Source organism: Conger conger, chromosome 16 (genome assembly GCF_963514075.1).
Source record: "Conger conger chromosome 16, fConCon1.1, whole genome shotgun sequence".
NCBI classification, from domain to species: Eukaryota; Metazoa; Chordata; class Actinopteri; order Anguilliformes; family Congridae; genus Conger; species Conger conger.
The window spans coordinates 24,940,228-25,010,401 of NC_083775.1; the positions used below are offsets into that span (position 1 = coordinate 24,940,228).

The following is a 70,174-nucleotide window of genomic DNA, read 5'->3' on the forward strand; positions in this document are numbered from 1 at the left end:
TTTCCCCCCTATTTGACAGTGTGCTAGCGACAGCGACAGACGGCTTGCCACTCAAGCCGGCGCCATCTTGCCACGTCAGCTTCCAGTGTTCTGGGTCTTGTTAGGAATACTTCCTGTGAATACTCCAACTTACTGGGAAGTCTGAAGAACAAGTGGTTCACCAAATGCACGTCAGCTTCCCAGTGTTCTGGGTCTCGTTAGGAATACCTGTGAATACTCCAAGTTACTCAGTCTGAAGCACCATCCCGTGATACTCCAGAAAGCAATTTCTCTCAGGAACGAGGCAAAGTGACACATTGCACTTGGAGCAGTAAATGGGTGTCTTCATTTCCTTTGCTTTAGAGCCCGGCATCTGCTTTGCCTTGGTCGCACATACCACACACTTCCTGCGGTCTTGAGTGCCAGTTTTCCCTCGGTACACAGGCATGCAAGTGTTGGTGAGGCTGGGGCGGGGGGCGGCTTCGGCAACTATAGCTTTGGCCTGCTCGACCATTTCCCTCATGAGAACCTCCCTGAATCGTTTATGAGACAAGGGGGTCTGATTTCGAGTGCTGGCCACTGCTTTGTGCAGGATGTAGCTGTTGACAACTGCAATGTCAATGAAGTGGTAAAAAAATGTTTTGTACCACCGCATGGTCTTGCCATGGACAGAATAGTAGTTGATCAGAGCATCTGAGAGATCCACCCCACCCATGTGCATGTTGTAGTCTTTGCATGCATCAGGAACGTGCACAACACCCCTTTGCCATTGTCCATCTGCTCCCTTCAACTTCCTTAGTGTAGTGGCTCCGCTATATGCCTTGTGAAAGCTGCTGCAGACATTCACAATTTTGGTGTCCACCCACCGCACAAAGAGGAGGTTGCCCTTACGGATCCACCTCATGTCTCCCCTCTCAGGGTTCTTTGGGAAGTCGTTGGTGGTGGTTCTTGGAAATCCCTCTCGATTGGCCCGAATAGTGCCACAAGCTGCTATGTGATTTTGAGCAAGCTTGTTGAAAAGTACCGGGCTGGTGTAGAAATTATCAACATAAAGATGGTAGCCTTTTCCAAGGAGGTCAAACCTCATCAGGTCCATGACAGATGTGACGCTGAGGCTGAGGCCGTCCTCCTTCGGTCCCCTCTGTTTGACCTTGCTCTCATCTTTACCTTGATAGACGAAAAAGTTGCAGGTGTAGCCAGTTTTGGAGTCTGCCAGTACAAATAATTTGTAGCCACATTTTGTAGGCTTATCTTTCATATATTGCCTGAATCCAATTCTGGCTTTGCTCGCCACCATCCTCTCGTCAACTGATATGTCCTTGTTCGGTTGGAAAAGAGAGTTACAGGTGTTCACAATCTCGCCATAGAGTGGCTTGATTTTGAAGAGCTTGTCAAACTGGGGTGTTCCTCTCTTTTTTTCGTTCTCTTCATCTTCTGTGACATCAGAAAGATGAAGAGACCAAAAGATGGCCTCAAATCGGTCCCTGGACATGGTGCTCTTGGGGAAGGAAAAGTTGTATGGCCACTCCCTCCTCCAATAGTCGGCCCTTGAGTGCGTACGTGCCAAACCAGAAAATAGGATGATAGACAGAAAAATGTAAAATTTGTCAACTGAGAGGGGAGACCACTTGTAGCGTGCACCTTGTGCCAGTCGTCGTGCAGCATTGCCATTAGTGTTGTTTATAATGGTATGCTGTACACTACTGCTGAAGAACAGCTTGAAGAGGCTGAGAGGAGACCAGTTGACAGTGGTGTCGATCCTGGGGCCAGGCGGGTGTTTTGGCTCAAACTTCAGTGTTGGAGGTTCAACATCTGGCTCTTCCTTGCTGTGCCACCTCTCCTGCTGAGCCTCAAAATCTCCAGCAGCCAGCCTTGGCCGCTTGCTGGCTTGCCCACCACCTGACCCATCTGAACTCGAGGATGAGGATGCGGACGGTGACCGCTCTAGCCTGCGTCTTGGTGAAATGCGTGGTGGGGGGACATACTTTTCATCCTCATCTTTTGCATTATGATCACTGTTGTAAGAAAACAGAGCAATATATGTTGAAAGAAACATATTCAAAGGACTGATAAATCACATACATTTCTAACAGCAGAAAAGCTTATGAATATAACAATGAAGCAGTAATGGATATATTATGTCAACTCTGAGACCAAAACTACACAAATAATGAGCAGACAAACCTTGAAGGTGATGCCTCAGTTGGAGATGTAGATGGCCGGGTGACAGCAGTAATTATTATTATTATTATTAATAATTATTATTTGGGACTAAATACATCATGAAATATGTACATTAGACCAAAAGAGACAAATGCAGTGGAGCAGAGCGGTTCAGACGTTCCTTTGTGCCAGCAGCCATCAGACTCTTATGGCGCATTTCCACCGGTGGAACTTTACCCCGGAACTAAGGTATTTCGCCGGAAGTCGACGCGTTTTCATACCACGTGCCTGGCAAATCTCATCGTTCCGGAGCCGTTATCCAGCCCGAAAAAAGCCCCTGCTCAGGAGGTAGAGCTTTCTGATGGCCAGGAACTAGCGTGGATATGGCTAGCAGCGCAGGTCATTTCTGATTGGGCGAGTTTACGTGCATTGTATTCCAGGCGGAATGCCTGGTACAGAGCTTGTTTTGTTTGTTGTATCACAACACCTTAGTTCCTCAATTTACTGTACGAGCACATAATGCTTACGCCGGTCTGCCCGCTAGCAAGCGATTATGTAGCGATAGCTATTTAACGATAGCTAAAAGACGGGCGTTTTGCAACGATGTAGACGCACGTACAGGTCTAATGGTGTTTCTCAACACATTGTAGTGTGACTGTTGTCTTCGATTTGGACTGTGGCTTTACTTATGTGCAATGTGAAACCATAACAAGTGAATAAATGCAACATTTTTTCAATTCTGAGTCTGTCTCCTTTCGAAATCAGTATTTGCAACTCCTGCTTAACTGCGGTGGGTTTTCATTAGTTTCACACCCACACCCAGTGTAGCATCAGAACAACAGCTTGCTATTAGTTCAGCTCGCTAGCAGACAGACCGGCGTAAGCGTTGCAAAACGTGGAACGTTTTCACTTTTTTTCTTCAGACTAATTTGCGTAAACTCCCTGGGGTCTTTAGCCCCCGGTGGAAATGCAGGCTGAAGGAACCTTTTGTTCATTGCGTACTTGTTCCTGGGAGTTAAATTCCCAGGAACTCCCGGTCGAAAAGAGGCATATATACTTAGGCTTATATTCTTGTATAGTTATATTTATTTATTACAGACTGAATGCATGCAGGTACGTATATATCTCTTCTATCCCATACCGCACAGTCACTGTACATATGGATGTGAATATCCCCAATATCCCTTTTTTATGCTGCTACAAAGACCCCCTTATCTAGTGTGTCTCTTTTTCCAACCTGTCTGTAATCTTTCTACTGCTGAAACGCCTAATTTTCCCCCTGGGGGATCAATAAAGTACCATCTTATTTTATCTATGTAAAAATATTCAATATAATTGAATAGCCCTGACTTCACAATTCAACATAAATAATAAACTTACTCATAAACTTGGTCCAAGGTTTGTGAGGCGATTTCATTCATAGTTGCCGAGTCAGAAGAATCTTCAATTTTGATGTCCGCCTGCGTCATAATCTCCGGTTTAATCTCGGCCATGTCCTTGTCGGCGTTATACACTTTCTTTGCCGTTGTGGCAAGAAACACAGCGTCAAATAAAACTCGCTAAATCACCAAAAACTTTCGAAACGGTCGTGCGCTCCGTCTTATTCCTTTGTGATGTGACCTGGCTTTTTTTTTTTACCCACATGGAGTAGTGTCACGCCTGGATGTGAGGTCAGCTGGGTATTGTAGTCCATATTTATATCATTCGATTCAGTAGCTTCTCCCCTTTCAAAGGACAACAAACATGGCCGCACCGCGGCTGGCTGTTCGACGGTAAAACCATTTCTTTCTACTTGTCCCACATTTGTAAATATCGTGTATTTGCCCCAAAAAGGTTAAAAATCATTTCTAAATGCACTAAAATACACTTTCGATCGTGTTTTGTGAACATTAGGGTCTAAACTTTGAGCAACAGTTCACACTGTTACACCATTGCCCTGTTTTATTATGTTTTCTAGTGGATGATCAAGCCGGTATGTTTTTCGGCCCTCTGGCGGGCCGATCGGGTATAACAGGTTAAAGCAAGAAGTAATGGGTTTTATTTACTGCGATATGTCTTATGAAGTCAATATGAAGTGAGGAATGGTATTATTTTCATAGTTTCCCTGATGAACACTGACTGGCAGTTTGTTGGTATAACTAGAAGGGACACCAGAACCCAGCAGCTGCTTACTTTTGTTCGTCAAATACGAGGAACTGACATGAGCCACAGTCTTTTCCATTCAGTGGTCACAGACTCAATTATGTGCCAATTTGCACCCAGAGCATACACTCAGTGAGCACTTTATTAGGTATTTAGAAAAATATTTTTTAGATGTATTGGTGTTCTGCTGCTGTAGCCTATCCACTTAGAGGTTTGACGTGTTGTGTGTTCAGAGATGCACTTCTGCATACCACTGTTGCATTGTGTGGTTATTTGCATTACTGTCATAGTCCTGTCACCTTCAACCAGTCTGCCCCTTCTCCTCTAACCTCACTCATAAACAAAGCATTTTTGCCCGCAGAACTGCTACTGCTATGTTTTTTGTTTTTCGCACCATTTCTGCAAGCTGAGAGACTGTTGTGCATGACAATTGCAGGAGATCAGCAAGTTTCTGAGATACTCAAACCACCCTGTCTGGCACTTAGATGACATTTCTTTCCCATTCTGACATTTGGTCTGTAAAACAGCTGAACCTCTTGACCACATCTGCATGCTTTTATGCATTTACATTACACTACATTACATTATTGGCATTTTGGCAGACGCTCTTATCCAGAGCGACATACAGTTGATTAGACTAAGCAGGAGACAATCCTCCCCTGGAGCATTGCAGGGTTAAGGGCCTTGCTCAAGGGCCAAACGGCTGAGCAGATCTTATTGTGGCTACACCGGGATTAGAACCACTGACCTTGCGTGTCCCAGTCATTTACCTTAACCACTGGCGGCCCCTGGGTAAATTTAGTTGCTGCCACATGATTGGCTGATTAAATAGTTGCATTAACAATCTGGTGTACAGGTCTACCTAATAAAGTGATCACTGAGTGTATTCACCAATAACCGTTTGTTACAATTTTTTCTTTAAAATCCTTTATTTACCCATAAACTATTCCACAAAAATGCAGTACAGAGGTTGGCAGATTCAAAAAGCTATAAATGTGAGCAGACAAACACACAGGACAAGTGAAATAGATCACCACCAATAGGAATTACCACTTTTCTATGATCTTGCAACAAGTAAATGAGCAATGGTTCTCCAACAGTCAACATAATTATTTTTGGGCTACAAACAATTACATGAGGTATGTTTTAACTTATTGACACCATGTTAGATTTCATGAATATGTGTCTTTCTGGTGTATGTTGCAGGAAAAAAGTATCAAATTCATCATCAGAACCTAATTGGTTGACAAGCTATGCTTTATACAATTATGTGCCATCTATTGAAACACCAAGCTTTTCTACGAGACTAGTGCAGATGTGACAGCAATACAGAACATGCTGCTCTATTCTGATAGGCTGCTTGACCTTTCTGTTTGAATGTAAGGTACCTGGGTCAATGGCAACCTATTCTTGTACTTACCTCTAGGGTCTTTCAGCGAACTTATCCCTGGTTATGGGTATGCACTTTGTTGTACGTCGCTCTGGATAAGAGCGTCTGCCAAATGCCAATAATGTAATGTAATGTAATTCTGTTTGAATAAACATTTCAAGTAACCAACAATAGTTTTATTTAACTACTCACCTAAATAATATACCTCTGGTCTTTGCTTTGTCTGAGTAAATAAATAACAACAGCCGCTTTTGTTTTTCCTTCAACAGACAAAAGGATTATGATTACCTGGTTTTGTTGTGGCTACATGGTTACTGTTGTTATGACTGCTGTTGAACATAATGCTGTAAATAAATCAGCGATGAAGACTTCAGGCAGATGGCTTTAAGCAAGAAGCAAACTATTTAATTAAAACTTAGTTATAAATACAATATGTCTTATCCTTAAAATGGATCGAGCAATTAAGTGTGTTTTCGTTTTTTAAAACAATTTCCCCATTTCACTTATCTGATGAACAGTGACTTGGTACACAGTGTTTTGGTATACGCCAGAACACATCAGCTGATTCATTTCATTAGTCTAATTTGAGGAAAGCAGGAAGGGTTCACGACCTTAGCATTGATAGGTACAAGCATGGTCTTTAGGCATCTTTCCACATAAAAGGCACAGCCTGCTGCATTTTCGGTTTCACGGCACGAGTACTTCACTTCTCCTCGCGGCTGTCCAGAGGCGGGAGCTTGGTGCGCGGTGAGAGGAGCCAGGCCAGGGCCACGGCGGCCGTGCCATCCCCGCTCTCCTGCGAGAAGCACAGGAATGCGGCCCACAGGAAGGCACTGCAGCCCATGACCGCTGTCCTCAGATACAGCGGAACCAGCACAAAATTCAGGAACTGAAAGGCCAAGATGCGACGGACAGAAAGAAAAGGAGATGCACTTGTGTCTACGATTTTTGATAATCTATGTAAGCTATAAACACTGAATTATGGGAACATTGTGTACTCTTCCATTACAGTGTGCAGTATAGCTACTGATAAACTAAATTTCATATATTTAATCAATAAAGTATGAATTGGCAATTGCCCGTTTGAATAGTTTAAATGTCATGAGTCACTTCTTTTGTCGCTTGCTTGTTGGAATGTACATATTTTGGTATGACAGGTCCCTTCTCTGGTGTTAGGCTGTACTACTTGGTAGATATTCCATTTGGCAACAAAGTAGGGCTTTGCAACATTTGGATTGGGGCCTACTTTTTTAGAATTCAAAGAAATATTGATAATATGAGGTCATCAGCTCAAATTATTATTCCTCTGATTGATCTCAACACCTTGTACATATTACATTGTAAAGTATATTGTAAAGTTTTACCTGCATAAATGGCCAGTACATGAGTCCAGTCTGGAACACAAAGACAGAAAATGTACATAAATCAGTTTTTATTTAGCAAATTATTTGACCATTCTTGTGTTCCTGGAACAGGTGTAAGCCTGAAAGAGAGATCCCACTTGTGCGTTAAAGATTATCTGTCACCCAAATTGTCTCGCCAAAGATCCATACAGTATGTATATTAATCATATCAATATCAACCTCCAATTGAATTTCAATTATACATTAAAAAAAAAAAATCCAGTCCCGTGTATTCATCCAACAGAGGAATTAGTCGAAGAGCTGTCGCGTTCTGCCCGTGGTACAAAAGCATTACAATAAAGTAGGTTAATCAGGGGTGAGCTCTTTCCTCTTCACGGCCTGTACTGCGCCAGCGTCTCCTTACCTTGTAAGTGTTGAGGAATTTATCCCTCCAGTCTTCGAGAACATCCTCCTTACCCTCGAGGAAACTAACCCCTGAAAAGGAGAGAGCTGTTATCATTAAAAGTCAGCGGATCTTCAGATGTTCCAGAGCTAACGTTACATAGCCTACGTTACTGTAAAACGCTCTCTGGAACACAATTAATGGAATGAGGTTAATCAATTAAACGTCACGTAGAACTTGAGGTAGACGCTGTTAACCAAATGATTAACTTGTACATTTCATTAGGTAGAAAAACAGCCATGAAGGTGAGATCTGAGTATCTCTGTCGCTCTAAAAGAAACAGCAGAATTAGCCTACCTGTATAGAAGACGGTAGTCGCCAACGGGGATGCGATCGTTTGATCCAAGAACAGTTTTCGCAGGACCATTCTGGCGGATCTTCCGGGGAAACGCCGTTCCAAACCCCGTAACCAGAAGTAATTAAAGTTGCCATGAAAACTGAAGGCCACCACGCCGACATTACGTGTGTGATTCCAGTCAATTTCCTCCCTTTGGGCTATGCACTGGTGCGCAAAGTCCCCGCCAGCAAACAGACATCCGTATAAGGTAACGTTAGTTATCCATGGAAACCGTTTTGCTTGTTTTAAAAAGACTCTTCTCATTATTTTGTCTAAAGCGTAACGTGGAACTAATTTGCAACTATGTAATTAAATATAGTCTCCAGCAAGGTTTCGTCAGAAAACATCATTCCACAAAATGGGTTGCACATGAAGCAAAGTCCTTCAAAATACGAAATCGCTCTGATCACTCTTGAACAGAAGACAGAAAGTCCACAAAGCCCACATTTTAGGTGAGCCTACTTTATTTTAAAGTAACCCAACGCATAACCTCTGCTTGTTAGGTGAGTGAAGTTTCTGGACGTTAAATGGCCTATGTACCATGCAGTGCAGTAATCATTCTTGCATTCCCTTGAGCAGCTAGTGTCCTCCCTGGTTTAGCAGGTGCTACTGTATACAAATCCTAGACGTCAACTAATCTGTGCGCAACTATGTCTGCCGTTTACAACACGCGCAGTTGGGTCCCGTTTGTGCACGGGGATTGAGACAGAAAGTATACGCAGATGTTACTATCCATAATATAACACGCTCCTATTATGAGCAACTGATGAATAAAGCGCTGCGTCCGAACGCTTGATTTAAATTGCTATACCGCCTGTTCTGTGTTGCAGTGAGAAACTAATCCCTGCAACATGGCCACTGGCAAGAGATCAGTGCACGCCACAGAATTTATCCCATCCAAATGTCTTATGCGCTCCGGATAGAAAGACGCGCCGATCCATGATCAGCTAAGCGACCCTAAAGTGACCCCAATCATGTTGCGCCAAAAAAACGGAGCCGATCCTGGGTCAGTGGTTTGCTGCTCTGCCACTGAAGATGGTGTTAAATACCTTCTGGGGTGTGAACTAGAAGGTAAACTGACGGTTTGGTAGGCGCAGAAGAGAAGGCCAATGTCATCGAATTACAATCTCTTTCAAATTAGAGGTCACTTCTGTGCAAGCTGATTGTGTTCTACTATTATATTTGAAAGGCAATTAACCCCGCTTTCAAATGCAAGGTTAACCGTAATGCCCTTTGAGTGTTGTACAGTTGTTCAGCCCCAACTTTATTCGAAGGAAAACGCCACAACTGTTGCACCTGAAATGTTTCGCAAAGCGCATATTTTCCCGTTCTTGTGGACTCTACTGCTACCTACTGACTGCTGGTAATATTAACAGTGATCAACAAAATCAAACATTAATTTAATAAAAAAAATATTTAATCCAAATCACGGTTTCATAATTACTGGCACCCCTGGTTCAGGATAAGAGCCTGTAATGCTTGACATGGTTCAGGAGCACATTTAGAGGGATTTTGCACCATTCCTCCACGCAGATCCTTGTAAGATCCTTCAAATTCTTTGGGTTGCACTTACTGCCCTCTTCAGTTCAGCCCACATGTTCTTGTTGGGATTGTGGTCCAGCGCCTGAGATGGCCACTGCAGTACACACAACTTCGTAAATGTGGCTGTGTTCATGTGAGGGACTGTTCAGAAAATAGCTCCCCTTAATAGTCTGCCAAGACTCCTAAACCTTGACAGTTCCTTTGAGTTGATTGAACAGTTAAATGTGTTACCCTTTCTACCACCTACTTATTCTTGGAAAGATTTAGATAATTCCCATATGTTGGTCGAATTAATTTGATTCTTGCATGAATTTAAATTCACATTGTTTATCACATGATTATGAATGCTTCGTGCAAGAATGCACAAATATTCTTGCTCGTTCTTTTATCATTTCTTTGAGGTTCATGTACGTTTTTCTTTCTACGTACGAATCGTGATTATATACTTTTAATGGAGATTATTGTCTTGAATGATGTCAATTCGTTCTAACGCGCTGATGTTGTTAGAATAAAACCTCAATTCCCATATGGTATAGCTACGTGGGCGTATTTTTAAAGTCAACACAAACTCAATTACTTGACTGCCATTGGCTTGGAGAAGTCACATTGTATTATCAGGAGCAATGGAAATGGAATGCGTTGAGAAATCGTTGAATTAAAAAAAAATCTAATTCCGTCGGTTATGGTGACGTCAGTTAGTCTGATGATCGCATGGAAATGTAGTTTAAGTACATCTACCTTCGAACGTCTAACCTGGATACAGAATTCAAAAGACACCATGTTCCAGAATGCACCATTTAACGTCGCTCCCTTCGGTTGAGGAGAGTCATCAGCACACACGAGGACTTGCGTTGAGTGCTGAGTCGGATCTCTCTCTTTCTCTGTTGCCGCCGTGAGAAACCGGCGCTATTTTATTGGAGAAAAAAAAGGCATTAACACGTTACGAAGAGAAAAGTTTTTTTTTTTAAAGATTTTAAAGAGGTGACAAAAACAACGCGTTAGTGGTGGTTGCACAGCTAGCTAACTGCGTAGTCTTCACCACATTACAGTAAATAGAAAGATCAACGATGGACCCTAGAGACACTGCCCCTGATTCGTGGGAACAGGAGGACGATGGCGAGGCCCCGGCCGACGTGCAACTTCAGACCGCCTTCACCGCCCTAAATGTGGACGCCAAGCCGTTTGTCCCCAATGTTAACGCCGCCGAATTTGTTCCGGCCTTCCTACAGAGAGGGCCTTCGGAAAATCCAGACACCGATGGTATGCTTACGACCACAGTTCAGTTTTACCTCAACGTTAGCTAGCAACGTTAAATAGCACGACTGTCGGCACACGTTTTCAGACATTCAGCTACTGGCTAGTCTGTTAGCGCTAAATCTCATTGGAGACGTAGATAGCGTGAGCTGGCTAACGCTAGCTAGCTACAAGATTATCAGCATATCGATTATTCACTAACTGTCTAGCCAGCTATGACCCTAACCAAGGAACACGGATGATATCTCCCCGTTAGTCTAACGTTAAATACCATCCACATCTGTTTGCCATCTGCAGCTTCCGTGACATCTGTGCTGGGTAACGTTACTCCGTTAGCTTGTGTGCTAACGTAAGCTAACCAGCTGTGCTGTACTACATGTTGGCTAGCCTGGCTAACGTAGATAACGTTCCGTATGTACCTAGCTAACTAAGTTGGTTTACAAAGGATGACAGTATGTAAAGTTGGCCGTGTCTGGTTTAGCTATCGTTAGCTAAGCGCATACATAGACATAATTTAGACGAACTATGAGTTCGTATGAGCAGGTTATTAAAATTATGCACTTTAGCCAGCTAGCTGGCCAACTGTACATTTTTTTTAATGCGCTCGCTCAGTAGCTAGCTAGTGACTGAAGATAACTCCTTGGGCTGGTAAGGTGGGTTAAACTTGCCTTTAATTGGCTACAGGCATGCAGTTAATATACCTAGATAATATAATTTAGTTTACTAGCGTTCGTGGGCAAGCTACCTCTTTAGAGTTAAAATTGTTTTGCATAGATGTCGTTTAACTGAACGACACGAATGTAGCAGGAAACCACACATTAGATTCCTATGTTCTGGATGAACCTGTAACATACCCTTTTTATGAATGGAAATATTTCGCGGGCATAAATGTTATTTTTCCTGCGTTTTTTGCCGCTCTTCGTCACTTAGCTCCATGCATCTAATACATTTACGAGTAAATGTGTTATGGGGGGGAAAAAGCACGTTATAGTGTGCAGTAATCTTTGGGAATGGGCTCTGTCATAAAACATCTTGTTATAAGATGCTTTTGTGCTCCGCAGTTCATTAATCACCTCCAACTAATCTCGTTGCTCGTTTACTCTTAGAACATTGGTCTTTCAGTCTGAATAATTCTGTGTTCGTTCTATCAACAGTTTTGGAAACCTCAGTCCTGTACCAGCACCCAGATGTAGGGTCTCTAGTGTCTAGGATACTGGGGCTCTTCGTTGGCCATATGGAGACCATTGGCACCATGGTCTGGGGAGAACTTCAGATTGAAGCAGGGTTGTGTATTAAAAAATGCTCATAAAATATATTCTGTGCATTTTATCTATTTATGCTGGTGGATATTTACTGAAGAAGTTCAGTGTTAAAGTACCTTGCCCAAGGTTACAGCAGCAGCAACACAACTGAGAATCAAACTCGCAGCCCTGCCCAGGTTTATGATGATTATACTAAACTGCTGCCCAAAAGTAGTAGCTTGGGGGTCTATAGTGAGTGTTTGTTTCTGCGTTGGACAGGGTTCTCTTCCTTGTTACACCAACGTTTCATATTTTTCCTGTTCTTTGAAAAGCACATCTTAATTGGTTAACTGTATTTCAAAATGAGCCAAGCACATCTGAGTGAATCACTGAAAGATTAGGCTGCAAGATTAATATAAGCAGGAATGAGGCATATTGTCAATCAGACACTGTTCTAAATGGTGTTTCTCATGTGATATTTATGAGTATGAACTGCTTTAATGTACAGAAAACAGAATGTTTCAGACATAGGTGTAGCCTATGAAGATCTATTAACAGCACATTTAAAAGGATAACTAGATGGTAATTTTATCAGGATAATTGATCCCTGAAATTAGTAAAATGTCCTTTCATATCTTCACTTCTCTTGATTTATTAAATCAAGCACTTTTATTGGAAAAAATAGGTATTTCTTACAACCAAAGCATTTTTTACAGTTCAGAGCAGTCATGAGTCTTATAAGCTGTACAGTGCATCTTACGGTAAATACGATATTTTGGTCTCTGCATTATACCTCCATTCCGTTCCCCAAAGATACTAACTTTACAACTCGTTAAAGGAATAGCCTAAACCTAATTCGGTGATTTTTTTTGTGATTCACCTGCGAATGCACGAAACATGTTGTGTCCAGTCATTATCTTGCCTTGTGCCAGCATCAGCTTTTAATTGCAGGTATTGTGATGGAGCTTAAACCCGTTTCCATTCTTAGCAACTGACTTGTACTTTTGCAGTGTCGAACAAGAAGTCTAAGTGACTAATTAGTGAGCTGTGCTAGCTAGATATTGATGGAGAGCGACAGACTTGTGAAGGGGAACTCCATTATCTGCATGTGCTGTTTGTGAATGAGGATAGTAGAGCAGCAGTGTGGTTTAATGAAGCTCCCTCATCTGCGAGGTAAAAGCGTTTGGCCATACGCTGCCCCTGCCCTGTTCACACAAGGGCCTCGGCTGTGTTTAAATTCGCCTGGAAGCGTACCGTTTTCACCACAGGCAGTTAAAACCAAACGCTGCTACTCTTATGCTGAGGCTGTAGTTTTCCTCTTTGCGTTACCAAGGTTACAGCATCGCTATTTCTGATTGGAGAAGGAGGGTGGCGATGGGCTTTTTAAAAAGAGGATCTCTCGGTTTCTCTGCTCCTGCGATCCGCTGGCCGTGGTTCGTGAGCGGACGTTTCCTGCCGTTGGCAGGTGCGTGTGGGACCCTGCTCTGCAGTGGGTGGCAGTAACCTTGTGAAGTGCAGTTTCACCTGTCAGCCAGGGCTGTGGTGTCCTCCTGAGAGCCATGTCACGCTGCACTCAGGATAACTGCTATGTCATTGGGAACTGGGTTGTTTGGTGTCCTTGACTTAAAGTTAAAAATGTGAAGTCCTTATCTCCTGTAGTGCTCTAAGTATTGAGGGTTGTGAGAAACTGCAGAGGTGCATCATTTTCTTGCCCTTCCCTGCAATTGTACACTAGATAATTTTGAAAGTTTTTATTTTTTTGCGGCATACAAATTATGACTACTGTAATGGTACCATGCGAGCCAGCCTGGCGTTATCATTAACGGGTGCTGCTCTTTGGTCCGGGCAGACATTTTTGGCTCGGGGCAGCTTATCTCTCGCACAGCGGCGGTGGTTTGGCAGAGAAATGGCGGTAAATGGATGGCTGGCGCCCCCTGTGCGTCGCTGCAGACGTTGGCGGAAATGTAATGGTTTCACACATGGAGCAGAAGTGAAAGACTGTGTGTGTGTGTGTGTGTGTGTGTGTGTGTGTGTGTGTGTGTGTGTGTGTGTGTGTGTGTGTGTGTGTGTGTGTGTGTGTGTGTGTGTGTGTGTGTGTGTGTGTGTGTGTTTGTGTGTGTGTACCCATGTGTGTGTCTGTATGAACCCGTGTGTCTGTCTCTGTGAGAGAGTGAGGCAGGGGAACCCCATTTGTCCAGTGCATTTATTCCACAGTTTTACCTATTTACAACATGGCCGTGCAGGAACCAGCAGCAGGAAAGAGTCCCTTTATCGGGTCCCACAGCTGCTTGCTGGCACCCTGGCCTCCTCTGCACCACAGGGTATACTCAATACCAGCCGCCCCCCTGCTGCTCTCTCTGCATCAACTGCAGCATGCAGGAGACGAGCACTCGCTGCGATGGGGCACATAGTTATGAATATTGATCCGTAACTGAAGTGGCGTATAATGATGTGTTCGTTTTGTAGGTTCTCATACTTTTTCCCTGACTGCTCTGCGGTTGGTTGTGAAGAAATACAAAATGATATTTAATGTCTGCTTTGTTGATGTTGAATTTTGCTTGGCAGCCAAAATGGTAATATGCTGGCTGTTGGCTCGCTGTGCTCTGAGCTTGCTTTACCTGTGCGAAGTGCAGATTTGGGCAGCAACTTTTTAACTTGTCTATAACGGTGGAGCAAACCCTCGTGTCAGCCAATTTTTAAGAACCACGTTCAGGGATGCAGGTGTAGCCTCCAGACTACAAATTGTGGGCACAGATTTAGACATCTGTGGTTATGACATCACCAGCTGATGTTTCACCTGAGGTTGCATGTTTGAGTCTGCAGAGTTTAAATGCATCTCTCTCCCCCTCTCCTCTCCCTAGGCACTGAGGCAGTTGTCAGCATGGAGGTGTCGGAACCCACTGGTATGTACCCTGTGTGTCATGTCACTCATAACGTGGGTAGTGTCATCATGGGAATGTGGTCATCTGCCAGTTTGGAGGGCCTTTTTTCAATTCAACCTGTCTAAAGGCTTTTCCCCAGTAGAGATGTGAGGTCTGTTTCAGCAGATTACTTTTTGAGAGGGAATCCTCCAGTGAGGGTACGATGCCTCTCCTCAGACATCTCATCGAGTAACGCCAGTGACTGTGGTACCGGCCTCTCCCTACACGGTTTGAGAGCAGAGTTGTGTGAGAGAATCCAGAGAACCTAAATGGCACCTCCAACATAAAAAACTGTAATCGTAACTCTGCTCACTGACCCCATGGACAAAGCTGAGCGTTCCAACGCGCAGAGTAAACGGAAATGGCTGTTTTCAGTTAGGCCTGCTTTTTTAAGCAAATGTCTTTTTACATTGAATAGCTTGAGGCGGTTTTGCCTTGTACTGTACCTTGTGAACCTGGGGCGGTAATTTGAGGAGGGAGGTGAATGTCGCGGAGAGAGGAGGTGCTTGAGGTCGACTCCGGCGAAACACAGACACAGCTTCCGCACTCAGCCTCGAGTGTCCAATTACGGAACGGCACAGCTTTTCTTCATATGCGGAGAGAAGCCGGGAAGATAAGTCTGTGTTTAAGAGGTCTGTATTTTGTGTCCTAGACGGGGTGATTGGGTAACTAAAGACTTCCACCCTCTCTGCTCAGAGTTTGAGCTTCCTCAAAAAAGCGCCTCGGTGTTTCTGCTTGGCGACTAAGATCGAATTGGGCTTTCCTCCAATCAGAAAACCCAAATGGCTTTTGCCCTGGTGTGTGGGTGTGGCAGTAGAAAAAGGTGGATCATGCAGAGCATGCCCCAGGCCTATAGAATTACTTTCCTAGATGGCTGGTGTGTATTGTTTCTGCCAATTGCAAGTTAGGCTGTATTCACAGATTCTGCTTAGCTGGAAGTTCGACTTCGGGTTTCATGGAGGGACACAAGTCTTCAGCTGTCATTTTTATCCAGCTTATAAAGAAATGTGGCTAAAATGTCATTACATAAATTACTGGGTCAGTTAAATAATTAAAAGCAAAAGTTGCTATGAAATCTGTAAGGGGAATCTGCCCTCATTGGCCAAACTGTGACTGTGGCGGTTTTTAGTCCACATGTTTGTGTGTGAGACAGTGGGAGGTACCAGGTGTTGGGTGTAAAGGGCGTGGTGTCCCCTGCAGTGCCAGTGGAGAACGGGGAGGCGGAGATGAACACAGAGGAGACGTGGGAGCAGAAGGGCGGGGAGCCAGATGATGCGGAGCCGGGAGGAGGGCCTGATGGAGAAGGCCCCGCCCCGGAACCCCAGCAGGAGCTGATGGAGGAGGAGGAGGAGGTGCCAACGCCTAAAGTAGCCCCAGCCCCGCCAGACGCCCCCAAGAAGGAGCACGTGAACGTGGTCTTCATTGGGCACGTTGGTGAGTCCTGCCTGCTGAGCCTGGCCACGGCCCCATCATGGGCTGAAACCCTACCTACTGTGGCTTTTTGTATAACCAGCATGGGACCACAAATGAGTGACCGTCGGAGTGTGACTGCATGCTGTGGTTGTGTGTGTATTTGGGCTTGTGCATTGTGGGTGAGCACAACATCCTTTCACTCCTCACCGACTCAACCCTCTGTCTGATTTTCTCTTGCAGACGCTGGGAAGTCCACAATCGGAGGCCAGATCATGTGAGTACGGTTCCCTAATAGCTCGGAAAAAAGTGCCGCAAAACTGCCTTTTAGGTTTGTCTTGGTATTGAGTATCCATCTTGTTGAATTTTCCTAAAAACTTTCCTAGCACACACCACCTTAAATTGTTAAAGCGCTATCTGAGTGGGCTTGTTTTAACGGTCAATGTACTAAGTCTTCCTGAAAAACCAATCGGGCAAGTTGGTTTAGAATGAACTTGGAACCCTTGTGGATGGACGCCTTGTTTTATTGCGACCATTTTGTGGGGGCTTTGTCAGGGTAGTGACCATGGTGACCTTTCCGACTGTGAACGCTGTGCTCAGCCGCTCTCGTTCTCCTGCAGGTATCTGACGGGGATGGTGGAGAAGAGGACCCTGGAGAAGTATGAAAGAGAGGCCAAGGAGAAGAACAGAGAAACCTGGTGAGCCCTGCCACACCTTCGAACCACTGACCTCTGTGGGCCCCAGGCATATACCTTAACTCAGAGGCCATGTTTGTGTGTGGTTTTCTCAATGCCTCCTTTGTCCCCGCACGCAGGTACCTCTCCTGGGCCCTGGACACAAACCAGGAGGAGCGGGACAAGGGGAAGACGGTGGAGGTGGGCCGTGCCTACTTTGAGACAGAGAAAAAGCACTTTACCATCCTGGACGCTCCGGGACACAAGAGCTTCGTCCCCAACATGATCGGGGGCGCCTCGCAAGCGGACCTGGCCGTGCTGGTGAGGGTCGCCTGTGTGGAGATCGCGCATATGCCATAACTCGCTCAACAACTTTCCTAAACTAACACAGCAATGCTAATGTTTTTCCCTCGGAAACGCCGTTTGACAAGTTCCTTTTGATGATGGATTTGCTTATATGGACTCACTAGACTGTATACAAGAAAAATCTATTTGTTGTAGTTGTTGGTTACCGGCTTTGTTGATCGAATCTCCGCCATAGTTTAGCGGTTTGCCTCTCTGATTTGTGTCATTTTTGATTTATGGGTTTCTGGTCACAGCCCAGCCTGCTCTTTGCTGAAGTGTTTTTTGCTCTTGGTTCCTGAAGGTGATCTCCGCCAGGAAAGGCGAGTTTGAGACCGGATTCGAGAAGGGCGGGCAGACGCGAGAGCACGCCATGCTGGCGAAGACGGCGGGGGTGAAGCACCTGATCGTCCTGGTGAACAAGATGGACGACCCCACGGTCAACTGGAGCCTGGAGAGGTGGGCAACCACGACAGACCCGTCAAACTGAGCTCAGAGTGAGGGTATCAGTACAGGCTGCACCTGGCCAGCGGACCAGAGATGCTGGGGGTTGGCAAAAAGGGAAAATGTTAAGATTTCTAGGAAAATACTCTTTGAGAGAGTATAGTCTTTAAAAGAGGGGTCTGTTGTCTGCTTGTGCATCAGAAAGATGGCTGAGTCTTCTTTTTCCTTCCCTGCAGGTATGAGGAGTGTAAGGAGAAACTAGTGCCATTTTTGAAGAAGGTGGGATTCAACCCCAAGAAGGACATTCACTTCATGCCCTGTTCTGGACTCACCGGCGCCAACCTGAAGGAGCCTGCCGAGTTCTGCACTTGGTATACGTAAGTCATCCCTACCGAACACTCGGAACCGGGCCAGAACCGGGCCAAACCCAGGCTGTTTCATTTTAGCCCTTTCCCACTGTAGAGCTGGGACAGTACTGACTCAGTATGCCATTGTTCTATTTGGCCAGAGCAACTGAAGACCTCCAGTGAACCGTATAATGATATAATGAGTCTCTTAAGTGCTTTAAAACGACTTCAAGTACCTTACAGGTGGGTGCACAGAGCACCTCTGATACTGCTCTGGTATTGTTATATCCTGCTTCCCTTATTGTGTTTTCATTTTATATAATGAATCTCTTTGTTTCTTTCCAGAGGGTTGCCATTCATTCCACATCTCGACAGTTTGCCAAACTTTAACAGATCAAGCGACGGGCCGGTCAGATTACCCATCGTGGACAAATACAAGGTGAGGAGCGGTGTGTGGAACAAGGTCTCGGAGGATCAAGTGACAGCTTCCGATATTTTGGAGAGAGTGTGATATTCACTGCTTCTTTTCACCTACCTGCCTCTCCTGTGCAGGACATGGGCACTGTGATCCTGGGCAAGCTGGAGTCCGGGTCCATCGGCAAAGCACAGCAACTCGTCATGATGCCAAACAGGGTAAGGCCTTCCACAGCCAGCTATGAAGGGTGCTGCCTTCAGTGTTTGGGCGATGTTGGGAGAGTTCTCTCACGACCAACAGTGTGTGTCTGTATTGTGTGTTTATAGTGTAATGTGTGTCTGTATTGTGTGTTTATAATGTATTGTGTGTGTATATAAAGTGTGTGTTTATAATGTAATGTGTGTGTCTGTATTGTGTGTTTATAATGTATTGTGTGTGTGTATATAAAGTGTGTGTTTATAATGTATTGTGTGTGTCTGTATTGTGTGTTTATAATGTAATGTGTGTGTGTCTGTATTATGGGTTTATAATGTAATGTGTGTGTGTGTGTCTGTATTGTGTGTTTATAATGTATTGTGTGTATGTGTGTCTGTATTGTGTGTTTTTAATGTATTGTGTGTTTTTAATGTATTGTGTGTGTGTCTATATTGTGTGTTTATAATGTGTGTATGTCTGTATTGTGTGTTTATAATGTAATGTGTGTGTCTGTATTGTGTGTGTGTGTGTGTGTGTGTGTGTGTCTGTATTGTGTGTTTATAATGTATTGTGTGTGTGTGTGTGTGTGTGTGTGTGTGTGTGTGTGTGTGTGTGTCTGTCTGTATTGTGTGTTGATAATGTATTGTGTGTGTGTCTGTATTGTGTGTTGATGATGTATTGTGTGTGTGTCTGTATTGTGTGTTGATAATGTATTGTGTGTGTGTGTGTCTGTATTGTGTGTTTATAATGTAATGTGTGTGTGTCTGTTGTTTGTTTATAATGTGTTGTGTGTGTGTGTCTATTGTGTGTTTATAATGTAATGTGTGTCTGTATTGTGTGTTTATAATGTATTGTGTGTGTATATAAAGTGTGTGTTTATAATGTATTGTGTGTTTATAATGTATTGTGTGTGTGTGTCTGTATTGTGTGTTTATAATGTAATGTGTGTCTGTATTGTGTGTTTATAATGTATTGTGTGTGTATATAAAGTGTGTGTTTATAATGTAATGTGTGTGTGTCTGTATTATGGGTTTATAATGTAATGTGTGTGTGTGTGTGTCTGTATTGTGTGTTTTTAATGTATTGTGTGTGTGTCTATATTGTGTGTTTATAATGTGTGTGTGTCTGTATTGTGTGTTTATAATGTAATGTGTGTGTCTGTATTGTGTGTGTGTGTCTGTATTGTGTGTTTATAATGTATTATGTGTGTGTGTGTCTGTATTGTGTGTTTATAATGTATTGTGTGTGTGTGTGTCTGTATTGTGTGTTGATAATGTATTGTGTGTGTGTCTGTATTGTGTGTTGATAATGTATTGTGTGTGTGTGTCTGTATTGTGTGTTGATGATGTATTGTGTGTGTGTGTCTGTATTGTGTGTTTATAATGTATTGTGTGTGTGTGTGTGTCTGTATTGTGTGTTTATAATGTGTTGTGTGTGTGTGTCTATTGTGTGTTTATAATGTAATGTGTGTCTGTATTGTGTGTTTATAATGTATTGTGTGTGTATATAAAGTGTGTGTTTATAATGTATTGTGTGTGTGTGTCTGTATTGTGTGTTTATAATGTATTGTGTGTGTGTGTCTGTATTGTGTGTTTATAATGTAATGTGTGTGTCTGTATTGTGTGTGTTTATAATGTAATGTGTGTGTCTGTATTGTGTGTTTATAATGTATTGTGTGTGTATATAAAGTGTGTGTTTATAATGTAATGTGTGTGTGTCTGTATTATGGGTTTATAATGTAATGTGTGTGTGTGTGTGTCTGTATTGTGTGTTTTTAATGTATTGTGTGTGTGTCTATATTGTGTGTTTATAATGTGTGTGTGTCTGTATTGTGTGTTTATAATGTAATGTGTGTGTCTGTATTGTGTGTGTGTCTGTATTGTGTGTTTATAATGTATTGTGTGTGTCTGTATTGTGTGTTTATAATGTATTGTGTGTGTGTGTGTCTGTATTGTGTGTTGATAATGTATTGTGTGTGTGTCTGTATTGTGTGTTGATAATGTATTGTGTGTGTGTGTCTGTATTGTGTGTTGATGATGTATTGTGTGTTGATGATGTATTGTGTGTGTGTCTGTATTGTGTGTTGATAATGTATTGTGTGTGTGTGTCTGTATTGTGTGTTGATGTATTAATGTATTGTGTCTGTATTGTGTGTTGATAATGTATTGTGTGTGTGTGTGTGTGTGTCTGTATTGTGTGTTGATAATGTATTAATGTATTGTGTGTGTGTGTGTGTGTCTGTATTGTGTGTGTGTGTGTGTGTCTGTATTGTGTGTTTATAATGTATTGTGTGTGTGTCCCAGCACACGGTGGAGGTGCTTAGCCTGCTCTCTGATGACGTGGAGACGGATGACGCTGCTCCAGGAGAGAATCTGAAGCTGCGGCTGAAGGGCATTGAGGAGGAGGAGATCCTGCCTGGCTTCATCCTCTGCAACGCCGAGAACCTCTGCCACTCCGGACGCACCTTCGATGCTCAGGTAGACCCTGCAGCATGCATCACGCACCCCCGTCCTGACAGCCACTACTACACACCCCCGCCCTCAATCCTGTACCACACACCCTCAGCCTGGGGCCTGAGGCACACACCCCCACCCTGACTGACACTACAGTCACAACTTTGTCACAGTTATGCCCAAAATGCTTGTATACACAGCGCATGCCATGTAGTCTTAAGAAGTATTCTTCCTTGTTTTTTGGCACTTTGATTCAAAAGGTTATTTCATTCTTAAGTCCTAGTATAGATAAGTTGCCACTTTCCATTATCTACTCGAGGAAATCATTGCACATATTTGTATGCGTTTATTATATGCCTATTTGTCTGCATCATTTTTATGTTCTTCTCTTTTAAGATCGTTATCATCGAACACAAATCAATCATCTGCCCAGGGTACAACGCAGTTCTACATATCCACACCTGCATTGAAGAAGTGCAAATCACAGTAAGTCTCCCGGAGGTTCACCCCTCCAGCCCGCCCCCTTATGGCAGATTAAAACACTGCCCATTTCACCCTCGTGCGTGTTTGAGTTTGCTTAAATGGTATCCCAAAAAAATGCGAACACAACCCTCAGCCACGGCAATAAAATACAATCTGGCCATCCTGGCGTGCATCACTTCTATATTTGGGAAAGGGTCCATTATAGGTTAGAGTCCATTTTGTGGAGTGTGTCGCTTCGCTTATAAGGTTTACGCAGGTGCATCCTGAGCTCTGCAGCAGTGTCTGAGCGCGTTTCCCTCCTCCCTTCGCAGGCCTTAATCTGCCTGGTCGACAAAAAGTCGGGCGAGAAGAGCAAGACGCGACCCCGCTTCGTGAAACAGGACCAGGTCTGCATCGCCCGGCTGAGGACCGCAGGGACCATATGCCTGGAGACCTTCAAGGACTTCCCCCAGATGGGCCGCTTCACCCTGAGGGATGAAGGTGGGTGTGGGGAGCCGGTCTGCGTGTGCGACGGGGAGCCGGGTTAATCCTGCTGAAGCCATGGCGTGCAGGATTTCCTTCCTCGCTTTAACTGCGTTTGCAGTTAACATCTCGTCCTTTCTCGACACCCCCGAGACGACGCGGCTGGCGGAACAGACACACGCTTGCCGCCACTAGCGCAGCACCAGCTGGTTTCAGCCTGCTGCGGCCTTCTGGAAGCACGGCAGAGTTATGCAACATAAACAGGCAGCAGGCATATTCACGCTCTGTTCATTGTCGCTTTTCTTTTTATTGATTTAATTTTTTTTTGCACTTTTACGTATCCTAGCTTCGTGAATATTGCAGCATAGTCGTATGCCTCTCCTGCCTCATAGCTGGACGGCAGGCCGCTCTTCCCCTTCAGCAGACCTGGGAAGTAGCCCAGGAGACCTCCAGGCTGCGGCCTACCAGCCCACCCCGAGACACATTCATCTAAGATGTGAATTTAGTGAAAAGTCTCTCTCCAACCACGGATATATTGATCTGTAGTAGTCAAACTGCAGCTGAGCATGGTTGTTTTATATTTTCAAGGTGGAAATCCTGCATAGTATGCCTTTAACATCCTTCACTGCATGCAAAAACTCGGCCAATAAGAAATGTACACTTTAACCAAAATGGAAAACTAAACCATTGAACCATCGCTTTTTTGTTAGAGATTCATAGGGAATATTGAACCTTTATAACCTTTAACCCTTGTGTTATCTTAAGGGTAAAAAATGACCCGCCACTGTTTAACAGCAGAGAAAAACCCCCTAAGTGAGTTTTTTTTACTTTTTAATTTGATGACAAAGTTTGTAATGAGTGACAGGTTGTTTCTTCATGCAACATAGATTTAAGGTTTAAAATTTATTTAAGCTGCTTTTTTAGGGGTTTAGTGAAGGCGGGTCATTTATGACCCTTAGGACAAAACCCTTACAGAATGTTGAGACTTCACAAGGGTTAAAAACGTCACCAAGCGGGAGTATGGTTCTACAACTGCTTTGTATCACGTGTTATATTAAACGGTATAACCCTGAAAACGAGCTCACCCGCACCCGGCCACTCTTCATGATCTCCTCCGTCTCCCGCAGGCAAGACCATCGCCATCGGCAAAGTGCTGAAGCTGGTGGCGGAGCGCGACTGAAGCTGGGCCGGGCGGACGTCCTGGAACAGCCTGACGAAACGGAGAGAGGAGGGGAGGGAGGGGGGGGCACCGCTGCCAGCCCGCCGTACACAACACTCCTCTCTCCGGGCTCTCCCTCCTCCTGCCTGACCAAGACCAGCTTCCAACATGAAATGAAAAGAAACTTCTAATCGGTTTTTAAGCGAATTTAAAAAAAAAAAAAAAGAGAGAAAAGAAAAGACAAACAAGTCCACGCGTGTCAGCTTTCTCATATTGAGAGCTCAGCTATGCCATTGTTTGGGCCTTCACCCATGACACATTACTCCCCCCCCCCCCACACCACCACCCCCACACGGTCGACAAGTAAGGTTATAACGGATACTTCTCCCTTCCACCTTATTGTTTCTTCTTTTTTTTTCTTTTTTTCTTTTTTTCTTCAGAGTGTGGGGCGCTGGTCACATGACTTGTGTGGACCAGGGTTTTGCTTGGAATACAAATATAATTTTAAAGAAAGGAAAAAGACGAAAAAAATGTTGAAAAATTAACCAGTTGAAACCAAAATCATGTTAATATCTTGGTTGTACATGTCTCCCTTTGCTTAAGCCCAGATTGGTTTCTCTACTCCAAGCGGTCGCGCGGTGTGCGCGGGTGTTCACTTGTTATTAAAGCAAATACAGTGACAATAAAATATTAAATTCAAAAATTAAAAATGTATTTGTTTCATTGGTACTGTTGAAGCTTGTTCAAAAAATACTTTTGGTGCAGGTTTTTATTTTTGCCCAACACCTCATCCACCTAATTAACTAATTGTGGTCTTCGGTCAAGAAGTCAGGTGGAATAGTGCTGGCCTATAACAAAAACCTTGCACCTACGCTGGCCCTCTTCAGAAAAGATTGGACACCCCTAGAGGGTTTACATGGAGGTGATGGGCCTGAGCGCTGGTTTGGGTTGAGCCCCGCAATCTTCACATTCATTATTAAACTAATGCGCTGCCCTTTCGTGGCGCTGTACAGCAGTCATGTGACCATTCATTTGAAATGTTACCTCCGCATACTGTTTCTCCCTTTCTGGTAGAACCGCAGCTATGGACTCGACTGGTCCACTTTATATGAAAGTAGCATGTGCAATTGCACCTCCAGACCCTTGCCACTGATAAAAAATAAAAACAATTTCATCAGTTTGAAAGGACCGTGTCTCCGTATTGAGGAGGAATTGCATCCAAACTAGAGCATATGCGCAGAATCCGCAGATTGACAAATATATTTACAAATTATTTCCGGCAATTATTTTTGATTCCTGATATTAATTTTTATTAGACCACATCTGTGAATCATTTTGGCACAGCGTAAGGGGATTAAACTGCCAAAACGTGCAATGAATGACATGATTGAAATTATTAGAATTGCTGATGCATGCAACTGTTCAGTATTTACGAATCAGGTTTTACATGCGTGGACAGCGTACAATATATTTGAAAATAGCATTGGCACTGATGTCGCTCTGTATCAAGGTGATCCAAGAATGTGAAATTTAACATAGTCCCAGGTGTGAAAATGATTTAACTCCGCTGCAATTTCTTTTTTGGATGTTAAATTTCCGGTGTGTGGTGTTCGGTATCAGATGTACAGCCGCTCCAGCAGCCACCCTGGGGGCTGAAATGATGGGATTGCTTTTGTTCTGCGCGACCTTGCAAAGCTAGTGTCAAAGACCATGGCCATTGGTTGCAAAGCGCCTGTTATTAGTGTAAACTGAAGACCCCAGGCACAGGTCTGGCCAGCCCCCCTCTGCAGGCCAGCTTCCCCCTGCAAGGCAACTCAGGATGGGCAGTCCTTAGTGGGGAACACGAGGAAGCGCTCAACTTCCAACAACTCCATTGTTCCGGTTCTGTCGCAACTGATACATGTAATTCGACAAATTCAATTATTTAATTAATTAAAGAATCCTCGCACACATACATCCTAAAATGCTACGTAACAATGTTAATCTTCGCTGATATATAGCAGTTATATACGTTAATGATTGTGTGTTTAATGTGCAAGTGTTACATTTTATGTTTTAAAGTATATTACTGGCAGAATGCCACGCAGTAAAATACGTAGCCTTCAGGCATTTGGAACTTTGAATAAAACTGATTGTAAAGTCTTTCTGCACGTGCACCGCCGGGTGGCACTGTTTCCTCCATCCTGCGGGATTTTTACATTGTTTAAGGTGAACACAATGGGGAGAGCTCAGGTGACAGAAACCTTGGAAACGACTACCTGTGATACAGGGTGCATTTACTGTCAGCCCAGACAAAAGGGGAAGGGTAGTCTACAGGTTGAATTGTTGTTCTTAACAACATATGCCAATGTATTTTCAGTCTGATTTAAAAAGTTATCTGAAAAATAGACGTAAAAACGAAAATAGTAATGTGTTCTAACATAAATATATATTTAAATACGCTTACAGCAGAATAAGCTTCTAATTTCAATTTGAATAAGGCCGGCCTATTGCTTTGAAAGGGCGTGAATAACAGACTTATTAAAAGCAGAAAAAAAAAAAAAAAAGTCGTGAGGAAAGGGAAGTGGTGTGGAGGTGTTGGGAAGCCAGACTTCTTAAATGTAGAGACAGGCCTCTGTCTGAACTTCTGCATTTGTTAAATTTGGACTTATGATCTAAGCGACGGGCCTCTGTTTTAACTTCTGCTTTTGTGAAATCTGGATTTCAGAAGTTTGCCTGTCTGATGAGTTTATGCGGTTTATATGAAATATATATCAATGTTCTGATAGGCCATATTTTAAAAGATTAGTTTGGAAAAAGACCACGTGAACCAGAGCCAATGACAGATAGGAAGCCTCTGTATGTCAAGGGAAGAGCCTGCCTTAATGCTAAAATTCATGTTAAAATGTAACATGTATACCAAAGAATGACAATGTATTAACAATAGTTTGCATTATGGATTATTGTACTAATTAATGATAAAATGCATCAGCTAACATCAGCCAGAGTGAATTGCTTATAGAGAATAGATACACCATGCAAAGATACTTAGCAATCAATATGTGAAGCTTAGAACGAGTGAGAGTGGGGAGGGGGCCGGCATCTTGTGATCTTTGACAGAACAACCCCCTTCCGATGACGAGTTTTGAAAAGGTATAAAGATTGGAATGACCAAGAGATGTTTAGCAAAGCATTAAGTTTTGCCTTGTGCATTGCTCTTCTGGACCAGGAAATTATTGCAATAAAAATTTATTATTCACCAGCCCAGGACTTTGACTCTTTTCCCGAGAACCGACCTGTCAAGCTTATTACATTTTAACATATTCAAATGGAATATTTTTATACCAATGCATAGCCTAAATCAATAACATGGAAAACGATCCCCAAATTCAAGGAACAGAAGAAAAACGGAGATCTGTTTGAATACTGGAGGTCTAGCACGTTTTCCTAACTTCAGCAACATTTCAGCCTTTTTTGCAGTTATAATCCTTTTTTATCTTAACACTTCGTATGCTTTCACGCGGTTTTATCACCCGTATTCCCTTCACCTTTGTATTTTGCTGGGTCAGACGATGGTGACGACACCACCCCCACCCACCTGCGTCGATTCCTTTCGTCCTCACACAGGTAGCGGTGAAAGTACACCTGCCTAAACGTACCTGTACCTACCCGTAACGACAGAACGAGTAGGCTACTAGGCGGAATATTTCGAGGTTTATGGATTTGAAAACAGATCCCAAATGATCCTTTGAAAGAAAGAGCAAAAGCTGGAAGGTGAAACTTTATTTTGACTCTTTTTTTTGTCGACATGGAAACTAGACTTCGGGGACTAGGTCGCTGTTCCTGTGCCTTTTGGCTCGCGGTCGCCTTTGATACTTTAGGGCTGATCATTCTCATGATCGGAGTGTTCGCGGATCTGTTTTTCTACGACTTTCTTATCTACGCCGGCGCTATCATAATCTTCCTGAGCCTGATCTGGTGGGTATTCTGGTACACGGGGAACATCGAGGTACCGCCGGAGGAACTTGAGGATGACGTGGGTTTGCTGAAACGGGACAGGGGTATCGCCGGTGTCATAAGGCGCCTGTCCAGTCGTCTGTCCTACAGAGTAAGAAATTCCTTCCGAAGGAACGGCGGGGTCCACAGCCGCGGCGGGGACCGTGATGCCATGCCCCAACAGCCAATGCAAGCCCAGGGGCAAGCACCAGTGACGCTTCCCATGGCTCAGTGCGACAACCTGCACACAGTATCAGCCGCTGTGGACGGCGAACCGGCACCCATCTCCACTACGGAAACCTCGGCCATATGACCCACGAAAGGTTGTTATTTCTAAAGCATTAACACTGCCATGCCTCCTCGTTGCAGTTGTCTAGTAGGCTTTAAATGTTTTTCCAATGCAATACCTTTTGTAGACTATGGCCTAGCCTACGTTTCTGCTAGTCTAAAGATCGAAGGCGAATCCAACATTTTGTGAAGAGGTGTGGGCTAATTTCCAGTAAAATATAAAAGAATATTTGCCTTTCTGTTAACCATTAACCAATTTACTGTGCAGGGCAGTACAGTGGAGGCCTTGATCCTTTAAACGCGAGACGCGACTTCCACCCACACATGCCATAGCATTTGATCATCAGACAAAACTGTGGACTAAAATAATATTTTGTTTTGAGAATAGCCTATTATTTTTCTGGTGATCAGTTTTTATGATCTATATGCCGCCTAGCCTATATTTTATTTGTGACCTATGTCTTTCCTGTAGCCTTGTTATTCTGAATTATTATAAACATATAGGTCTATTCCAGTTCAACTGCTATTTCACTTTTTTTATGGTAGTCGACGTTGACTGCCTCTGTTAAGGAGGAAGTTGATCAACAATTATTCATAGCACATTTCTCTTATTTTGTGCTCAACAGTTGAAGTGGAGATGCGCGATTACGTGGAACACTGACACCGCACGCAGGCTGTTGTCGTCGAAATCCGGTCTATTTCTCTACAGTTTACAAGAGATTTCTACTTCTGCAACGCAAAGGAAGATTGTCTACATTATTGTGGAATGGACCAAATTTTATTCAGATTTCTGTCCATTTTGTTAGTTGTATTGCGTCATAGTAAATTGTGAATAGCCTAATTCAGGATCATTTTTGCACATTTGCAGTTTTTGTACATGTAATTTTTGTACATATGAAGGAGAAAAATAAAATGAAATTGTATTGTTTTATGACAGTTCTGAAATAATATGCCCTCCCGTATATTCTCATAGTGATAAGTTACAGCTCTGCACATCGACCTTTGGACACCGTAGCTTTCCTACAAATATCATTCATTTGCACTATCTTTATCTGTCCATGTTTGCCTAGTGGTGAAGTTCAGTGCCACTTGAAAGCAACAGGAAGTTTTCTTCTTGCCTACACACATTGCACATATGGGTACCTACTACTCCAACAAACATGAATTCTACATATATACTTAGTGAACTCTCTATTATGTAGACCTGTACACCAGCTCGTTAATGCACATATCTAATCAGCCAATCACAGGGGCAGCAACTCAATGCATAAAAGCATGCAGACATGTCCAAGAGGTTCAATTGTTATTCAGACCAAATGTCAGAATGGGGAATATATGTAATCTAAGTGACTTTGACCGTGGAGTGATTGTTGGTGCCAGACAGGGTGGTTTGAGTACCTCAGGAACTCCTGCTGTCCTGGAATTATCATGCACATCTCTTGAGAATTAGCCCCTTATTACAAATTGAGCATAGCTAAAATGCCACAGCTTTTTCTTTCAGTTTTGTTGTTGACCATGTGCATCCCTTTATGGCCACAATCTGCCATCTTCTAATAGCTACTTCCAACAGAATAACGTGCCATGACACAAAGCACGCATCATCTCAGGTTGGTTCAATGAACATGACAATGATGTGTACTCTATAGCGTCCATAGTCACCAGATCTCAATCCAATAGAGCTCCTTTGGGATGCGGTGGAATGGGATTTTGCATCATTAATATGTAGCCACTGTGTGGGATGGATGGGACTAGAATCTCTAAGGAATGTTCCCAGCACCTTATTAAATCCATGCCACAACAAATTTGGGCTGATCTGGGAGCAAATGGCGGTTCTGTACCTAATAAATAGTCACTGAGTGTACATAACAAACGTGCACAGTATTTTTAGTTAGTTACCTTTACCATTCCCGGGCCAGTACACTCAGCGCCCACTTTATTCAGTACATCTGAATAAAGTATCTCATTCTGTTTGCCTCCAGAACTGCCTGAAGTCTTCACACCATCAATTCAACAAGGTGCTAGAAACTTATATGGATTGTGGTACATGCTGAGTTGATCATCGCGCAGTTCCTGTAGATGTGTCAGCTGCACATTTATGCAAGCAAATGTCTATTGGACTGAGATAGTTTTCAGAGTAAACTTAGTTATACCAATGCTACAATAACAATGTTTAGTTATACTATTGAATTCAAATGATGCTTGGTTGGCATTAAAAGGGCCTCAACACATAATCCATACATCATTACACCACCACCACCAGCCTGCACTGTTCTCAGAAGGCTGGATGGAATCATGGATTTATGCTGTTTACACCAGATTCTGACCCTAGGAAAGCAGTAAGTGTAGGGTTAGGTTTGTGTTTAAGAGTTTGGGAAAGGACTGGCACAGGATTTAGATTTTTGGTGATCTAAATGTCTTTTATTAGTGGGACTTAACACTAGAGCCCCATATATTTTAAGTTTTTCAGTAAAATCTTTCATTGAACACATTTCAATGTATTCCTTTTATTGATGTTAATTTAGGTTATTCCATTAATTGTAAAGGATAAATCATACATTTAAGAGCTAGAAATTAAAATTAGGGTTCAGCAAGATATAGGGTTAAGATTAGGAAAATGGTAAGTGATACGGTTCTGTCAAGATTTTGGGATTTGGGAAATGGTTTGGACAAGAGTCCGTTTTTGATTATGGATGATCCAAATCTTTCACAAATGTGATGTAACACTAGAGTCTTCAAGCTCTATAAATCTAGATGATATTTATCTAAACACAGTAAGAATGAAAACACGTCTGCATGTAGCAGCATAAGTAATTTGAGGGAATGGTGCACAAAGCATGCCCAGCAGCCTTGATCAAAGTTATTGACTTGGTGATAAAAAACTGAGCTACAGTTGTGAAAATGCCCTTGACTTTGAAACTTTGTGAATATTCCAGTTTCTTTAGTTTATCCTTAAATAACTTTCCTCTGGAGCGTTGCCCTAAAAGTGATGCAATTTATCATGTAGCGCCATCTTGTGGTAGCTAAAGCCAGGCCAAACATAAATGCAATCTATTCCCCATCTTTCTCCATGAAAACAGCCGTATGTGTCCGTGCAGAAGTAGGTGAAAAAAAATTAATGAATTATTATTAACCGATTTATCTTGTTACTTTTGCTCATTTTATGGTCTTAAAAATATGATTTTTGTAATTAGATCCGGGCTATTGCTCAATTTGGGTTCGGCTTGCACGAGGTTCATTTAGGCAAAACGAAGTAAAACTTTTTTGTTCTTCAAAACCCACAACTCCCTTGCTTTAGATATTTTTTTACGGTCTATGGTTCAGATCAGTGACCTCCAACGGTATTTTGTTCATATGACACCCTGTTGCGTTCTACGACTCCTGCAAAGTCCCAGCCTTCGACACGCAGTCAGATATGTTTATCTGTTGTGTGCACACAAAGTTAATACGCGAGGCGCATGTTAGTTTCCTAACTTACTTGTTTAATATGGCAAAACATACGGAACCAGGGACTGCGTTTTCTTAGTTAGCAGCGTAGACTATAGAAAGTTAGCATGCTAACGAGCTAGCTGAATAACAACATCCAGGTCAGAGGTCGCACGGAAATCATTTCCTTCCAAAATGGGGACGCATGCAAACACATGTATTTTATTTTAAAAACACACGTTGTCGATACATGGAATTCCAAGTAACATCCCTCATGTTGTGCGTATTTGTAAATGGCTATGTGTAATTGTAATGACATCCACGTGCAACAGATCAAATTCATTTCAGCGTGATGTTTGCCACCCGGGAAGGGGATTAACGTTACTGTGCTAACTTAAGTTAGCTAGCTTAATTAGCCTGTTGACGGTGCAAAAGCCTGGCCAAGTGCAATTATGTGCTTTAACATTTGTGGTTGAACGTGACGCTGTATAAACGTTAGATTTTTGTAATCCCCGCATCTGCATGTATGTAGACATCCCACTCTAGCTAATGTTACTGCTTGCAACTCGCAGCAGCTAGACTACAATTTCACATGGAATTGGAAGACCGAGATTTCATCAACACCCCTCCGATGAAGACGGTGCGATTTGGTGGCAATGTCGTGAACACGCTGGCCAAGTTCGAAAAGGTAATAACAACTCTATTCGTTTAACACATATTGGTTTTCGACGTGTCCGTAAAAGTTTACTTCACTGGCCGGCTAAAACTTACTGTGTTTTCTAGGGTGACACCAGTGACTACGAGTTATTAAAACACCAGTTAACTGACCCAGATATTAAGGTGAGTCTACATTAATATTTGCAGCCCTTTCGTTATTGTGGTTGCAACGCTGTGGTGCAATGTCTTCTTATCGTGAAGAATCACGGACTTTTCGACAGTTGTGAACAGTGTAACCAGTTTTAGGCTGAAGGGTGAACCCTACAACGTCCCATAAGCACACTAACATTGCCCTCTTCTTTAAAATAAGAAAGCGTACTTGGTTCACCTTTGAACTATTACGCCATTATATATATAAATACTTCAGGAAAGTGTAATTATGCTTATAGATTAATTTCTTTCCAACCTTTAGTACATTAAGTATACTCAAGTACATAAATTGATACTAGAATACTGAACTTGTAGTCAGTCACATGATGTTTAAGTTACTTCTGGGTTTTATTAACTAAAAAAGGGGGCATTTTTCTCCCTAAGTTGGCATGCCAGACTAATGGTTCTCTACTTAAACCTCAAGTGTAGCCTGCAGTTTGTTTCTAAAAGGTTCATAGCATGTTCTTAAATATTCCATGCTATGATGACATTACAAACAGATTGAGTGTGTGATTGTCATGTTTTTATTTGATGCATGGTAGGTGTGATCGAAATGCAGTAACATCTTAAGGGCCATTCCATGGCAGCTCAAGGAAGTTGCACAACAGGTCCTCTTTATTTTTTCTGTTTTTCTGTGTTTTGGTAGACAATCATGAGATGTGGAATTCCTGAAAACTTCATTCGAAATTTCCCGGTTGAGCCATTTCTAATTTGCTGGGTGTCACAATGAAAATCACACCATTGGACAAACTAATATTTAGTCCATTTAGGTCCATAACTTTGTAAAGAATTTTATATCTCATAAGTTAATTGTCTACCAACACACAGAAAATGTGAAAAATCCAAGGTGCTGTGGTGCTGCAACCTGCAGTTGGTGTGGAATGTGGAAGCTGCCATGGTAACTCATTTCTACGCTTGCAGGTTAGGCATTCTTCATGACAAGAAGACATTTTAGGACTGTATACCAACTACCTAATCCAACTGAGCAACCTGGGATACTGTGTTTTTCACAACCAAAAACATTTTTTTTCTGTTGGTTTCAGGATGGACAGATTATTAACTGGCTCCAGGAGTTTCGTAACTGTGTGACACAGCTCACAAAAGACCACGAGCAACTGGTATACGTTGTTTTGGTGAGGAAGAAAAAATAGAATTTCTCAAATACATCTAAGAGCGACTGTTTAAACGCACGTTTCTAGTGTCATAGCTAATGAATTGTTTCCACTGGGCTGCTTTTGAGCGCAGAGGTTGCCATGGCTCGGCCGAAGCACGGCGGTCGTGGAGGAATACCTGGCGTTCCTTAGCAACCTGGTTTCCGCTCAGACGGTCTACCTCCGGTCTTGTCTTAAAATGGTTGTCTCAAACTTTACGCCCGGTGAGTTTATTTATTTGCATTTTTTTGCTGCATCCTCAAATTGTACCTGCGTCCTGTGAAGAGGTGATATTTACTGATTCAGTGTCTATTCCACAGGGCGAGCGGTGATCCGGGAGGGGGACGTGGACATCTCCGACTCAGATGACGATGATGAAAGTAGGGCTGGATTTCATGCTTTCTTCCTCACATTCACTTTCCTTGCTTCAAGGAAGAAATCCCCCCGAAGTGGTATAATAATTTATGAAAAGGGAGGGAGCTTGTATTCCCTTGCTAATTTCTTCAATTGCAAGCATGCTGCAAGAAGGCAGTCATACAATACAATGCTCCACATGCTAAGGAAAATGAGTGGCTGTCAAAATGAGTCGGTGATATTTTTTTCTGTTCGATGAGTTTGGAAGATTTGTGTATAATTAATGAGCGCATTTTGAGTGAAGGTTTCAGGAAGTCATCCTACCAAAAAAATATTCACGCACACACCCGAGGGCAGTTCTTTTCCGTTTTTGGTTTGTTCCTCATCTATCCTCGCTTGCGGGGAACCTGTTCAGGTCACTTGTTGCACGTCAAAAAGTTCTCAAAATGGCTCACTCGAGGGCAGAGGGGAACTGAAGGAAATGTGGAAAAGTGGAATCAAATCCAGCCCAGGTCTTTGCTAACATGGGTGACATGGCTAACATGCCGGCTGTCGTTAGCCACGTCATATTTAAGACATAAATCAATATAGGAAGCTAAATTCATTTCCAGAATATCTGCAGGCAGTGTCATTCAAACTCACTGAAGTCTACACTGTATTTTTTTAGGAATGTCTTTGTGTAAACATTGCCCAGTTGATGAGACTGTAAATTAATTTCCTCTTGGCTGATTGAGGCTTGTGTGCTAGTTGAGCTTGTGTGTTTTTGTGGTATCATAAGCGTTTACAAGAACAGGACATATGAAATAATTATTTTTTTCTGCAACACAGGTTTATGGCCTACTTCATATACAATTCATGTGCATTCCTTTTTAAATGTTTTATTGCAAATCAACATCTCTTTGTCCCAAACTTCTTTCCTTTACTCTTCATGCAGACCTGCCCAGGAACTTTGAGCTCTGTCACCAGGCCCTGCAGGTCATTGGCAGATACGTCCCATTGTGAGTAACAATCTTCCCAAAGAAACATGAATCAGGGGTCATCCCACATTTTCACAGTGTGTCCCCTTAATGTACCGGCCTTTTAACACGACACGTCACTGAAATGCCCACCCCAGCTCTGCCAGCAGACCACGTTAGCAAACAATTGCAACCATCTGTGAGCGTTTCGGGGCTGAAGTTGTAGTGCTACCCTGAATGCACGGAGGGCCTTGCCACAATGGAACAGGAGTGTAAGTGGGAGGGGGATGGGGAAAGGCGATTGATGAGACCCCCCCCCCCCCCAACCTAGGAATAACAGTGTTTGATTTTACTCAAGACTTTCAACTTTGATGATGGGCAGAATGCTGAATTCGTAATTGGTGTTGATTCAAGAACATTGATTCCACCGTTGTCCGTTTAAGCCAGTTCAGTTTGAACTGCACCTTTCCGCATCTACAAGTGCTGTTTTCTGATATTCCGTCTCCAGTTCAGTGTGTTTGTGTTCACCTCCAACACATGTTCTTCCAGCACCAGCCGGTTTCTGATGCCCATTCTGAGTGAGAACTTCCCGTTTGTGCAGAAGTCCTCCAGGACCCTGGTGAGAGTCTGGCTGGTGCACCACATTGTGCCCCTGTCATTGGTCATTCCTTTTTTTAAACCCTGTCTGTCTGTCTGTCTGTCTGTCTGTCTGTCTGTCTGTCTGTCTGTCTGTCTGTCTGTCTGTCTGTCTGTCTGTCTGTCTGTCTGTCTGTCTGTCTGTCTTCTGATGCATACATGATGAATTTGTGTTGTATTGTACTGCTAGGACATTTTGTGTTCTGTACAAGTGCTTTATACAGCAGTAGGGTATGTTTGTGTGTGTGTATGAGAGTTATGAATATCATGTTTTGTAGGAGGTGTATGTACAGGATGTATGTATGCTTTAATTTGGTGTGTTCTGTAGGAGTGCTATATACAGCTGTAGGGTATGTTTGTGTGCGTACAAACTCTAATGTGCTATTGTGTATGAGGGTTATGAATGGAAGTGTGTGTATGAACGTGTGGTTGTGCCGTGCCATGTATAGGTGTATGTACAGTATTTGTGTAAGTATGTATGTTCTAATGTGGCGTGCTCTGTAGGAGTGCTATGTGCATAACCTCCTCCGTGTGACGGTGTACTTCCCGGCGCTGCGTAAAGAAGTGCTGGAGCTGGTCATCGGCAGAATGCTCAAACTGGACGTGAGTAATCCTGCCCTCTGGGGCGGTACCCACCGGGCGCGGGCGCGGGCGAAGCCACACATCCTCCATCGAGATCGCCTGGCATCGCTCTCGCCTTTCACAATTGATTGCTTGTGTGGGCGTGACTTCTATTTTTGACACTGTGTTCATTGCATCATTAAAATCGTACACTATGGGGAAATCCCGATACAGTAGTAATTAATGCATCCTGGAACAGCGTTATGGAAGGGGGAAATGAAATGTGAATGTCAGTTCTTTGATCTCATTGGTTATTGCATCATGTTCCCTACATGCCTAGTCGATGTGAAGAATCAACTTTCATTGAAAATGAATTGAGGTGATGTCATTGCCCTAGAAGTATACTTCTTGTGAGAGGATGTGTGACTTTGCCCTGAGGTTGGGGTGGGGCCAGCGTGGAGCCAGTGCCATACATATGCTTTAATATCCTGCCTGTCTCATAAGCTTTTAGAGTTAAACCCTTCAAATATGAAGGGTTTTTGAGAGTAGAAGGAATATATGGTTTGCTGCCATTTGCCTTTTCTTTGGACACCTCTGCGGATGTTTGTTTTAGTAACTAGGTGTCCACACTAATCAGAAATTAGTTTTCCTAAATAAACGCTGGACTATGCATGGTTTACATACAAATGCAGTTAGTCAGAATGAACCTGTGATTAATAAGTGCTGTTGTAGGGTGGCCTGTAGCGTAATGGTTAAGGTAAATGACTGGGACACGCAAGGTTGGTGGTTCTAATCCCGGTGTAGCCACAATAAGATCCGTACAGCCGTTGGGCCCTTGAGCAAGGCCCTTAACCCTGCATCGCTCCAGGGGAGGATTGTCTCCTGCTTAGTCTAATCAACTGTATGTCACTCTGGGTAAGAGTGTCTGCCAGATGGCAATAATGTAATGTAATATAATGTAAATTTAATTCATCCATAGAAGCCTCATAGGACCCAGAGGGTACTGTAGGGTGACGTTAAGTGTTCAGGTGTGTTCAGGTGTGTGGTGTCGTTGCAGGCCAGTGCCCCTCGCAGTGACATTGAGGAAATGGAGGAAAACTCCGCCCAGCAGGCTGAAAGGGACGGGGAGCAGGACGAATGTCTCTTTGACATGGTAACCAGCCCTGACCGCTTAATCTTTTATTCTCCTTCTTGGGTTTATATTCGAAAAATGTTGTTGCTTTATATGCCTTCTATGATGTGTTCAGTTTGCGTCGAATAACAATAAATCGTCTAGGATTATTACCTCCCTCTGCCTCTGCACTCAGAATTAAGCATTCTATTCTCTGGCACAGAAAAAAAAACAGGAAGTGTAAAATCCCTCACCCTGCCCCTGGGCACTGTTAGCAGCGTCGCCACACAAGATGCTCAGCCTCTCGAAAGATTCCACTCCGATGGTGGCTTTCTGGGGCGTCACCTGTAGCCTAATTGACCCCTGGGGAAGGTGTCGTTACTAAGCACGCACTGTAGTCTTGTTTTCTTGGGGGACTGCATTCGGGAAAGGGTGGGCACGTTACAAGCAGATGCGTTCCCTTGGGTTTTCTTCCTTTGTGCACAGAGCCACACTACACGCATTTTTAAATAAGACAAGGCAACATTATCATAATTATCTCCGTGAAGCCCTGAATCTGAAATTGTATCTCTCGGCTCTTGTTTGCCATCAGTATTATGGTAATAGAGAGTTTGGTGATTGAAAGGGGCTCATATTGAGAATGTTTTGTCTGATCTCCATTATGTGAATTTTAGGATGAAGATGAGGGTCCAGAGGCTAAGGCCTCCGGGACAGCAGGGGTCGGCACGATGGCTCACCCGGTAGCGGACCGGCTGGACACGCTCATGGGGGTGCTGCTGTCCTACATAAAGGATGCCTGCCACGTGAACGGTGAGGGGCCCTCCCACTGTGTGTGAGGTGAACGTTAATTGCAAACTTGTTTTGTTTGTGTGTGTGTACTGTAGTGTGCAAATTTGTGTTCCCCAAATTTGTGAGTGGCCAGCCAATTGAGAAAAGTAGCCAGCTAGGGTTGTTCTTGGTGGGGAGTTGTTCTATTGACATTTTTGCTAAATAAGTTAGCAAATGTTAATATAAGCCTGTAGTAGCTGGCATATATGAGTAGCCCGTAATACAGAGGTGTGTAGTCGGTCATTTAGCCGACAGCTGGTGCTTGTGGAATGCGCTCTAATATGGTTGGGTTATTGTGTGCCGAGTGTTTACTGTGCTGTGATGTGGTTGCGTTTGGGTGTCCTGCGGTCTCCCAGGTTGCTTGGAGTTGGACCGTACCAAGGAGCTGTACAGAGACTTGGTCTCCGCGTTCGACAAGCTGGTCCTGCCCACCCACGCCTCCAGCCACGTGCAGTATGCCCTCTTCTACTTCTGCAGCTTCCGCCTGGTGAGGAAGAATCCTGTAACATATCGACACGCGTGTACGTGCTGCTGTGCATGTGTTAGTATGTGTGCTGAGGAGCGTTCAAGATCGCTGACGTTAGCTAACCTTTGCGAACAATTTGAAAAGGTAGTGCGCCGTGAACAGAAATGGCTGCCGACGGGGAAGACGCAGAGAGAACAAAAGCTGACAATTATTTGGTGGTTTAATACACAAATAAAATATTTGTTCTTATGTTAAAAAATATATCATAGATAAGCAACGAATCAGCTAGATGGCATTGTTGGCTCTACGTCGCGCCATTTGTATTCAAAATGCGTCAGGTGGTGAACCGTTCATTTAAAATCGTTCAACAGTAACTGCTGCAAACATAGTTGGCTGTGAACGTTTGCTGTCTTGAAGGGAATCAAAGGGATGTTAGCATGTTAGCTGCCACATTTTTACTATCATTATTATTACACCTCTGGTTTGTCATGGTTTATATATCTGAATGTGCAGTTGATATGATGATTGTTCAAGTGTTCAAGTGTTCAGGTGAGGTGGCAGTGGGGTTTGTGTGGTGACACGTTCACTCTCTCAGGGCCTGGCCGAGGCCTTTCTGGAGCACCTGTGGAAGATTATGCAGAGCCCCACCCAGCCGGCCATCTTACGGCAGGCAGTCGCTGGCTACATCGGCAGCTTCCTGGCGCGAGCCAAATTCCTGCCCGTTGCGTGAGTGTGCTTATCCTCCCTAGACCCCATCTTCTTTATCCTCCCTACCTACTATCCCCTACTCTGTGTCCTCCATAACATCCCTTCTCAATATCTCAGTCTACTATCCCCTGCTCTCTACTTGATCTCCCTTCCCCAATCTCCCTACCCACTATCCTCTACTCTGAACCCTCCACAACACCCTTCCCCACAGCCATTCACCCAATTCCCTATCTTCTACTCTCTGCCCACCCTATACCCTACCTGCTATCTTCCTTGCTTCCTGCTCCCTACCCAACATTTCACCTAACCCCCTACCCACTACTGCCTACACCCTACCCTCCCTCCACAGTACATCACCCTAACCTCCATAACCTCGTACCTGTGATGTTGGTGTACTCTTCCCTGATACGCTGATGTATTTGAGCGACGCGGTGTCGACCAATCGTGCGACTCTGGTCCCGCAGCACGGTGAGGGCGTGTCTGGACCTGCTGGTCCCGTGGCTGCATCGCTACATCGACGGCCAGGACTCGGGTGCGAAGGGCTTCTGTGACGTGGCCCTGCACGGGCCCTTCTACACCGCCTGCCAGACGGTCTTCTACACCCTCATCTTCCGACACCGCGCCATCTTAGAGGGGAGCATGCGCCAAGGTGAGAGGCCCACGGAAAGCGCGAAGGAGCAATGGGTGCGAACGTAGGAACAGGGCGCCCAGTGCTGCCCAAGTGTGTCTGCTCAGGGCTGTGTGCATGTCTCGCTGTCTCACTGTGTTAATGTGTGTTCTGGTGTGTATGTGCATGTATTTTCCCTTGGCACTGTGTGTCTGTGTCTGTGTCTGTGTCTGTGTCTGTGTCTGTGTCTGTGTCTGTGTCTGTGTCTGTCTGTGTGTGTGTGTTCACTTGCAGGTTTCAGTGGTGTGTGTCTGTGTTCCCAGGGCTGGCCTATCTGCAGAGCCTGAACCTGGAGCGGATTGTCATGTGCCGGCTCAACCCACTGAAGGTCTGCCTGCCTGCTGTCACCAACATGTTTGCTGCCATCACCAGGTAAGGCTCCACCATCAAGTCATTGGCTGACACTGTCACCAGGTAAGAGGGTATACCACCTGTTGCTGTGGTTGGTGCTGCTGTGCAACACATATAAGCTATATGGGTAACCTGCTAAATTAGCAGGTTAATGAGAGCCGTATTAGGGAAGAGGCTGAGCACTTCGAGCCGGTAACAGTACGAACAAGTGCTGGAACCAACTATGATAACCGGTAGCTGTGAAGTTGACTGGTCGGTGAGCTGCCCGTCTGTGCTTTCCTCCGCCTGTAGGAAGTACCAGCTGGTGTTCTGCTACACCATCATCGAGAGGAACAACCGGCTCATGCTGCCCACGGTGCGGAGCAGTCAGGGAGGCAGCAGCACGCCCACCAACACCAACCCGCTCGACAGCTTCTTCCCCTTCGACCCCTACCTGCTGAAGAGGTACCAGACTCTGCCACCAGGGTTCCCGCCTTTTTACAGAGCTTCCTTTCTGATGTTAACAAAGAAAGGAAATACGTTTTTTGTGTTTTTGAGTGAAATGTATCCATCTTTTAAGCAAAAAGCTATAATATACCTATAGTTGAAGGTCTTTCACTGTGAAGGTCTTTCACAGGGTGTTAAATTAGCAAGCCATTGACTGGTGTTCACCCCCGATACAATCTGCAATGTTTCTGTACAAGCAAACCGTTTCGGAAGTAATGTGAATTTCTCCCAGAATTTAAAATAGCAATAAAATAATTCTGATAATATCCGATATCCATCTCATCTGTTTGTGTATTGAGCTGGATAGTATTTGTGTCTGATAGCGTAGTATCTGACAGTGTTTGACAGTATGTTTTGCACATTGTGTGGTCCTGACTTTGGCTCTGTGTCCAGGTCAGGGAAGTTCATTGAGCCGCTGTACCAGGTGTGGGAGGAGCCAGGTGACTGTGAAGTGGATTCTCCCAAGAAGCCAGTCAGACAGGTGATTGTCCCGGGAAACTTGATTGGTTGGCTCTGCAGTGGCCCTTAATTCCCATTCGCTGTGATATAATAAGCCTTCGATGTAGGTAAATAGGTACAGAGACTTCTGCTTCCTCATGGTTTGACAAATTCCTTTTTTTGGCCAATTTATCTCCCAATTTGGTAGCCAATTATACCCTATCTAATCCAGTTGGTGCTAGCTGGAGATACACCGCCTTACGGCCCCTTGGCAGCCCAGTAAGTTCTTGTGACAGGCCTTCTCCAAGCCGTCTCGTCTCAATTAGACCGTTACTCCGAGGCGCTCCAGGGCGCTGTATGCGGTGATCCCACTAACCCTGCCAAGCCCCTCCTCTGGAGCAGCGAGCCAATTATGCCGCTCCACGAGAGCCCCGGTCCGCGGTGTGCAACTGCAACCGCAAGTCCGCTGCATCTTAGCCTGCTGCGCCACCGCGGCTCAAGAAAATTCCTTTTTAGTTACAACCACAAAAGCACAATGCAGGAAAGGCCGAGTTGTTGGGCAGTGAGTGAGTCTGGGTGCTGATTGTTGGGCAGTGGGTGGATCTGGGTGCTGATTTGTGGGTGTTGGGTGGTTCTGGGTGCTGATTGGGTCTGGCTGCTCTGTTGCAGGGCTCAGCAGAGGAGGAGGACGATTTCCTGAGGGGCGAGTCAGTCCAGACGGACGGCGTTGTTGGCATGACGCCCGGATCCTACGAGTCGCACCTGCACAGCCCCCGCAGCGTGGGCTCTCCTCCAATCGCCTTCCTCCAGCGTCCCTTCTAGCTCCGCCCTCCGCCCCCGCCCCCTCCACCCAGCTGCAGCTGCAGCTGCACTGCAGTCGAGTGGGGCCCCGCCCAGGGGTGTGTCCGTGGGCACATCCGGTACCGCCATTGGTTACGGTCTGCAGCGACTGATGATTCCATCAGTAGCGGTCTGAGTTTGTCCTTTGACCATTTAAGGGACATCGCCTCATGAACTTACCCAAAATGGAATTTCGCAATCCACTGTTGGGGATTTGGGTTGGTCTCAAAATATGTATGGTGAAAAATACCATTTACCCTTTGTTATCCATTTTCCCACCAGTGGAATAAAATGGTACAGCTATGTATGCGACCTGGGGTGCAGTGCACATGCTGAGGTATTGGATGGTGTGTTAATGTTTGAATTCAACATTTGAGCATGTGAAGGGTAGGGAACAGAAAAACTGTTCCAAATCAATGTGTGCGTGTGTGTGTGCGTGCGTGCGTGCGTGCGTGCGTGCGTGCGTGCGTGCGTGCGTGCGTGCGTGCGCGCGCGCGCGCGAGAGAGAGAGACTACAAATGGATGGATGCAAGAAACATTTCACATGACACTTTCTTCTGCAATTCCTGTAACCATGGAAATCTTAAACGCCAATATCTCTCGAGGCAGTTTCTATTTTTTCTCTCACAGTACGTCTTGAACATCGAGCGAGAAGCATAATGGAAAAAAAGGGGTTTTATTGACCCAAGCTCTGTTTTTAGTCTAATTGCACATTGAAAGGAAACACTTTTCTTTTGTGAGGTGCACAGAAGCTATTCTGGACTAGAATCTTTTTTACTTGTGCGTGGGTTAGAGAACCAGTCTTCACTGAAGTCATTGCTCCAACAGTGCCCCCAGTGGACACGGCATGTCCCGCATCTGCTCTGACAGTTTTGCTCTCAGCGAAACTCCCATCATGGCACGTCCTTAGCAGTTCGATTTGGACTCTGACTTTTAATTAAGCCTTTATGTTCCCTGCCCAAACTTAAAGGCTTATAAAGTGACCATGTGGGAGGCCCTGTGTTTGGATAGGTATTAAGAAACTGAAGCTTAGGACTATTCTTGCAATAAAATTCATAGAGGTCTTACTCCACTCCTGAGTATTGCCACTCGTGTTTACAATCAGAATTATGGCAGAAGACTTTAACGGATGAATGTAAAGTCAGGAATTCTGGCATATATTTGCTGGCGCTCCAGTATTTCATCACGTTTTCTTTCCACTTGGATTTGTGTTCATCCTTTTTCCCTTTCATGTTTCATGTTTGATTTCTGTAATAATGGATGTGTTCATAAAGTGGGTCTGTAGCTGTTGTTGGCTTTTACAGCCTTCTCAGCCAAGTCCTGTGTTGACTTTGGATTAATTGTGCTCCAGTGAAAGTAATGTTTATGAAACATTTATTTTTGGCAGCAGATAATATATTTTTTAAAATTGTGATTTGCTTTCAGAAAAACTCCCTTTGGTTCTGAGTTTCAGTCCTGTATTTCTGACATTTGTGTGAATCACTCACAATTTCTCAACAATGGCAGTTTTAAGTATCACACTACCTTTACAACTGTCCAGAAATATGTTCTATGTCCTAAACTTAATATAGTTTTTATGAACTATAAAGGTGAAACAAGCTAGCTTAATCGTGAGAACTTAAAAGCTTTTCTTTTACAAACATGCAGCAATAAAAACTGAAGTGCTGTACACAGAAGTATTTAACTAAAATAAAAACCTTTGTTCCCCTCTCCTCTCTGAAATCTCTCATCCTTGGGTACTCTGGCCTCCATTTACACAGCATGCTGTCATTACTTTAGAAAGGTGTTTAAAAATGGTGCCCGCAAATAATAAAATAGACAGAAATAGAAGCATCTTGCACAGTGAGGAGGCATTCTCCGGCAGCATGATAATAGGCAAAGGTTTTCTTCATTTCCATTCACTGCGGTATAATAAACCTTCAGTGCAGGTAGAGCTGTGTAGACCATTTTTTAATGTGTTCACAGACACCCGCTTCCTCATGGCTTGGCAAGTTCCTATTTTCAGTTTTTCGTTTTATTTTTATCAGCCTGACAAACTGTTTATATCGGCAAACATAAGAAATGGGTAATGGCACAATGCAATATCACAGCATAAAAAAGTAAAAAATATAACCGATTGCCGAGGTCAGAGAAAAATACAAATACAAATAGTGAAATATATAAAATTGTCTACAAAGGAAGCTCTGCTGATATGTTAAGCTGAAAAGGGCATAAAACTACCCATGAGAAAAGCATCAATTTTCAAATGCTCAACATCATGGTCACCTTATGTTCAGAGGGGGGGGGGGGGTGGTAGGTCAGAATCTTTTTGCTTTGCCCTGAGGGGTCTGTGTTCCTCTCAAACTGTTTCATCAGTGCTGTGGAATTGCATGAGCAAGGTATCTACCAAGTTAACATCTGTGTGCTGCATGACCAGCAAATGGCGCTGTTGGTCTAAAATAACATTTTGATCCTTCCATTAGTGGTGATCACTTGCTGCATATTTTGTGTAGCAAGCATGTTAAAACTGCCAGAAATAAATATAAAAGGAAGACCGATGATGCTTCTTGAGGTACTTTCATTCTCAGTAGTTGGTTTTCCTGCTGGGGCCGATGGCCTTCCTCCCAGAATACATTTCTTCTTCCTCAAACAGATTTTTTTTCATAACCCCAGGAACCTTGACTTGTAAAAGTTTTTACATGAGCTGAATTATTTGTTAATTATTCAGTTTAAAACCCATTAATTAAATATTCATATTCATATTCATATAAATATTCCTTGTGAATCCAGTGCTAGCTGTAGCGCTGCTTCTAACCCTTCTTCTCCACCATGTTCTCCATGGATGCATTCCAGAGGGCAACTGAGTTGGTAGGTGCTAGGTCTATACCCGTCAACATTTGTGTTTAACTTGCTAATGGCCACTAAGAAAGGATGCTTTCCTGGCAGGAGAGAGTAAACTACTCGCCATACCATCATAGGAAATGCTCAGTTTACCAAACAGACAGTGCACTTTGTCTTTCAGGCTACATTCACATTTCCCTTTGAATCCAAGCTTGTAGTACACAAATTCCATGTTTAATACCCTCTATTTTCAGACAGCAGGTCCTCATTCATGAAGCCGAAGGCTTATGGAAGCAGTTTGCCTAGACGCTTCCTCAAAGGAATGACAACACAGGTGATTCAAAGCTGTGACCTCGGGGTTTTGAGTCTAGTTTCTTCCCACTCCCTGGATGGGTTTGAATCATCTCTGAATGGAACAGAAAGATTGCAGTGTGCTGAAATGAGAAAAGATCTGTCAGTGCCATTATAATGGGCTGGGCCTTTACTGATGATGGTGCTGAGGTTCTGTAATGATGCATGACAGATCTAATGGATGCAGAGTGGAATTGCTGCCTAATGTGTGTGCATGTCCACGTTCGTGCTCTTGTGTGTGCGTTTTCCTTGGTGTGAATGAACAAATGTGTGTGTGTTCTCAAACTAATCAAGATTTTACTAATGGTGTATTGCGTCGTTTTAAACATTGGGCACCGTGTAGGCCTAACTTGCTGAATATAATAGCAAAATTATATGAAAATTTATATGAAACGCTTACATTACCCTCCCAAAAAAGTCCATTAAATGAAATTGCACCTTCACAACATAGTGACCATTCATGCGGCAAAATATAAATAGGTTATGATTTATTATGGTCGAGAATTAATGAAAATAATTTATAATATACCCTAATGTGGATACCATTGTAAAGTGTGGTCAGAATTAGTAGAAAAGATAACAAAAACAACATGCAAATCTGATATTTCGAATTAACGGTTCTGTCTGCCAGTGGCGGCCGAAACCGCTGGCCGAAACCGCCATAATTAGCTGGTGCCAACTAACGTTATGACTTTTCCCTCGTTTTGAATTTTTTAACAATAGATCTCCTAAACATTGTTTAAGTATTCCCAACACTCAATGGACCTTATGGTAGGTCACAGGTAACTTTACGAACTCAAGAAGCAAGTCCCAGTCGTGGAAGGGCCCGCCTTGGACAACTGTTTGGTAAGCTTAAATTAAGCTACTAGCTGCACTGATATAGGCCCCTTTCCAGCAGCGGTGAAGGGTTGTGTCCCCGTGGCGCTCTGCTCCCGTAACCTCACAGACCAAACAGCGCGCTCAGCACAGAAACCTGATTTATTCATTAGTGTCACCTGTATCCGTCAGTGTTTGTTTTCTCCCACCCCCACACACAAATAAAACTCATTCCCCTTGCGCTAGCACGGCGTTGTTGTGTCCTGAGCGATTCGAGAGAACCAATTAAATGAAACCAAAGACCTGGGTTACTGGCTCCTGAACACACGTGAAATAACTTGAGTCACCGCTCTATTAAACCACATACCGGCCTTATTGTTTATATGCCTGGCAGACGCCGTTATCCAATGTGATCTACTTAATATTTACAGAGGAAATTCGTGTGAAGCACCCTGCATTCGGTTCTACATATTGGTGGAGGCAGAGATGAGTTTCCTCATCTATCCTTCCACTATTGTAAAGCACTTCACTATGTTTACGCAATCCATTTTATTGAGGCGATTATCGTTATTTATTAGGAGTCTGAAAACAATAAGTATGCTTCCCACATGTTGTTTTCAGTGGGGAAATAGGATGCATTGTTTCCCCAAGTTTCACAGCGAACATTAAAAGTAGCCCTGCTGATATGCCTCTCCGTTTTTGCAGTGTGGTAGAATGTGCCTTAATGGTCGTTAAAAGCAGACTTTCTACCTGCTAACTCCAGGGCCGATAATGGCCAATGGTAAGAGTGATCATTTGGCTTAAACACGTGCGCTTAATGCGACGTGACGGTCCCACTAACATCCACACTTTGTTAACGAGGCCATCAGGACCACACAGAGGTGAACTTCACGGAAACTGGGGCAGCCCTTTTCCTCTTAACGAGCACTGTGGCAGCGATTAGCATCTCCCACAGTTCTGCAGGTCTGAAACCGTCTTCAGAAACATTCCCAAAATGTATGAGCAACACCAAGGAGATTTAAATACAATTCCAGGTCCTTTGGATATAGTGAAAATTACTGTTTGGATTTTTAATGAAAATTCATAAATTAGCCTATCTATTTTGCTAGCACAATTTAATCACGACTATCAAAAACAACAGAGTTTTAAAATTAGAGCAACCCCCTCTGAAGTGTGTTGGTGTGAACCCTGGAGCCCAGTGAAATAATGAGTCGTTTCCTGATTGCACAGAACTATTTTTCTCCTTTTGCTAATGAAAGCTTGTTTTAACAAGGCAGTAACGCGAAACCGACTTGACCCAGCTCACCATTCCCAGCTTGCTTTCTATTTAAAAAAGGCCCATGAAATCCGTGTCATCTTGGCTTCTTTGGAAAAAAAGATCCGGAGACTCATGAATTCTTAATGTGCCCTGAAAGAAAGTTCTACATTTGATATACAGTAGCTGCCGTTTATTACTGTGTGATACGTTTAATTTTGGCCTGTCTTGTTCGACACCGGTTGGTTCAGAAAAGTCATGCGAATATGCCTCTGGGGCTTTTTGACAGAAATGGCAAAGGTACAATTTTATTTTACCCACACATTTCGATGCTATATCCACAATGCAGTCGGCTAAAGAAAATCGCGAAGTGCCACTCATTCCACACATATCATCTGTTAAACCCAAACTCATGCGACGAAATGTGATCTGAACTGCCCTCAATTGAATGCAGCATTTTAATCCTCTTGTTTTTCATTAACTTAAGAATGCAGCGCAACATTTTTGATGTACAAAAGGAATTAAAAGGATATTCGAGACCCCAGTTATGTACACTTCAGCCTGTTGGACCTGCAGACGGTGAGTTTGAGCTGGTTTGAACTGCTTGAGCCTCGTTGTTACTGTTATGGAACTCTGGAGTATTGTGTTTTGTGTAGGATCTCTATCTGTCATTTGTTGCAACCTAACTGCCATAGAATTTGGAGAGCGCATGCTTTCCTCCCAAAGCATGTGACACCTGCCACTGCCGATCACACTCAGTGCAACATGTAGGTGTGCATGTGCCTGATTTACCAGCAGGGGGTGGTAGCGAGCAGTAAAACTGGCTGAGTGAAAGCCTGCCTTTCCCTGGCAGTTCTCCTGCCAATTGTGAGGCAAGGCTGTCTACCGAAGTTGGCACTCGTACAGTCTGGTTTTGACACCAATCCATACACTTGAATGGTACCTTAATAGGATGAACCCCCAGCAGCCCTGCTTAAATAGCCTTTTAGGATGTCATTGGTATTCCACTGCATCCTGGTTCGATGTGCTGGGGTCGGGGATGCATTGTGTAAATACACATCTCCCCTGTTTCCCTCTGAGTGCCACCAGCCACTCACTGCAGTGACCTTAAGCACTGCTATTACGGCCAGGCTCCAATGTAGACTGTGAAAGGACAGGGAGGGTCATCCAGGAGGAGCAGAGATGCCATTGGCTATTTAATCTTTAATCTAATCTAAATTTAATCTTTAATTTAAGCACCTAACAGAACACACAGGACAAGTATGGGCCGATGAGTGAATTAGCTTCTCTTTTTCATGATCAATGATTTAAAATACAGGATTCTAATTTACAAATATATTTTCCACCCTATCCCCCCCATTGTAAAGGTACAATAGGTAATTTCGGACTTCTAACGGTCAAGAATGGAATAGCAGCAACAAATGCCTTCAAACCATAACACTGTTTATCCCTCCCCTTTCTCTGTAAATGCGCAGACGTTGAAACGCCATTGGCTGTGGCAATTAGAACCGATTTTTAACCAATAAGCTTGAATTACTGTACAGTTATACAGTGTTTTGGTACAGAGAGTCGGGCCGTCAACTGTATATTTTGAAACCCGAATTTAAGGACTAAACGCAGGCAGTGGGTGAGTCAACATGTCAGTGAGTCTGTTTCAATGATGGGAAGGGATTTACAATGGTTTTGTAACAATGTTTTAACAGAAAAATCTTGCCTATTGCACCTTTTAAGTCATATTGCATACATATAAACATACACAGTGAAAGTGAACAAGCTTTATTTTTACTAAATGAAAGACCATTTAGTGAAAACACTAACATACACTTAGACATACAGCCAAAGCTATTTGGGTTGGGTGGTTTTCTCTATGACTGCAGTGCCTCCTTCAGCTGTTTTGCCCCTGCAACACTACTGCGCTTTACTGCAGAGTATCTGCTGTTCCCCTCATTATCCCTGTCAGAGCTGTGATTAATACACACTCTTTAGAGAAACTGCAGTGACTCATCACTCTGCTGGGACAAATACTCCAGTCATTAAAAATCAAAATCTCTCTGGCTGAACTCTGATCAAGTAGAGTTACATGCTGGGGCCTACTAGATTAGAAGCTGGTATTAGTTCAATAAAACCTTTTATACGATATATATTTTATGTTTTCAGACGTAACTGCAAGTGGTTAACCAAATTTTTTTCTTGTACTCAAAGATAATTTATTTCCAACATGAGCTGTGGTCTCCGATTTCTTCTACATTTGACAAAACCTGTGGCAGTGGAGGGAGTGTATTTCAGAAGGTGCATGCTCTTGCTATTTGGCTACATTGCTTAAATTTATTTTCTGTTTGCAGAAATGTCTCTTTTAAAAAGCTGCACTAACTTGTATTCACATTTTTTAGTTTTGAATGGCAGGACGAAACTAAATTAGCATCACATTGCCTGCTGGCCTGGCAGTGCTTCAGTGTCTAGGATTATGTAGGAAGAAAGCATGAAGACACAACTTGCATAAAATGGTAAATATAGAGATATTGAAGTGGACTGGAGATTGCTTTGAAACAGTGGAGGGTTTGGGTGCTTGTCAGCCGAGACGCGAATAGAGGAAGTTCCACTTCTGAGGGGTAACGGAAGGGAAGGGTGCGGAATCGATTCGAGGTTCAGAGAAAAGGTCGGGCTGATGTCTGGCAGCTTGCTGCGTTTCATCTTCAAATCTGGAATCTCCAGACCTGCCGTGTACCTAATGCTGAATGCTGTGGCAGTTGTAAAGAAAACTAGTTCACACCTTTCCATTCTTTTCCTTCTTATCAGCTAATGCAAGGCATTCATTGTTCAAGTGGAAGTACGCTCACTGAGCACTTTATTAGGAACATTTTTACTTTATTAAACCTACTTATTCATGCTATTATCTAATCAGCCAATTGTGTGGCAGCAGTGCGATGCCTACAATTACGTGGATACGGATCTGTGCTCTTTCCTCAAATAAAGCATTTGCTTCTAATGCTAATGGCTAGCATTTATAGGGCTTCTCGTGATTGCAAAGTGCTTCACCGTGAGGGCTGGCCTCGCCCCACCCGGCACAATGCGCAGCAGCCACCTGATTGCAAGGCGGCCATTTTGAGCACTCACCACTCAACAGCTGAGGGGGAGAGGGCAAGAGTTATTCAGCCAGTTGAACTGGGGCGTGAGTACGTGCCAGGCTCAGAGAGCCAGGTTTGTCATTTTGTCATGACTGAAGGGACCCCCCTCGTCTTTTTAAGGCCCTGACTGGCTGCGTTCGGTTTTATTTTGTCCAGAGGGAAGAGTGCAGTCTACTACTGACCCACCGTCACCTCTTCTAACAGCAGCAACATGATTGCTCCCATGAGGTCTCCCATCCAAGTACTAACCCAGGCCTGTTATCCATCAGACAGTATCCGGGTACGTTGGCATGGCTGCTGGTATAGCTAATTTCCTTTTTGTGGAGGAACTGACGTTGATGTGTAAAACCGGGCCGCTACAGATGAATCGGATCAAATAACTGATCATTTGGAACCGCTTCCAGTTTTACCTGGAGACGAAGAAAATGCATTGGCCACCAGGTGGCAGTGTAAGCTGCCTATGAGTCTTTGCCGTTTTCACTGATTTGGTGTTCATGAACGTGATTATATTTTTGGGCTCAATTGGAGCTATTGTTGGAGGAACAGAAATGATTCAAGTGATTGCCTGGTTTTAAATTTCTTTTCATCTGGTAATTTCTGTTTTATGAATAATTCATGACCCACAGAAGAGCAGCCCCTCGCTGTTAGTGCCTGTGTCCCACAGCCTCGATAGCGAATCATACTCTTGAGTGTGAGCGTGCAAAACACCACATCTGCGTCTGTAGACACTGCATTAGTGTCTGTAGACGCCGCATTAGCGTCTGTAGACTAGACGCCACATCAGGGTAGATCAGACTGTAGATACCACATAGGGCGGCCTGTAGTGTAGTGGTTAAGGTACATGACTAGGACCCACAAGGTTGGTGGTTTGATCCCCTGTGTAGCCACAATAAGATATGCCCTTAACCCTGCATTGCTCCAGCTCCAGATAAAAGCGTCAGCCAAATGACATGTAATGACATGTAATGTAATGTAATGTAATGTAGCATTAGCATCTGCAGACTGTAGACACCACATTAGCGTCTGTAGACTGTAGACACCACATCAGCGTCTGTAGTGCCCATCAGTCAGGCCTCAAACTGATCTGGTGAGTGCTCGACAGTGAGTTTGTTGCTCTCGTATGCCTGGGAATCTATTATCCCAAAACATTTCTCAAGATCTGTCTTCACTCGACTGCCGTAGATTTCTGTCTTTGAAACTCCCTCTTGAATTTTTCAAAGCCCCTCTACTGCGGGGAACCCCCCCTTAGCCATGGTGTCTTCTGCCGATCAGAGACCGACACACTCGTGGGGCTGCGGGGGTCTGCTGGTGAACGGGTAATTGGTTATCGCAAACGGTCCTTATAGTGGAGGGTGTGTAATTGTGTATTATTTCAGCGAGCGAGCACTTGTGTGTGTGAGAGCAAGAGCGTGCGCATGTGCGTGTCTGCTGGATGTGTGTGTGTGTGTGTGAGTGAGAGTGTGTGCACGCTTGTGTGTGTGTGCGTGTGTGAGAGAGCGAGAGCGTGTGGGCGTGTCTGCTGGATGTGTGTATGTGCGTGTGAACGAGAGCGCAAGCTCGTGTCTGCTGTGTGTGTGTGTGTGTGAGAGAGAGCGGAAGCGCGCGGGTGTGTCTGCTGGATATGTGTGTGCGCGCGTGTGTGAGCGCACGCTCATGTCTGCTGTATGTGTGTGTGAGCGAGAGGGTTCATGCGTGTGTGTGTCTGCTATATGTGTGTGTGTGTGTGTGTGTGGAAATCGCACAGGTTGCACCCTCTGCGGAGACCGCTCGACCGAACGCAGATGAAAAGCGGGGTCCTCTCCTCCCCCATATAATTTATTGTAATAAAATGCACACACGGAATATCTTCTGAGGCGCACGCGTGCACCATCATTTCAAAGCCTCTGGAGCGATGAGCGTCGCCGTGGGGTCCGAGAGCCGCCCGCTCCCCCGCAAGGCTAACAGCTCCCTCCGCTACCTGCCCCGCCTCCGCCTCCACCTCTCCTCTCCACTCGCCCTTTCTTCTGCTGCTGGCTGCCTGTGGGGAAGAAAGGGGGAGGGGGGGGGGGGGGAGCTTGTGGAAGAGCCGGGGATTTTGTACGCGTCTCTGGCAACCTGGCGGGTTTGTTTTGCTGAAGGAGCAGTAAACTTTGTGGCGCTGCGCTAGTTAGCAGGAAAGTGGCTCTCTCCTCCGGTCTGCGGGGGAGCCACCGCAGTGCCGCGCTCCTCGAGCTGCCACCGCCCGTCGCTCACGGCAACGCCTGCCGAAGCCGGCCCAGCAGAGTCGCCAACCTCTGCCTCCCGCCCGCGAACGCAGCCAATTAGCGCCATTAGCCTCGGGAGAGGCCGTCCTTCCTCACACGTCGCACCGTAGTGCCTCCGGTGGAGGGACCCGTGTACTGCACCCGCTACGCTGCCTCATTTTAGGCCACGGATATGAGAGCTCTTTAACTGCATTTTGACAACCCTGTAATCATTTCAAGATTTTTCTTTTGTTCCTTTCTTTTTAAACAAGGTGAGGAAGTTTAGCTCCTGGGTTTGACAGGCAGTTTTAATGGCGCTGCCGTCTTGCCTCTGTCCGTCGCCCTGGCAACGAGGCACCGATTCAAAGTTTGTCACATCCTCTCCGGTTCATGATGACCTGGTTCAGACAGAATCATGATTATCATTTATGACATGGCCTTACAAAGCAATTATACCTAGCCCCTCTCCCTGCGTTCGGAACATTGCTTTGGATTATTGATGTACATCTGTAGCATGCTAGTACCATTAGCTTTCTACCTATAATTGTTTGAAAGTATTTTGTATTGTGTTAAAAATAGGAGCACTTATTTTAAAAAAACCCCGCCATTGGCTATCTATGTATAATCAACCCTGTAATTGAAACATTAGCTCGCTGTCTCATCTTGTCTCTCTCTCTCTCTCTCTCACTCTCCCCTTCCCACTGTCCTCCCTAAAAGCCAGACAGTAGGAAATGTCTAAATTACACTTGCAAATTTGACGCAGTGAGTGGCAGCCTTTTATAAATTCTGCATCAGTGACCGAACATATTTTGATTTGTAGGGTACTGGTGCTTTGAGAGGATGTGGGTAGGGCCAGGACAGCCTGTTTACTTTTGGGGGTTCTGGGTAAACTTGGTTGAGGGGGGGGCCTGGCTTCTCTGTAGTTGTCATGCTGAGCGCCTCTCGCAACAGATGGAGACATCGGTACTTTTTTTCCTGTGGAAACCACCAAGCTGCTGCTCTCAGCTAAATAAGCACCTAGGAATGGAAACCGCCCGGCTATTCATCTCTGCTACAGAAACACTGAGGCATAGAAACCATCCTGCTGTTCCTCTCTGCTACAGAAACACTGAGGCATAGAAACCATCCTGCTGTTCCTCTCTGCTACAGAAACACAGAGGCATAGAAACCATCCTGCTGTTCCTCTCTGCTACGGAAACACCCAGGCATAGAAACCGCCCCGCTGTTCATCTCTGCTAGAGAAACACAGAGACATGGAAACCGCCAGGTTGCTCCTCTGTCATAAGGAAGCCCTATGGAATAGAAACCGCCAGATTGCTCCTCTCTCATAAGGAAGCCCTATGGAATAGAGACCGCCAGGCTGCTCCTCTCTATAGAAAGGCGTGAGAGAGTGAATGCCCCCATGCGTCTCGCACACTTGCGTGACTCTGGCCGCGGCTCCTCCCGCGCGCGGCGTAGACGGCAGAAGGAATCTTAATTGAATCATGGCATGTGTAAAAGAGTTTTACCGCCCGTGTTTTTAAAAGCAGCCGGCCATGCTGGGACACGCCGGGGGCTAATCATCGGCTTTTATAGCAGGAAATAAAAATCCTACAACATCAGATTACTCCTCTCCAGTCATTACGCCCCCCACACCGCTGTTGACATGCTGCAACAGTGCTGCGATGTTATCAATTTCTTCCAAAGCACACCCCCATCCCCCCACCCCACCCCACCCCAGTGTTACTCATTTTCCCTCCTCATGGTTGATTTTTGGAGGTTCAAAGACTGTAATTTTTCACTAGAGCTGGAGCGATAATTGATTTGACCCACGTTAACTTTTGTCCGCAGTCATCTCTGAGTTTATCTCCTGGCTGGTGTTTAATTATCCTGGCCGTGGAAATGAAAGTCAGACCTGGATTGTTTCTGAGGAAGGGGGGTGGGAGGCAGGGGGTCTTCAGAATCTCTGATCTCTAAAGAGCATTAACTAATAAAGTTGTCTGAAACGATTATTGTAGTTCAAATACTCCGGAGTGTTCCGGTGATTCTGTTCAAAGTCTTCATGAAGGCAGTTTCTAACATTCGTGCATTCAGTCTCAGTTTTTGACCATAAAGAATGCCGACTGGCTCAGTGCCAATACGAAATTGGTTCTGGCCAGTTGATTGATGTTGTTCTTGCCCAATCGGGCCAGTGTTCCCATATCGCTTCGTCTTTGGAATGCAGGACATTTTTACATAAATTCACTAGCCTTCTGAAAAAATAACTTTTGCCATAATATGCCAACTCACAATAATGACACAGTAAATGTTTTTAGTTTATCATTTGTATGATGACACTTGTGACAAAAGCGGGGTGAAATAGTGGGATGAAATAAATGACAAATAATGTTTTGGTATTAAGGTTCTGTTCCAGTGGAAAAAAATAAAAGAAAAATAAATTCAGTCAAATGTACCTTTTTCTGTTTACTGCTGCAAATCATTCAACTATTCAACTTTCAGGATAGTACCACCTTTTGAATGATTACGCCATGTGTATCTTGAAATTAGTAAAATTATTGATCATTTCTATCTTTGGAGTCAATTTTCTCAACCAGATTTTGGACGATATTACAGGACTCCATTTTCTCAGTACATAATCATCCTATCATCATGAAACTTTGCAAACCTTTACTCCATACCCAGGAGAATGTTTTGAGCCAATTATGTTCTTGTTCTAAGCTTTAGGGGCAGGTGCAGCATCACAAATCTCATTGTTAGAAATTATCACCTTAACCATAACCTTAATCTAAGCTTTTGCCACAGAGGCTAATATGCCTCACAATAACAAGAATTACTTAGCCTGGCAGCTGTCATTCATAATGATTTTTTCACAGATTTAACAGGAATTGGAAGCGAAAGACAGAATCGTGTGAGTGCGTGCATTTGGGCCGGGACTAAATCATCACTACCCCTCCCTCTTCTGGCTAACCCCTTTTTCATCCCACAGTCGTGAAATTACTATCTCTTCCTCCCTTTTCCTTTTTATTTTTTTGGTTCTGTTTCTGCTCGCTTGATTTATGTGTTGTGTTTGTGCGCAATCTGGGACTGGGTCAATCGAAAACGCACAATAAAACTTGAGATAATGATTAAAAACACCAGAAAATGAATTGTCCTTTTAAGACGGTTCGCATATTCATTCAATCAATCTGAAAGAATTGACAGCTTTTTTTTTTAATATATATATTTTTTTGTTCGAAGCCAGCCTGATGGAACACCTGCTTGTGACAATAAAAAGCCTTGGTAAACAAGGAGATAACGAGGACCCAGACAACTGTGACTTCTCTCCTCTCTGTACTTTCTGTTCTTTCTCGTGTTTTCCTTCCTTTCACAGTAGGAGTTTTTGACATTTATCGGCGTCCTGGACGAGCGTTCACATCTCCTCTCACATTCGCCCCGCCAGTGAGTCAGTCTCAAGATGGTCCCTTCAGCCCAAAATAGGACCAAGCGCAAAACGTGGCTGTATTTCTTTGTGTTTTTTTTATTATTTCTTTATTTTTTGACGGAAGAAGGACTGGGTTTGAAATGAAAGTGGCTTAAAAGGTTGTTTTTCGCTCGTTGGCTTTCGGCAGTGAGGGAGGTCCAGGTCCGGTTACTGTAGCAGGTGGCACAGGCAGCTTTGGCGGTGGCGTTTAGTTTTGGCCTTCCTGAAGACTGTGTTTAGAGTGCACCTCAGTAATGTGCGCGCGACTTCAACGGCGGGGTGGGCGGAGAGGCTTACTGTATCTGCCGATATCCCAAAATGGATGCTTAAGGCCACAGCATCAAATGACTGTACAGGAGGGTTGTAGAGCCAGCCCAATGTGATGGTCATAGCACGCTGTTGATTGATTTAATGAGTAAGTGTGAGTGAATTAGTGAGAGGTTGTGTGTATGAGGCTATGTGTGTTTGTGTGTGTGTGTGTGTGTGTGTGTGTGTGTGTGTGTGTGTGTGCGTGCGTACAGGAATTCACCGTGCATTTGCTGGGATACACCATTTGGCTTGTAGGAGCAGACAGTTAAAACACAAGGAGTCTCCTTTCTCCCATCACTCATGATCGCGGCGGCAAGAGTCCAACGTGACGTCAGAGTCTCTAAATGACTGCCGTCACCATCTTAGCTGTGTGGCAGGGGGGACTCGCAGTCTAGGAAGCCGTGTGGTGGGGGTGCAGAAATGGCGTGGGGTGAGGGTGAAGGAATTTTGTGGGGTTGGGGTGTGAGGTTGCAGCAGCTCAAACAACACCATTTTATTTGCAGGGATTTAGATTTGCGCTGCCAAATTTATGCATGTTGTATAAAGGACTAAATAGGAATGAATGAATGCTAGAATTTGTTTAATTCATTACACATTTATTTATCCCCTTATGACTGGTTGTTTTTGTCTGCCCTGCCTGACCTCCCTGGTGTAAAATCCAGCTATGGCCACCTTGAAATGACCAGCTACCAGCTGTTTCAAAACCTAGTTTGAACTGTTTATTTTTATTTATAAATCTTTTTCCAGCAGGCATGTGGACAACTGACATACTGTAGACACAAAGCCACACGGCCATCATTACTTGATATGAGTAAGTGATTAGATTTTTTAATGTGTTGTAATCCTGTTTCAGAACCTCTGAGATGCACAGTTTGATTGATGGGGGGTTGCCTTTGTGCGTAGATTGAATAGGGGATCGGGGGACGTTGCCGTGGCGTTTGATTGCGTGGACTTCTATTTTCGAAGTTAGATTGAATAGGGGACGCGGTTGTGCGGTCAAATGTAAAAGAAGCTGTAATTGTGCAGTCAGAGTGAATAGAGGCTCTTTATTGCGTAGTTTCGATTGAATAGGGGCTGGGGTTGCGCGTAGATGTACGGAGGTGTGATGTGTCAAACGCCGCTGCTTTAATGAACTGGGAAGTGACCCTCAACCCTCATTACGTTGGCTGTGTGCGACACGCCTCCCCAGGCAGGCTCACGTGGCATGAAGGGCCGTACAAATATTTAAATGTCGTCCTCGCTCAGCCTTCAGTTGTAATTAACGTCAGGGGAGGGGCGTCTACGCCCGGTACGGTGTCATTGGATCGGAGTCATTTCGGCAGTAATTGGAAAGACACGCTTGAACGTAGATAACCAGACGAATGTCTGATCCTCTCCGTTTCATTTTTATTTTTTAATTTTTTTGTGTGTGTGTGAATTTATATTGATGGAGGGGGAGGGGGGACTGGAGATTGAATATTGACCCTCCGGGCTCTCTCTATATTTGCTATTTGCTCGAGGGCGTGCTCAGTGATTATGCAATGCTGCAGCTGTCTGTCTTTCTGCCTCTCTTTCCCTCTTCTCTCTCTCTCGCCCACTCCCTCATCCCACCTTAGATTTTTATAAATGTAAGTGTAAATGAGGAATACGATGCGTTTTTTATTTTCATTCATGTGGGCCGGTGTAAAAAATACATGTAGGCTAAACTCTTGCAAAACCCTTCCAAAAACCCTCCCTGGCACCTCCGTCCTGAACGCCTGGGATGTTTATCTTCAGTCATTCGTACAAACAATCTCCATCCTGATGAATTATTGGAAGACCTGGGCCTGCGCTGTAGAGACCACGCAATAATAACTCACTATAGAGCGCCTCTTCTCTCCTTTTCTGACAGGACGTACGGTAATCACTGTTAATCTACGCTTCTCTTTCGTTGAGGGGACAATAAAACTTTGAACTGTTCATTTTTGTTAATTAACCAGAATTTCAATAATTACATTAGATACTATTATAACCCCCAGCAGTCTGCAACCCTGAGTGCTTGCTTTTTTGTCTGCAATAAGAAATTAGAAATTAGAAATGAGTATTTCCTTTGCTATTCCCTGTAGGTTCCATGTATGAACCTCTATTGCTTTTGTGTTTGGCCGTATGTAACAAAGAAATGTGATGATTGTTAATTCACTTTTCTCACACTCCCAATCATATACAGCAGAATCGCACGCATGCAGGCATTAATTCACAAACTATACATTCCTGGAATAAGGATGTAAATGAATACCTGAATATTGCCTGATACTCAGATAAACTTAACTTAGTTTATAAGGGTAATGCAGAAGAATAACAAGCAGGGGAGGTCATTTCACCACCATGGGGCCAGAACAGGCCGCAGTCCTGACCGGGGGAGGTGCAAGTACGAAGAGGGGGAGGTGCCAGGTGTCCTGCGGTGGCAGAACAGAAAGGTCTGGCAGGCGTGGTGGGTCTGGTGATCCTTTGGAGGTAAACAGGGGTGACCCTGCCTGGAAAGCTGCCACCGATGCATTAGATTTGATGCAAAAGCCATAACAGGCAGCTATAGGGTAGTGAGCAGGGAGTTGACATGGGAGTGTCTGGGGAGGTTGAAGACCAGACGAGCTTCTGCATTCTGAATGAGATGCGGGGGTCTAATGGCAGATTCCGGAAGGCTAGCCGGAAGAGTTGCAGTAGTCCAGGTGGGACGGTACCATCGCTTGGACCAGGAGCTGGGTCCAATAAGTGAGAAAGGGACTCTCTGGATGTTGTACAGAAAGAATCTGCATCTCCGGGTCACCGCCGTGGTCTTCTCGGGGAGAGGCAGTCTTGTAAGGCGAATCATGAGCAGTGATAACCGAGCAAAGGGATGTAGTGTAAAGGGAGAAAATATGGGGACCAAGGACTGAGCCCTGGGGAGCTCTTGTGGTAAGGGGTCGAGGTGTCTACTGTACCAGCCCAGGCAACCTGGCAGAAGCAACCGGAGAGGTAGGGCTCTATCCAGTCATGTGCCACAGATCAGACAAGGAGGACAGGAGGATCGAACGGTCCACAGTTAAATGCAGCGGAGAGATCTAGAAGATTGAGGACAGAGGAGTGGGAGGCTGCTCGTGTGGCATGGAGTGACTGGATGGAGAAGAGTACGGTCTCAGTCGAGTGGCAAGGTCTGAAGCTGGATCGGTGGGGGTCTAGCAGGTTGCTCTGGGAAAAGAAAGAAGAGAGTTTGTCGGAAGCAGTTAAAGTGTTTTGGATGAAAGGGGCGGGGGTGGGGGACATCCAGGATGGAAGTTGGGGAATGGGAGGATGTCTGGTGTGTGATTGCCTGGAGGAGAGGTCAGGGGATAGGGTCGAGGGCACAGGTGGTAGGGCGGCGGGAGAGCAGGAGCTGGGAAACGTCAGAGTCTGTGAAGGAAGAGAAAGTGGAGAAAGAAGGGGCAGGCAAGGGGTGGGCACATCACATGCTCATCTGCTAGCAAAAATAAACTCTATTATCTGTAATTGTACGAAAGCTAAGCATCCTACTCACCCCGGCACGGACACGAAACACTTTCAACTGAACAATCATCGATGACCTTGTTTGTTTCCAAACCTTCTTAGATAATTAGTGTGTCTACAATATGATTGCCAAAGATATTCAAAAGTTTCAAGTGGAAGCATTCCAAATTGAATAAACATTTAATTAGTGTCGATATAAATTTTTATATCTGTTTGATAAAAAGCCAAGTACTATTTGAGAAGAGAAAGCAAATGTCTGATTACAAAATTGCCTATTAAAATCCCCTGTCTCGAGTCATTGTTTCTGACAAGAACTGTGGCTCGGTAAATTATGTTTAATCACTCCTTTCTCTGATGCACTTTTTTCGGTTCATTATTAATTATCTGAAAAATGCAGAAAGAGCACTATTTCAGCATTCACCTATCAAGCAGGGAAATGGTAAAACCAGACCCGTTGCTCATTTGACATTTTTGAATAATGATTTAATCACAATCTCTGAGATTTACTTTGTGACCTGTACCCTGTTTGCATGCAGAAACGAGATGCTGCTCTACTTTCCCGCTCTACTTTCCCGCATCTGGAAATCATAGGCCAAGTGCTGATTACTTCAGAAGACTCTTATCGGCTGAAGTGTCTGTAAAAATGCACTCTTGCCCCCACCCCCCCATGGGCAATCATACCGTTGCATTTTGGGGAAAATGGAGGGAGATTAAGTAAATGACAGGATTAAGGCTATTGCCAATAACTGCATGGAATGCAAAAATGCAGAGAAAATACCTCAATGCCAACGAGCGCTTTTTTTAACATGGAAGAATTATTGCATGAAACTGACATTTTTTTGGGGAGAAGTTATTTATGTTTCCAGCTGTTGTGATGAACCTTTCTCACACACACTGGGCTAATTAACCCATCATTTGCGCTCAAACGCATACGCATATGCTCGGTGAGCACTTTATTAGGTATTAGGGGCGGCCTGTAGTGTAGTGGTTAAGGTAATGACTGGGCCACGCAAGGTCGCAAAGTCGGTGGTTCGAATCCCGGTGTAGCCACAATAAGATCCGCACAGCCGTTGGGCCCTTGAGCAAGGCCCTTAACCCCGCATTGCTCCAGGGGAGGATTGTCTCCTGCTTAGTCTGTACGTCGCTCTGGATAAGAGCGTCTGCCAAATGCCAATAATGTAATGTAATGTATGTGTTAGACCTATTTTTTTTACACTTATTTGTCTTCTGCTGCTGTAGCCTATCCTCTTAAGAGGTTTGACGCATTGTGAGTTCAGAGATGCTGTTCTGCATGCCACCGTGACATGGCTCAGGCAGTAAGAGCAGTTGGAGGGTTGCCGGTTCGATTCCCCGCCCGGGCGGTGTTGAAGTGTCCCTGAGCAGGACACCTAACCCCCAAATGCTCCTGGCGAGCTGGTCGGGGCCTTGCATGGCAGCCAATCGCCGTCGGTGTGTTAGTGTGTGTATGAATGGGTGAATGAGAAGCATCAATTGTACAGCACTTTGGCACTATATAAATGCCTGCCATTTACCATTTACCTTAGTAATGTGATGTTTACTTCTGTTACTGTCACCTTTCTGTCAGCTTTTACCAGTCTGGCCATTCTCCTCTGACTTCTCATTAACAAGGCATTTGTTTTTTGTTTTTGGTTGCGATTCTCTGCAAACTCTAAACTGTTGTATGTGAAAATCCCAGGAGATCAGTTTCTGAGATACCCAAACCACCCTGTCTGGCACCAACAATCATTCCACGGTCAAGGTGGAGGTGAATTGTACTTGTTGTTCCATATCTTCACAGTATACGATCCTGCGTAGTTACGTAATAACCCACACATTGTAACTCAGTTAACATTAATTCTCAGGGAATAAATCGTGTAATCCCCCCCAACAACACCAGCGAGTCCAGGCTGCTAAAACGGTATATAATCCGCCTTGGCCTTCCTCTTAGCATGAGATTTATTAATATCTATTAATGTTGTGCTAGAAAGCTGCGGTGTATTTTTGAAATAAGTGTAATCTCCCCTTCTTCAAGAGAGAGTTTAAGTGCATTTGAGGATTTAATGCAATGATTTGGAACAGATTAATCTTGTCCTTCGGCTGTTGAGTGCCCTGGTCTCCATTAACATGCCTGCTGGCTCCGACTTAGCTTTTTTTATGAAAAACAAATCCTCTCATGAACAGTTCCTCCTGTAATGAGCTGTTTACCCCAACAGTGCGTATATAAATTATACTGTTTTGGTGTTTTGTGGATTAGACTTTTCGAGGCGAGATGAAATTGTTGAATAGCAACGGATTCGCTTCTAGTGATAATTACAAAAACACTGAGAGAAAAGAGATTTGTCTAACTTTAGGTTGAATACTTGGAAAAAGTTCTCTTTTCTTCAAGATTTTGGCAGGGATTAAAGAAACTAAAAATACATGTTTGAAAAATTCCTGATAATAGAGATTTAATTTGTATTATCTCCTCTGGCAAATTGTTCTTTTGTAGGAGAAGACGGTGGATTTTGGGACTGGGTCTGAAGTAACTGATGTGTGAGGTGTTTGTGTTCCTCGTTCCTTCTCAATGCGTCTCCTCGCTGGCACGGCGTCTCCCTGTTGGGGACAGGAGCGTGAGCGTGGGTGATGTTCCGGGTTGCAGATGTCCCATGTATGAAACCCTGTTCCTGTCGCTGCGGACACACAGAAGCCATGCAAATTCTGCTTCGCCCTTAGCCTCTGCCCGTAGTGTCTCCACCCAACCTTCACCCGCCCAACCTCCACCTGCCTGGCTCTGATGCCCTTCAGCCGTGAGAGCTACCCAGCATCTGATGTCTGTGGGTCATGGACTTCAGACAGTTAGTTGTTGACTGCAAAGGATTTACAACGAAATATTGAATGTGAAGACTTTATGTAGTTTGCCTTAATTCGTCCTATTACTTTTGGTCCCCTGAAATTGGGGGGACTATGTATTATTAAAATGGCTGTAATTCCTACACGGTTCACCCAATACGGATGTTAAACCCCTCAAAGCTGAAAGTCTGCACTGGTTGTTTTATTTCAGCTGTTCGGTATTGCGCAGTGTGTACGCAAGTTCCTCGAAAGAGTACAGTGAAAAGTTAAAACCGAAACCGCTTTTGTACAGTTCGTCAGCCCAGCGCGTTGTTGGCGTCGAGTTGGTGCTGTGCTTGGTGGAAGGCAGACATTTTGGGCGAGGCCTCTGAGTGGTTGTGTCCTCTCAGACTACACGTCATCGTTACAGGAGTCACGCCGCCACCAGGCTCCGCCGCATTCACAGGGAGGCCCTTTTCAACCCGACCAGTGCTGCTTCTTTAAGCCACTTATTCAGCTCTTCCATTCATTTCCAATCCCGTCACTGTCTTCTGTACGTATGAGCAATCCTTACAGGAATAATCTGCCGATTATAATGTTAGCAGCGATGATTAGTGTTATTACGCGTGTGCGCAGACGCGCACGTATTCATCCGCTTTTCATGCCGTCTCCGCTTCAGAACAGATGTGAGCGGTCGGTGAGTTAGCTTCTCATTTGGAGGCACAAAGGCAGCGGACCTGTGCAGGGGTAAATGGGGCTGCGTTAATGTAGAGCTTTTATTCAAAGCGCTTTGCAATGGATTCCTCTCCTTAACACGCACACACCCATGGCGATAAGCTGCCGTAAAAGGTACCGATTAGGGGTTAGGTGCGTTGCTCAGGCGGGGGATCGAACCAGGAACCTTCTGACCGCCAGATGACCGCTCACCACTAAATTACTGCATAGTTTTGTTGAAGCACGCACTGTCCAGCTGTTCCATAGTTTGAGATTGCAGTCTACCTGGCCTCAGCTGCACAAAAGATGCACTCCGGCATTAAGCGAAAGTATGAGTTCTCTACCACGCAGCTAACACCGCAAGAGTGACGGCATTTATCACCATGACTATGTAATTACATTCATATGTACGGGTTTGGTTGTGGTAGGGATATAAATAGTACGCTGATGACCTGGTTATGGTCTGGTGACATGGTGATGATCTGGTAAGGTAATACCTTGGTAATAACATGGTAATTACATGGTAACCACTGTTATCACAGAGCCTGCTACTTATTCCAGCCAATGTGGTGAAAAAATTGTACAACTCACCATGCCATCCTTCCCTCTCTCTCTCTTTCTCTCTCTCTCAGCCCATAGGCTGTGCTGTAAGGCCTTATTCACACCTGCACTTCTCTGCCCTATCACCCCTCATTCCTTGTCCCATTCAGCCCATGTTTTTCGCCTTTCATTTTCCATGTCCATATCTCAAATACAGGCAACCCTTGGTTACCAAATACTGCTTTCAGCTGTAATATCTGCTGGAGAAAACTATATATCAGCAACAGAGCCCCCCTTCCATGGCTTGCTGGTAAATCTTGGAGGTCTGTTTGTCACACCTGCAGCTCTTAACACATTTACTAGCGCTGTAAGTTCTAAATTAAACATGCTCTGTGACTGGGAGTGTAATGTACATCCCTGGTTATTTTCACAGGAGAATGTGTTTCATATTTATTTTACTACAAATATGAAAATGATTTGCATTAGTGAGTTGTACCCAGAGTCCTCCATTTCACTGAATAATTAATAAACAGAATTACAGAATTTTTGTCTCCTGTAATTTTGCATTAGACAGCTTCTTAAAATGAACTAGTGTACAAATTAGGCCATTTGTATAATGTATGCTTATTTCATATTTATATGAATAATTCGCAGCCATTGTGTTTTATGGGGTTCCATTGCTTTCACCATCGTTCTGCAGCATTTGTTCCCTTTCTGTGGCATTCTGCCACTTAGGGCTTCATAATGCAACTTTCTGCAGCATTCCAGAACTTTCTGCAACATTCCTTCTACTGCTGGATTCACATCCAACTGCACTACTCAATATTTTGCAGGTTTCAGCAACACTCCACCACTTTCTGTTACTGTGACCTTTCAAGCACTCTTAGAAATGAGTCTCAACATTTTGTATATGTTCAAAATGACCGTCGCTACACATGAAACACATTGTAATTTTTATATAATTAATAATTATTGAATAATGAGTAATTGAATAATTTTTTGTCATCATGAAAGGCTTTTCTTTAACACCCGTTTCTCATCACGAGTATCGAAAGCCTCCTCTTCGCAGGATAAAATAAAAATACATGAAGCAAATTTACTCACACACACTACCGTCACATGGTGTGCTGAAGAGTCATTTTCCGCTCCACAGCCATTTATCCACTGCAGAGGTCTGTTTGCTGTAGAGAGAATCATTCGCAATTCCATAACAGCTTTCTGAGTTACCCTTTCATGCAGGATGGAGATGTTAAAGTGGTTTTAGGTTGAAGGGTAAACGTGGTTAAAAGGTAAACTGCGGCGGCCATGTTGTGCCTCTGGCTCAGTCAGAAGCATACAGCTTGAGCTGGATGTGTGTCCCGCTCTGCATGTGCTGCTTGGCACAATGTAATAATGAAATATTAAGATTAATTTACATATTCATGCGAGAGCCCGCGGGAGAGGGAACCGTACTGTAGGTGTTTTACTCAATTGAAGGAGAATAATTGGCCGTGAGGGTAAATGCTGGGCTTCCTGTGTGTGTGTGTGTGTGTGTGGGGGGGGGGAGTATTGTGTGTGTGTGTTGGGGGGGGATATTGTGTGTGTGTGTGTGTGTGTGTTGGGGGGGGATATTGTGTGTCTGTGTGTGTATGGTTGGGGGGGGTATTGTGTGTGTGTGTGTGTGTGTGTGCTGGGGGGGATATTGTGTGTGTGTGTGTGTGTGTGTGGGGGGGGGGGGTATTGTGCGTGTGTGTGTGTGTGTGTGTGTGGGGGGGGGTATTGTGTGCGTGTGTGTATGTGTGTTGGGGGGGTGTTGCGTGTGTGTGTTGGGGGGATATTGTGTGTGTGTGGGGGGGGGGGTTGTGTGTGTGTGTGTGGGGGGGGAGTATTGTGTGTGTGTGTTGGGGGGGATATTGTGTGTGTGTGGTGGGGGGGGGGTATTGCGTGTGTGTGTGTGTGTGTGTAGGTTACCAGTTTGAGGCTGCCAGTATGTGGTTGGGTTTGAATTCTGAGAAAAGGATGGACAAAGTGACTGTGGTGCCACCCATTGACTTCCCGTGGGCTTGCAAAAAGCGGCGGAAAATGGAGAAATGCACGAGCCAGTACCTGGTCCGGGTCAAGTGCGTGACGACCCGGTCACTCCACCCTGACTGACTTGCAGTGCCGCAGATTCTTAACACAATATCTTAACAAATTGATGTATGGGGGAACTATGTGTTCTTGTAGGAAAAGCTCTTTTACTTTTGTATTTTGGCCCGCATTGGTACCTTTTGACTGGAACGGGGGGCTGAAATAAATATACTGGGTCCAACCGCACTGGTGCCGGGGAGCAACGTCCCTCAACAAGACCAGGTGAGGTTCAGAAACAGCTCGGTCTTCTTGAGCCCTTGAATTTTGAATTGGTGAGAAATGAATCCATTTTATTCTCACTGATTATTTTCATTATCACCTTTGTGCTTGATGGCTACATAATTATGGGTTTTTTAGAGTGCAGTTTGGTCTGTCATCAAGCGTGGCATTTGCGGTGACGTTTTCATGCGTTTAAAATGGGCTGAAATGGAAATTACAGTGCTCTTGGAAGGATTTCTAATATGGAGTCTTGAGAGCTGAACGGATGTAAAGATCTGAAAAGTTCCTGCTTACGTTCTCAAAGTTGCAGGACAACAAGGTGGTAGTGGAAGGGCGTGGTATGAGAGCCTGTGTATCTGATTTTAAGTGCAGCTCTCAGCCAGTGTTAATTAGATTCCCTCATACTCCAAATCCAGCCCGGAATGATGTTTCTCTGTAGTGATGCTACGTCAAGTTTGGACAGAAATGAACAGAGTGCCATTGAGAGCAATGTGCCTCTAATTCACACAGAGTGTGTGAGCCTGACTGTCTGTGTGTGTGTGTGTGTGTGTGTGTGTGTGTGTGTGACGCTTTGGAGATCATTTCGAGATCCAGATGGCCTGTGGTCCTCGCCTTCCAGTGGGTAGCCAGTCTGTGATCTATCACGCCGTTCCCCTCTGATTGAGATTGGCATGTGCGTTTGACCCCAACGCGGCAGGGTTATTCCATGACGCGCACAAGTTGACATTCGCAATGATCAGCTGAACTGTGCAATTATTGGGGGAAAAAACACAAATCAATGCAATGTATCTCTGAATGAAATGTCAATGGGAAGCTTCATTGTAATTATCGGTTTTCAAAACCGAGAGCATGTGCAGTGGAGAGAGTGATGGGGAAATTAATGATACCTTTTGTAGGGACAACTGCATTTCCTCATACATTCCACAGGAAACTACAGAGACATGTCGGTGGGCGGTGCTGTACGTCTAGTTACGGTAAACCAATACTCTAACACCGGAAATGACCGAAAGTAAAGACCTGCAGTATAAATCTCCCAGGACAGGGCATCGTCCGGTCTCTTTGAGTTTCCTTCTTCGCCGTTCTTCTCCTCAGGCTCTTGACGCCAAACGCTTGACCATGGAGCTCACACACACGGCTTCTGCAGAAGTTCTCCACAGACAAGCCCAGGCCTGTTACGGACAAAGTGGAATCTGATGCACGTGCATTGCTGCGTCAGCTGACCGCCAGAAACGTTTACGAAGCAATAGAAATCATCTTAATGCATTAGCTGTGTATTTTCGTGAATAGGTTCGCTGTCTTTCGCGTAGACTATGTATAGGGTAGAGTAAAGCACACGGACATTCTCTCCCTCTCTCTTTCTCCTCAGTTACTCTGTAATTTTCCGAACCGTAACTCTCACTTAGTCGGTAGTCGTGAATAACACGCTAATAGTTGCTTGTTACGCTTCTTTGGCGAGTGATAGTTTGATAGTTGGTGAGTGATAGTCAAAATGAGTTTATTCCGCCACGCAGATAGGCCAACCAACACACTACCTAAGAGCAAACAGGGGCGACATGGCTCAGGCAGTAAGAGCAGTCGTCTGGCGGTCAGAGGGTTGCCGGTTCGATCCCTCGCCCGGGCTGTGTCGAAGTGTCCCTGACCCCCAAATGCTCCTGACGAGCTGGTCAGCACCTTGCATGGCAGCTAATCGCAGTTAGTGTGTGAGTGTTTGAATGGGTGAATGAGAAGCATCAATTGTACAGCGCTTTGGATAAAGGCCATTTACCATTTACCAAACAAAGAAAAGGACAAGATTTGCAGATCACAAGCCTTCCGAGTAGTGATTAATGAGAAGTGCAATAGTCGGGCCATCACACTCTGGCGACAACACATCACACTGGGCAAAACACCTGTCAGCTTAAAAGCCTTTTTGTTGACAGAGGACACGGGTGCTTATGCACATGTATTACATTAGTCATTTGGCAGATGCTGTTACCCAGAGTACAATAAAGTGCAAAACATAATTAGACAAACTCTTAATACCTTTTATTACTTCTCTCTCCCTTAGACCTCATTTATGTTCTGAATTTGTGTTTAATAAATTATTTTATGAAACCCTTGTCTGTTTTGATGTTGCATGAGAGCAGAGTCAAAGTAGTCTTTCATAGAACTTCAAAGAATGGTTGTATTTAAGATAGTTGCTCCGAAACCTTTGCTCCGCTGGGGCAGACGGTCGCTCCGCTGGGCCAGACGGTCGCTCTGCTAGGCCAGACGGTCGCTCCTCTAGGCCAGACGGTCGGTCCGCTGGGCCAGACGGTCGCTCCTCTAAGGCAGACGGTCGCTCCGCTGGGCCAGACGGTCACTCTGCTGGGCCAGACGGTCGCTCCGCTAGGCCAGACGGTCGCTCCACTAGGCCAGACGGTCGCTCCTCAAGGGCAGACAGTCGCTCCGCTAGGCCAGACCTTCGTTCCGCTAGGCCAGACCTTCGCTCTGCTAGGCCAGACGGTCACTCCTCTAGGGCAGAAGGTCACTCCGCTGGGCCAGACGGTCGCTCCGCTGGGCCAGACGGTCGCTCCGCTGTGCCAGACGGTCGCTCCGCTGGGCCAGACGGTCACTCCGCTGGGCCAGACGGTCCTCTGCTGGCCCAGACGGTCGCTCCACTAGGCCAGACCTTCGCTCCGCTGGGCCAGACCTTCGCTCCGCCGGACTGCCGCCTCTTCCTGTGCAGAGCCTGTGGCATGGCGACGCTCACATTCCAACATGGGAATCTTCTGTTACCTGCAGCATTTGGGAAGTCCTATGTTACCTTGAGCCAGGTAGCAGAAGCTCTCAATAACACTAAGAGCAGTGTTGGGGCGAATTCCTGACGGGACTCTTGAAAATGTGAACCTGCAGGAGGATAAATGGACAAACCCGCATGTATTCTATAAATAGTGTCTTTATCAACTCATAAAAAGCCACATAAACGCTGTCCAGGTCCCCGGTAGTGTTTATGATCAGAGAGGAGAGAGAGGTTTGATTTCATTTGGCTGCAGGCTGGGAGTTATAGGGGCATGATAAATCTGTGTTTGAGGAATGAAATGTGTCTCTTGTCTGTAGAGGCCAGTTGTCAGACGCCGCTTCCAGCTGGTCCTCCTGAGCTCTTCTCCTTTTGCAGGGAGCTGCTCTGTGCTCTTGATTTATTTCTGCAATTTTACACATGATTCCCTCAGATGCCTATGAATAAATTAACAAACAAATGAACAAAGACTTTATTTTCTGTCATAAGCTAAACACCCATCCCCTCATCCCATCCTTCTCCTCTCTGATTCCCATTCCGTTCTTCCACAACTTCCCCATCAGCCATTATATTCCCGTAACCTCACCCCCCCCCCCTCACCTCTACCTTCTTTTCCACAAGTTAACTGTCGTGTCAAAGGATTACCTGCCTCCAGGGTGTGATGGCCTGACTATTGCACTTCTCATTAACCACTACTTGGAATGCTTGTGATTTCCAAATCTTGTCCTTTTCTTTGTTTGCTCTATTTATAAGTCGCGCTGGATAAGAGCGTCTGCTAATTGCCTAAAATGTCAAAGTATTTTCCATCGGGACTGGTGCAGCAGACTGCATCACTCACAGAATCACAACAATAGAAACTAACATTAGAAAATAACGAAGCATTAACAGGGTTATAAATAATATAACAATGTTGTTGGAATTCGGGTGCATGTCTTAAAAACATACTTAACTTTCAGGGTCTGGAAAGGCAGACATCCTGAAACAAACCTGTTTAGGCCTCCATTTGATTTGGGGCATCATCACTCTTCGCAGATTGACCCTGACTCCCTGACGATACGGACTTTGCCGGAAGGCTTCAAGGATCCCGAGCGACCCCGGCAGCGTTGGCGGAGTTTTGTGTGCCGTCGTCGCGGGTTCTTAAAGGTCGCGCCACAGTTCAGTTAGCCGCCGTGAGTGATTGCCGCTCGTATCGGCTGCCGCTCGTCCGTCAGAGAGCGGTGAGAGATTTGTGGCGGGGAGGTGGCAGGCGATGTTTTATTGCGCTCTGTGCATAAGCCCGATGTTCTCTCACCCACCCCCCTCTCAAATCCGGTTTCCTCTGTACGTTTCCCCGTGCCATAAATCACACCAACCCTCACCTTACCGCTGCATGATTTTACACACACGCACACACACACACACGCACGCACGCACGCACGCACGCACACACACACATGCACGCGCACACACTCACACCCACACACACACAGTACTAGGATTGATGGCAGGCTGCCTTGGATTACAGTTCTCTTATAATTGTGTCTGGTTGCAAAAGCTTGCATCCAGGGAAGTACAGTATTACAGTTTTTTTTAAATACATTACTTCACTATTAATGATCAGTTCTGGAAAGTTCTGGCGGAGCATCTCCGTGTTACAGAAGCAGTGCTAATGAATGAATGGGGGGAGCCTGCCTTCTACTCGGACACGCTGCGAGCATCAGACCTGTTACATGCACTTGCCGTTGATTGGCAGAGAAGTGCGGCCACCTGCAGAAATCTTAGCTGGTTGATTGGAGTTTGTTAATTGGAGATTGTTCATATGAGCATGTTAATCAGAGCTCATTAATCAGGATTTGTTGGGGTCCAAAAAATAAATACTTCAATAGGAAAGCTTCAAGTCTTTGATTTAGCCGTAAGATTCAGTCTCTTTTCTTAACTCTTTGTGTGTCAACTCAGGGCTGTACATTA

At 44.5% G+C, this 70,174-nt stretch overlaps 5 protein-coding genes across 6 annotated transcripts in view; 3 read left to right on the forward strand and 2 right to left on the reverse strand.

Moving 5' to 3' along the window:
• Positions 1-3,789, reverse strand: part of LOC133113893 (piggyBac transposable element-derived protein 4-like) — a 4,430-nt gene extending 641 nt beyond the window's left edge. Inside the window, exons 1-2 of the mRNA XM_061223021.1 lie at positions 3,523-3,789; positions 1-1,994 (exon numbers count right to left, since the gene is read on the reverse strand). The exon at positions 1-1,994 is cut by the window's left edge and continues 641 nt beyond it. Of these exons, the coding sequence (XP_061079005.1) occupies positions 224-1,994; positions 3,523-3,635 (1,884 nt within the window). The 5' untranslated portion in view covers positions 3,636-3,789 and the 3' untranslated portion in view covers positions 1-223. The remainder of the gene's footprint in view (positions 1,995-3,522) is intronic.
• Positions 3,790-5,228: 1,439 nt separating this feature from the next.
• Positions 5,229-8,081, reverse strand: mpv17l (MPV17 mitochondrial membrane protein like). The gene is made up of 4 exons (XM_061223022.1): positions 7,778-8,081; positions 7,442-7,512; positions 7,039-7,068; positions 5,229-6,563 (listed from the first exon to the last, which is right to left on the reverse strand). The coding sequence occupies exons 1-4, from the start codon at positions 8,079-8,081 to the stop codon at positions 6,378-6,380; spliced, it is 591 nt and encodes a 196-aa protein (XP_061079006.1). The 3' UTR covers positions 5,229-6,377.
• Positions 8,082-10,153: 2,072 nt separating this feature from the next.
• On the forward strand, positions 10,154-23,869 carry gspt1l (G1 to S phase transition 1, like). Its single transcript, XM_061224307.1, has 14 exons — positions 10,154-10,619; positions 14,716-14,757; positions 15,976-16,209; positions 16,429-16,462; positions 16,806-16,883; positions 17,000-17,180; positions 17,506-17,660; positions 17,882-18,022; positions 18,338-18,431; positions 18,545-18,625; positions 20,906-21,079; positions 21,452-21,541; positions 21,850-22,018; positions 23,128-23,869. Exons 1-14 carry the CDS (start codon positions 10,427-10,429, stop codon positions 23,178-23,180), a joined length of 1,719 nt encoding a protein of 572 aa, XP_061080291.1. The 5' UTR covers positions 10,154-10,426; the 3' UTR covers positions 23,181-23,869.
• Positions 23,870-26,341: 2,472 nt separating this feature from the next.
• si:dkeyp-72e1.6 (transmembrane protein 238-like) lies at positions 26,342-28,353 on the forward strand. Its single transcript, XM_061225184.1, has 2 exons — positions 26,342-27,457; positions 28,049-28,353. The coding sequence occupies exon 1, from the start codon at positions 26,947-26,949 to the stop codon at positions 27,445-27,447; it is 501 nt and encodes a 166-aa protein (XP_061081168.1). The 5' UTR covers positions 26,342-26,946; the 3' UTR covers positions 27,448-27,457; positions 28,049-28,353.
• A 2,141-nt stretch (positions 28,354-30,494) lies between these two features.
• On the forward strand, positions 30,495-42,975 carry rrn3 (RRN3 homolog, RNA polymerase I transcription factor). 2 transcript variants are annotated; one of them, XM_061223953.1, is made up of 18 exons: positions 30,495-30,519; positions 31,418-31,533; positions 31,629-31,685; positions 32,756-32,845; positions 32,958-33,087; positions 33,184-33,243; positions 34,152-34,215; positions 34,723-34,792; positions 35,314-35,412; positions 36,428-36,523; positions 37,156-37,291; positions 37,666-37,796; positions 38,371-38,501; positions 38,948-39,132; positions 39,414-39,522; positions 39,793-39,945; positions 40,381-40,468; positions 41,095-42,975. In XM_061223953.1, the coding sequence occupies exons 1-18, from the start codon at positions 30,504-30,506 to the stop codon at positions 41,245-41,247; spliced, it is 1,884 nt and encodes a 627-aa protein (XP_061079937.1). In that variant the 5' UTR covers positions 30,495-30,503; the 3' UTR covers positions 41,248-42,975. The 2 variants fall into 2 exon arrangements, with proteins under 2 accessions (XP_061079937.1, XP_061079938.1); XM_061223954.1 differs by lacking the exon at positions 30,495-30,519 and having other exon boundaries at positions 30,884-31,533.
• The last annotated feature ends 27,199 nt before the right edge of the window (positions 42,976-70,174 follow it).

Excerpts from the sequence above, each read along its gene's own strand:
- si:dkeyp-72e1.6 (XM_061225184.1), top strand. The coding sequence starts at position 26,947 with ATGGAAACTAGACTTCGGGGACTAGGTCGCTGTTCCTGTGCCTTTTGG.
- mpv17l (XM_061223022.1), bottom strand. The coding sequence starts at position 8,081 with ATGAGAAGAGTCTTTTTAAAACAAGCAAAACGGTTTCCATGGATAACT. Across the intron at positions 7,513-7,777 it reads GACTACCGTCTTCTATACAG|GGGTTAGTTTCCTCGAGGGT; the intron begins GTAGGCTAATTC and ends TCTCCTTTTCAG. Across the intron at positions 7,069-7,441 it reads AATTCCTCAACACTTACAAG|ACTGGACTCATGTACTGGCC; the intron begins GTAAGGAGACGC and ends TTTGTGTTCCAG.
- rrn3 (XM_061223953.1), top strand. Across the intron at positions 34,793-35,313 it reads AGAAGTCCTCCAGGACCCTG|GAGTGCTATGTGCATAACCT; the intron begins GTGAGAGTCTGG and ends CGTGCTCTGTAG. Across the intron at positions 36,524-37,155 it reads ACGAATGTCTCTTTGACATG|GATGAAGATGAGGGTCCAGA; the intron begins GTAACCAGCCCT and ends TGTGAATTTTAG.
- gspt1l (XM_061224307.1), top strand. The coding sequence starts at position 10,427 with ATGGACCCTAGAGACACTGCCCCTGATTCGTGGGAACAGGAGGACGAT. Across the intron at positions 10,620-14,715 it reads GGAAAATCCAGACACCGATG|GCACTGAGGCAGTTGTCAGC; the intron begins GTATGCTTACGA and ends TCCTCTCCCTAG. Across the intron at positions 18,626-20,905 it reads TCGTCATGATGCCAAACAGG|CACACGGTGGAGGTGCTTAG; the intron begins GTAAGGCCTTCC and ends TGTGTGTCCCAG.